This window comes from Rousettus aegyptiacus, unplaced genomic scaffold (genome assembly GCF_014176215.1).
Source record: "Rousettus aegyptiacus isolate mRouAeg1 unplaced genomic scaffold, mRouAeg1.p scaffold_m13_p_1, whole genome shotgun sequence".
Lineage (NCBI taxonomy): Eukaryota > Metazoa > Chordata > Mammalia > Chiroptera > Pteropodidae > Rousettus > Rousettus aegyptiacus.
Window position 1 is genome coordinate 112,525,213 of NW_023416284.1, and position 72,089 is coordinate 112,597,301.

The following is a 72,089-nucleotide window of genomic DNA, read 5'->3' on the forward strand; positions in this document are numbered from 1 at the left end:
GTACTGTAAGGAAAGAACACTTGAGTGGTTCTGCTGACATAACTTTTCATACTATGAGAATCACAGTCGTCACTACGATCACTAGGATCAAAATGCCACTGATCTGACATCAAACACTATCTTCAGCTCTTTAATGATATTCTAAAAAAACAAACGAACAAACAAACAACAAAAAAAAACCAAAAGATGCTTTGTTTGGAAATAATAAAAACATACTTATTTTTTAATAATTTAGTATATGTATATATTCAACATATTAATACTATCCTTTGAGGTTGTGATTTAAAGGTCCAGTCTCTTCCTGAAGAATCTGATAGGAAAACAGAACTTTCATTTAGATTCAACATGGATACTGTTTTCCTTGTCTTTACCAGTTGTCACATTCTGTTTAGTGTATAATTTTAATTTTGTGACACTTTGATTCAGGCACTTTTTGGAGTTTCATAATCTAAAGCTCAATGCTTATATAAACAATGATTTTCATTTAGTTGAAGTTTATTGAGGATTTACTGGATGTTTAATATGCTCCCCACCATATTATCTCCTAGAAATCTAAAAAGGACTATGAGGTTCCCTTTGCTGAGTCTGTTTTTAACTACATGTACCTCTCACTCCAAAAGTTCATTTTGGAAGTCATTCAATATGGACAGAAACATGTAGGGCCAGGTGCCATTTTCATAGTAGGTCTGACTGTGAAAAACTTGTCCCTGAAGTATTCCACAGATCCAGAAATACTTAAAATTACTTTAGGCTCATGAAAGCTGGCAATCCCAAATATTTGTTACATTACTTTTAATGTTAGGTATTTTATATACTTTATGCATTTACTTCTCATAATCTATAAAAACTTATTCATCTTTCTTTTTTCTCATTTACTTTATTCATATATTTATTTTTACGTTCCATGGGTCTTTTTACTTTTTACAAATATTTTTTAATTACAGTTGACATACAATATTATATTACTTTTAGCTGTACATCATAGTTATCAGACATTCGTATGCCCTACAAAGTGATCACCCCAATAAGTCTAGTACCCCTCTGACACCATACAGAGTTATTACAATATTATTGACTATATCACCTGTGCTGTCATATTTATGACAGAAATACAGTAGGTGAGAAATAAGTAAGACAGTGGCTTTTTGATTTTCAGCTGCAATACACTGAAAAGTTCATCATTTGTTTCTTAATTTTTATTTAAGAATTTTATATTTTTATTCCATGTACAACAAATGCTTTGGTGCAGTAATGATACTATTAATCAAAGTATTTGTTCTCTTGCCAATTTAGCCATGTTGAGTTTACTTTCCCAGCCACAGATTTGGAGCTTGTCATGTGACAGGCTTTGGTCACTGAGATGTGATTGGACCAGATATCTGTCATATCTGTGCAAAAGCTTCAAATACAATTGCACTGTCTGGTGTGGTCTTTTTTGCTCCTATGGCCTCTGACAGAAAAAAAAAAAAAAAAAAACAGACCTATCTTAGACAGAAGCTGCTCCTTCTATCTCAGTCTCAAAACGAAAAAATTTTAGAGAATACCTAAACCTGAACTACAGCCTAAAACCTAATCCAGCTCAGTACAACTCACAGTCAAACCCTAAACCATAATGTAATGTGAACAACAAAAACAGTTATTGTTATTATAAGCCATGAAAGTAGTGGGATTATGTTATTGCAGAAGAAGCTGACAGTTAAAGTTACATTTCATATTATTTTTTCATTATTTTTTACTGAATAAAAACAGAATGATCAGTTGTTTCTAAACAGAACAACAAAATAGATATTTTTCACCTTTTTATATTAAAAATTCAAGTGGCATTTGTTTACATTAAACATTAAAATGGTCAGTTGAAGTTTTCAGTTTCTTTAGGTTGCTTTTATATCATAGCATCATAATTTCTGTCAGTCACTGTCTTAGGTATATACATAATAGTTTGAAAAACTGATGTGCTATATTAATGTAGGATTCTAAATGTATACTATTTTTTTAATCCATCATTTCCTAAACGGATTTTTTTATGCTTCGGTTCATTATTCAAAAAATGTCATTTTAGCTACCTTGATTAAGTATGACGTATTGCTTGGCCAAGCAATTTTAAGTGGAAATATGTCTCAAAACTGTAGAACACGAATTTCTATTTAAAAATTCTTTTAAAATGCAATTAAATGGATCTCAAAATACTAATTCATTTTAAAGACCAGGCTATTGGAGAAGAGTTTCTTAATTCTTTTAATAGAACATTCACACAATCATAGGCTTAAAAATATTAACCATGCCATGGATATTTTGAAGTACATCTAGAAAATATAATAAAATTATATGGACCTGCTTAATGAGCAAATATTTCATCAGCCATTATTTAAAATTAAATAGTATGCTTACCAGGAATAGCAAAGTGTCTGAAATTATTCCCTACTTATAAACCAACATATTAGCCTGTCAGTTTCTTGGATACTTTCTCTGTTAAAGAAAAATGACTTTATTACTTGCAGCCCAGTAAGCCTTCTGAGCCCAAGTACACTTGCACTGGTTTCCCTTGCCCGGAATCCCACAGACAGGATGCAAATGGGTACCACTGATGCTTTTGCACTTCATGGGTTGCAGTACAGGAGAGAAACTCTGAGTTTAAGGAACATGAATATTTTATAATGTTCAGTAAGCATGCCTGCCCTTTGCTCTGGAGGAGACACTATGTCTCCCTGTTTGCTATACATCCTTGAAAAGAGAGTGTGAAACCTATGCAGAATCATGAAACATTCATGGAAGATTGTCTTCCAGCACATTTTCAAATATTTTTAAGTGGACTCATATTAATATAAAATAGATCAGTAAGGCCAATAACTTAAAATCTAAATTTCAAGCTACAAGAAAATATAAATTAAATGAATATTTATCTAATATTTTGAGGAAGGAACTTTCTAAGATTAAACTAATAAAAGAATTTACAACATAAAAGATTGATGGATTGAACTTACATAAAATTTGAATTTCAACCCAACGAAATCACCTAAATAAAAACAATAGACAAATGAGAGACTGGGAAAATATTTACAATAAATATAGATAAGCGCTTAGTATCTTTACTATATAAAGAGGTCAAAAAATATATATATTAATCTCCTCTATCTCTAAAAATGAACAGTCACAAAAGATGTTTAAATAAACTATTAAAATGATTAATTTTCAAATAAATAATGTTATTAATCGACAATGAGTTACCATTCTTTGCTTTTCAAATTAATAAAGTATTTTAAAATAATATTCGATTTTTCAGTGGTATAATGAAATAAGAGCATTCATACTCTACTGATGAGAAATTCAAATGTTACAACTTTTCTACAAAGAAGCATATGTATCCTTTTAAAAAGCATTATATATTCATTTTTAAATGTTTGTAACATGATTTTGTAATCCTTCCTAAAGAAAAAACTACAAATGTAATTGAAGTTCCTTTCATAAAAAGCCACTGAAGCATAATATAGAAGTAAATAATAGGAATCAATCTAAATGTCTAAAACAGAGAACAAGTTGAGTAAATTACAGCATATCTATTAAGAAGAATGAATATATTATTATTTATAACACCCAACTTCATTAATTCAGTCTTTGTCAAAATTAAAGTTTATTCTTTTTTACAGAAAGCTTGAGAGAATGAGAAATTGCTGATATGAGGACTTTTGAGAATATGAAGCAAAGTATCATGCATTAGTTTTCATTTAGGTGGATAAAAAAGAACAAATATATAACTCGCATATACAACAAAATCTAAAATTAAAAAAAAAACTCTTATTAATCTCTATCTCTTCTAAATCTGTTTTTATTTAAAAGGTCAAAACATCTTATTCTAATATTGAACATTTTTTAACATTTTCATTAACATTATGTATGCTAAAGAAAATGCTACTTGTTAAAATTTTTGTTAGAAAAAACGGTGTTTGATGGCTGCAAATTGTAAACTTTAAAACTGACTTTATTCTGACTTAGTGATAATCGTTATAACCACACTGATCTAATTACATTTAACCTAACCAGTGTGAAAGGATTTGCATAGCTTGGAAATAAGAATATATCTAAAGGTTTTCTTCCTTGTAAAAGTAACTAATTAAATGTAACTCTGGTTAAGAAAACAATGAAAATGTCACTTTTTCATTAAAGCAGAATACTTATGAGTTCTCAATGACATGCAAAAATATTCATGATATAATGTTAAGTGAAAAAAAGCAAGATGAAAAATATAAAGTGTAGCATCAGATATATTGAAAAATATACCTGACATATTAGAAAGAAACACCACTGTTATTAGCCATTGTAAACATGGTTTCTTATTATAAAAAATATTTATTTTCATATATTGTAATTTTTTTCTACATTGAGCAAAAAATATTATTGAAAAGTTTTTAAAAATTAAAAGTATGTCAGCTTCAAATTTCGACTCTATGCAAAGTATGGTAACATATCAACATATTTTGTGTTTTGAGAATTCCTCCTACCCCCAGTCCTACTCAATTTCTCTTCCAGGAAGATGTTATGGTGTCCAAAATTCTCTCATTGGTGTTTCCTTTCCTTTGCTTTCCTCAATATATATAAATACCTTTCCAAAAACATAAATTTCACTGGTTTTATTCTGCAAATCACACTGATTCATAATAATACAGTAGTAACTTACTAGATGTTTTACTTTTGTTGGGTAGAACATAGAACAGATAAGAATCAGATAGAGGGAGCATCACTATTGATAAAAGATCCCAGAAAGGTGTAACAATGGACATCAACGACGAGTTTTGCTTGTTCTCAATTTTAACTACAATTGTCTCTGACATCTCATTCAAACATATTAACTTCCAGGATAACCTAATAAATTGCTTAACTGTTCACTATGCCTGTAATCATGTATTCAAAAAGAATTTATGAGTCATCCTCTAGCTCTGGATCAATATTAATTACATAAAAAAAAAAAACTGGAAGATGTTTCTTACTCTGGTTCTTTGTACTAACAAGTACATTGAACATAAATGAATATAAATCAGTGTTATCAACTTTTTAAAATATAGATTTGTTTTAATTATATGGCTATGCATTAATTGTTTCTTATGGATGCTTTAGCAAATTACCGCAAATTTGGTAGCTTAAAACAACACGACTTTATTATTTTACAGTTCCGGAGGTCAGAAATCCAAAATCAGTCTCACTGGACTAAAGTCAAGATGTCAGCATGGCTTGTTATTTCTGGAAGCTCTAGGGAAGAATCTATTCCCTAGATTTTTACAGGCTGCCGTCATTCCTTGGCTTGTGGCCCCGTCACTCCAACCTCTGCTCTTATCACATCACCTTTTCTAACTTTGATCTTCTTGCTTCCTTATAAGAATCCTTGTAGCCACATGTGGTCTACTCAGATAATCCAGGATAATCTCGCCATCTCCAAATTTATAATTTAATTACATTTGCAAATGTACGGTAACATATTCATGGTTTTAGGGATTACAATACGGGCAACTTTGGAGGAACATTATTCTGTCTACCACAGTGTAGTATGAGTGTTTCCAAATAACTTACTAGTTTTTTTTATTTCTTTAAAACTAACTACAGAAACATTAACAATATTATTACTATGTTGACAACTCAGTAAAATCTAATAATTTTTCACTGAATCAAATACATCATCAATATTTTTAAATAGCATAAAATAAGTTTTAAAGAATGTCATTTGATGGGTTTAAGATGTGTCAATAAAGCGCATAAAATAATTTTAAAGATAAAGGTATTCAAACTTTTCTTTTGCGATTATTTGCTAAACTTGTAAGGAACTTTTCCTTTTGAGTTTTTAAAGACAATTTAAAGTTTAAATGTCTGTGGATGATAGTAATTTATTCAAAAAAGAATGTCATTTAATTAAATCGTAACTAGTGCAGTTTTTGTGACTGTACCCTCAGGACCCTTTGAAAATAAGAAAAGAATGATTCAAATTGTTTTTTCTCTGATTAGAAGGAAGGAAATTGCAAGGGAAAAGAGTGGTGTGTTAGTAGAGAAGAAAATTAAAAGCTCTGTGAATGTTCTAATGCTAAATCTTATTTTCTTTTTTCCCTGAAAGTGCCAAGCAACACAGGTAACAGAGAGGCCTTGAATAGCGGTTGAGGTAAAGAAAAAGCAGTGCAGTGGAACCCTGACCAGACAAAGCACAGCGAAATCACTTCAGTGACTAGAGAACAAAAGTCTGATTTGTTCTTTCTACAGACATAAGTTAGAAAAATGCCACCTCAAGAAAAAGAGTATTATTTTTTTTAAGTGCTTTTAAATTCTCTTAAAATTTCTCATAAGTTTCTAGAGCATTTAAGAAGTGAAGACAGGGAATTTTATAATGACTTTTATAAAAGCCAGAGTTTATTCACTTTCTAAGAACTAGCTCTTTGAAAAATAAAAATGTAAGCATTTCATTAACAATATTTAGTCATATTTTAATGATTATTTATGACTTTCTTTAATCAGAATAAAATTTTGATTGTAGAATGCCAAAGTGGCCAATAAAATAAACCAATAAATAAGAGAATTTCTGCCAGCTTATTGAGAATAATCATAAATAATAATTTAAGACATGAATTTTATTTTGTAAGCATTATCAGGTGTGTATTGGGTGTCCACTGTATTCTATGCACTAAATGCAAATAAAATGGAAGTCAGACCATGTCATTTTCACTCAGACTGTGCAATGGAACCCACTGTGACCCACAAGAAAAGCTGAAATATTTATAGGGGCCTACAAGGCCCCAAATGTTCTACACCCCCCTAATCCACACTTCCTTACTTCTCTGACTTCATCTACTGTTCCTCTGCCTGTCTGCTCACCTGACTGCAGCCTCACCAGAGAACACTGCACACCACCCCCAGGCTGGCTTCCACCTGAAGACATTGACCAACCCTGGAACCCTCTTCTTCTAAGTATCTACTTAGCTACCTCACTCATCTCCTTCAAATCTTCATTTAAATCTCACAGATAGGCCTCTTCTGACTATCTTATTCAACACTATGATATGGCACTTGTACCCCTCCCTCCACAGTCCCAATCCCCCCCACCCCCGCCCCCCACTGCTCTTCTTTACTTATATGGCACTGTGGCTTTCTAACATCCTCTACTACTGACTGGTCAATGGATTTGTTGATTTACTTCTTTTTTTTATTGTCTCTCTCTTCTGCACTATGATACAAGTTCAGTGATGGCAGGAGTTTTTGTCTGTTCTATTTAATAACGTGTCCCAAGATCATGTGACTATGCCTGGGACAGAACAGACACTCAATAACTGTATACGGAATAAATGAATACAAGCCGAGGACAGGAATTTTTAAAATTACACTTTATTGTTTGCAATGAACTATAAATTAGATGCCATTACTAATTTATTTTTACGGATGGCTAAACTAAGAACTTGAGAAATTGAATGATTTACCCATATCATATGGCTAGTAAATAACCAAACTAAAACTGAACTCAAAATTGTAAACATTTTCCAACCTACCGGTTTTCATTTTTTAATCCAAAAATTATTCTGAGTGCATAAACCATACACAGCATCATGCCACAGAAATCATAAAGGGAAATAAATTGTGGAACTTAGCCTCAAGGAGCTTCCTGTCTGATAGATTTTTAAATGAGAACACTCAAAAAAGTGGGATAAAGCCCATCTGTCATTCAGGTAAATGTTCAATGTTCTTAAACTTCACCCTAATCAACCTATCTCAGCTCCTTCTGTGGTTTCTGGTTTGAAGTTTTTAGCATAAATAACACCTTCTCTAAAATCAGAGAAAACAAAAAGTCTTTCGAATTCTGTTTTGTCTTAAAATATTTTACAGCCCATACTTAGTGTGTAGTCAGGTTGTTAGAGATGATTCCATTACCTGTATCCTATTTGTTCTGCAGAGTTTTTATAAGATGGGTTCTCATTTTTCTTTGATCTATGGATTGTGGAAGGGAAGGATAAATAACAACTTAAATAGAAAACTTCAGGCCAAGATCTCATTCTCCAAAGCATCTAGAACTTGTACCAGAAACTTAGCAGGTAAAAATATACTAAGACAACTATTGTGGACTAAATGGTTGTGTTCCTTCAAAATTCCACATGTTGAAGCCCTAACCTTCGATAACAATATTCGAAATTGGGGCCTTGGGAATTAATTAGGGTTTAAGATTAGGTAATGAAAGTGGAACCTTTATGATGAGATTAGTGCCATTATAAAGAGAAGAAGACAGAGAACAGTCTCTCACAGGCTGCACTGAGGAAAGGCCAAGTGAACACACAATGAGATGGTTGCCATCCTTATATCAGGAAGGGAGCTGTCACCGAGAATTGAACCTGCTTGCACCTTGATTTCTCCAGAACTGTGAGAAAAAAGTCAATGTCTGTTATTTAAGCCACCAGTCTGTGGTATTTTGCTTGTAGCAGTCTAAGACAAAAGACATTTTAAACATATGAACACCAGATGAAATATCGAAATGTCAAAGGTTTCCTCCAAAATGCATCCCCTTTGTATTATGATTCACTTAGAGGCATTTTACATGAAGAAAGGAAAGAACTTCTTCAAAGGCAATATTCTCTCTCTCTCTCTCTCTCTCTCTCTCTCTCTCTCTCTCTCTCTCTCTCCCTCTCTCTCCTTCTTTCTCCCCCTCCCCAAAACTAGGCCATGAGGATAGTAAATGGGACGATTTTTTATTGTCAGACCAGGAGATATCTTAAGTCTTGCTGCCATTTATAATCACAGACTTTGCCAATGAAGCAAAAGAAATGCAGTCAGCTTGCTGTTTATATTCACACAGTCTCTATATTCTATAAATATGGACTATTAAGAGACTTGACTATATTAAAAATTAACATGTCATATCAAATAGCTACCCTATTTAATAAATATCAGAGTCAAATTTACTTATGTTTTCTTATAATTTAAGAAACTTACAGGATTTGGAGAACAGAAAAAAAACTTCAACATCATGCGGTTAAAATTAATCTTTTAGGCTATTTTTGCATATCTAAGATGGAAAAATAATTCTGTAGATGATAATTATAATTCTGGTGATAATTATGTGTTCTTAGATTGATTAGATTGAAGACACTAATGATATTAAAAGAAAATGTTTCAAAATAAAATTGCATTTTTGAGACCACCTACATTTTTTAAAGCAACATAAGTAAGACTAAAATAAAAAACAGACTTGAATTTTTTTCTTGATAGATGACAATTAAGTTTTATGATTGTTCCAGGCTCGGTATGCTTCTGCTTAATTATCCTTCTCTCCTTGTCATCCTCTCTACGTGTGTTATTGCTCAGAAAAAAAAAAAATATATGTATATACTATAAAAATAACAGCTGCCTCTTAATATGTATCTTTCACATGAAGACCATGCTAGGCATATTATGTACGTTATTTCACAGCAGTCTTACAAGACAAGGTTGTCTTATATTCATCGCTGAAAACACAGATCTCTTGAGTTTACACAATGTCAAGTGGCAGCTCCCGGATGCAAGTTCAGCTCTTTTACACCATTAGAGAATCATTTGATGGATTTGTACTTAAGATGGGTTTATCAATAAATAATATTAAATTCCTACAAAAATTGTCTCCTCCTTTTCTATATTTCCTCCTGCTCTGTTTCACGTTGGAAGGTGTTTTCCAGCATAACTCCCACTTCTCTGGACACTCCTCTCCCCCTCCCCAGCTACGAATAGTACTGACAGCAGAAGTTCCTGTGGAATGCTAAAGACAAGCCCAGTAGAAATTATTTAGTAAATGTCAGAGCAAACAAATAATTCTTTGTTTCTCAAGTAGCTGGTTTGTTCTAAAATTTTACCAAGAGATATTTTCTTAAAAACAGATTTTTGGGGATCTACCCTCAAGTAATTCTGTTAGTTGAGCTGGGATGAGGCCTAGGACTCTGTCTCTTAATCCCAAGGTGATTCTCATTCACAAGCAGGGTTGAGAACTATTGACTAAATCAAAAGAGAATTGCTAATCAGTCATTCCTTAAAGTCAAGGTTAAGCATGACTTAGCTACTCATTAGAATCACCTTGGGAGATTTTAAAAATTCTGATGCCGGGGCCCCATCCTGGACCAATCACATCAGGATGCCACTACTTTAAGGGGTGGAAATAATGATTCGGAGTTTGTTTTGTTTGTTTTTCCACCAGATTACCTCTCTCTGTTCCTTCTTCCACTCTCTGGGCTACAATTATAAAGTTGTCGCCCTGAATGAGACGACATATGAACATCCATCTGCGGCCTGAGTGTAGCTCCAACAGGGAGCAGGGAACTGAGTTTGCAGCTTTGAGCTGGCCTGTCTTCCACTAGGTAGAAATAGTTAAGTGTCCAAAACTGAAATGTGGAAGAAAAATGTATCCTAATTTCATTCATTTGCCCTACAGATATTTAAAATGAACGTAAACATTGCCTTTCATTCATGTTTATGATTTTCCATTTCTAACTCGCTTACACACATCCACACACAAACTCTGACACACCCACACACACACACACACGTGTGCACACACTCTTGCTGACATAATCTTCATTGCAAAATCCTGCTTAAAACTGTCCCCTTGTGTATTTTAAAACTGTCAGGAAGAAAGGAAGGCAGAAGTGTTAGGAGCTCCAGGCTTCTATGTAAAACTGAATGCAAAGATAAAATCTCAAAGATTACAGAAGGTTAGAGGTAAAGGTGCCCAAAACAGAAAAAATATGTTTACAGAGCATTTTTCTGCTACTCCAATTCCCAAAGGGCATTGTTGGTAAAAGCTTTAAGTTGAGTGGAGGGAATCACTTCAATTCCTGAGAGAAAATAGGAAGCCAGCAGCTGACACTGACAGAGTTGTGAGCATCCAGGGTCAGGCAATCGAAAGCTAATGAGGTGATAAAGGACGGGAGGACTATGAGTCCTGGACACCTGCTGGCATTTTTTTCTGGAACAGGTTTGAATCCACTTTTTATCTAAAATCTACCACCACTCTTTTTTTTTTTTTCTTTATGTGTTTGAATCTGGTCCAAGGTGCTCTAAAATCACCTCAAGGGTCAGTACGCTTTCCTCAGTTTCTGTCATAAAAACAGGATAGCAGGAGTCTGATGGGTGATTGGGAAGTAGAGAAAAATTGGAAATTATCTCCAGTTTATGTCTAAGTCAATTTAAATCAGGGTATGGGCCGAAACTCAAGCAGGACAAGCTCACAGTTTTATGAGCCAATTCAAAATGAGTTTTAAAACAAATTTAGAATCCAAAAGGCAATTTAATTCAAAATTCCTCTAGGCAGAAAACCAATAGGACTTTAAAACATGGTAAAATGCAAATAAAAGGGCAGATTCAAGGGTAAAAATATTTTACAAGTTCCAGCAACAGCATAAAAATTCTACTTAAATATGAGATAGTAGGAAGTCGACATTGTACAACATTTAAAAAAAAAAAAAAGCACTAGGGTGGAAATTAGCAGATCCTGATGTAGTTTGGGCTCTGCCAGTAGCTAACAGCCCTGGGCAAATCATATAAAACTTTTGAGTCTTAGGTTCCTTACCCTTAAAAGAAAAGTGAGAGATAACTGATATCTTTCACACACCCAAAATGCTTGGTTTACTGTCTACTTGGAAACCTCATACTAGATTGTCTGAAAGGTCTACAGCATTTGATTATGTTATAAAGTGAAATTCCTTTAAAATCAAATGTGATACTTATAATTCCTTTCCCAAACAACAGACTACTTAAATTCCTTCACCCTACTTAAATTTCGTTTACACAAAATCAACAGTGTTGTACTAAAAAAGCAAAAAGTTTCCAGAATTGAGAAACTATTTCAAGGTTGGCAAAATATCTTCTCTAGAAATTGTTTTTCCTTAGTCATCAAAAATATTATAATTAAAAGACACCATTGAATCAAGTAATTATTTCTCTGAGGCAAAAAAAAAAAAAGAATAAGATTTTTACTAATCGATGATGGGATTTTTCAATCCATACTTAACTGGCATCCCATCCTCTTCCTTCCTACAACTTTCTCATTCTCTCGGAATCATTTTTTTCCCAACATCTCTCACCTCCCACTAACAGAAAGATTTTTTTTTTAGCTCTGTTTCTTCGTGAGTTTGTGGTTCAGAAAATTGTCTTGTTCCTTCCAGTAAGTTGTGCTTCTTTCCTCCAAGTGACTCTAATAGTCGACATCATAGAAGCTTCTATCTTTCTTCTTAAAAAATTCATAGCTATCTTGGTGCAAGTCTTAGAAATAAAATTTTATTATTATCAGAAAGGTTATGCCTATAAGCTTCACTGCCTAATGTGATGGCAACTATCCAGTTTTAAAACAAATAAACACACTTGATTTACCATGCAATTCTTAGAAGCTAAAAAGTGAATCCTATTGCGAATCTCCATTGATTTAGAGTAAAGCACAGGGAAGCTTACCATGTAATTCTGTTGTAAAATGCTATTGATTTACTGTACAATATATAGAAGCTCATGGTGTTGCTTTATTGGGAGACTCTTATTTACTGTGCAATAGCATGAAACCAACTGAGTCACTTGATGGTGAAACTCTGGTTTAATATGAATCCCAGAGGATTTTATTGTGTCACTCTATGGTAACAAAAATTTCATTAATCCATTGGAATTTCTCAATAGAAGGCTTTCTGTAGCCTGAGATGAGGCTCTAGCCAGCCATGAACAATGGCAAATACTGTCTTACCGTATGGAAATAATTCACAAAAAAAGCAACCTCAGGAGAACAGCTTCTGGCATAAAGCATGTGTATTATTAATCCCTCCCTTTCTAAGAAGGATGAAAGTTTTACCTTTACCAAAAAAAATCATTAAACCAAAGTTCATAGCAGAAAAATGCCAAATCTGACAAGAGAAATAACAATGTGATAATCTTTAGTGTTCATTCACTTTAAGATTAACTATATTTTATAAATACTTTGAGATTGCTTGTGAACATCTTAGTTTACCCATATTTTATTATTTTTTTATTTTAAAAGTCTGTTAATTATTATTTGAACTACATACAACTAAATGAGGTAACACAACATAAAGTAGATTATTATTCCGGAGATGATTTTTTGAAAGTCTTCAAGGAAAAAAAAAAATCTTCCAAGATTTTCAAATTTGAAAATGATTAAAGAAATCATAAAATATGCAAAATTATATAGTGTTTGTTGGTCTAAATACCATTATCAATTTGTAAAATCTCATTTCTAAATTCAATTATAGATATTCCTCATTGGGAAAGAATTTTGTTTAAAAGGTTATTTAAATCTGTTACTCTTTAGAATAAGCTTGCTTTCCTTAAAAATCTAACAAAAAGAGCTTATTTCAAAAGAAAACCCAGTCAAACATTATGTTTCTCCATGTTAAGTTTATGTTCTTTTATATAAATTATTCAAATCTGCCTTGCTCATAACCCTGCATATTTCTTCTTTGACTTAACATGAAAAATATACTCAGTAGTAAGAAAATGAGTGAATAGTTCTTCATTTCAGTCTTTTATATTGTTCAAGAAACACAGTGATTTACTATGCTACAAAGATTCCTTCCAACTTTACAAGCAGATGAAAATCCATACTATATGGGATTTCTTCCAGAAAGTTCCATTTGTGAAAGTTCTCTTCTTCTTACATATTTATAAAATGGAATTGTGAAGAATGATTGTGGGAACTGCTTGAATCTAATATACTATTATATTTCTGTCAAAGATTAATTATCTCCGAAGTGTATTATAAGCTATAAAGTAAAATTTAAAAAAAAAATAACCCATACTCAAAAACAGTTCTCCCTTATCCTGTCCAGACAATGAGAATTATTTGTAATAGGAAGGAGGTAAACAAACAATAGAAGCCAGAAGATGTAAAGGTTAAATGCCTAAAACTGGTCCCCATAGCCGCTTCCTCTATATACCCTCCATCATTAATGTCTTCAAGAGAAGTTCTTTTTTTAATCTGTATCCCCCAACCAGGGAGGTCTCAAACCATATGGACAGGGTGAAACCTATGGTTTCTCTCATCACAAAAATAAATAATTCTGTAGTATTATTTGTTTGCAAATATTTACTACACACTTAACGAACATCAAGTATTCTTTTACGGGCTTTCCATGCATCAACTAATTTAATCCTCACATTGACTGCTGAGGTTTTATTACAAACCTCATTTTACAGATGCGGAAACCTAACACAGAAAGTTTACAAAAGGACGCAGAGATAGTAAGTGGTAGAGCAGGACTCTAACCTCGGCAGTCTGTGGTATATAAAACTCTACACTAGACTGCCCCGGTAAGGATAATGACTATGCTTTTTCAAACTGTACAGTTGTATATGTTTTTATGTAGAGGTTTATATCTATTGTCAATAAATACATTGTTTCTCTTTCTCCTATTACTGTGTGTGTGTGAATCTGATATGAATAATGTACTTCAGAATTTTAAGAATCATTTAAAGGAATGTGGACAAATACAGTGTGTTCAACGTGTTTTCCAATTGTGAGTATATATCCTGACATAATTGTTTCTGTCTTACGAAAAAATGAGCTTACCGTTATAGAAAATGAAGAGCATTTAGACAATTTTTAAGAAGTATTTCATAACCCTGATACTTACAAAAACCACATGAATTTTTGATCATGCCAGAATTTTGCCTCCTGAGACATCAGGTAGCTCATTCAGGTTAAATATGCTGCCAAAACTCTATTCTTAAAAATATCCCAAAGCCAATAAGTTGCAAGCTATTCAATCAGAGAATATTCTTTATAACAGCTGTCCCCAATCTTTTTGGCACCAGAGACCAGTGCTCCTATGAGAATCTAATGCCTCAGGATCTGAGGTGGAGCTGAGGAGGTGATGCTAGCTAGCACTGGGGAGCAGCTGCAAATACAGATGAAGCTTTGCTCGCTTGCCCACCACTCACCTCCTGCTGTGTGGCCTGGTTCCTGACAGGCCAAGGACAAGCACTGGTCTGTGGCACAGCATTTGGGACCTCTGCTTTATAGAGTCTCTCCCCTTCCTTAAAAGAGTAAGTGATTAAGTGAAGTGAAATCATTCACATGTCAAGGAGCTTTTAACTGTCTTAGCTGTAAACTTGATTAATAGTCATCACATTGGATCTAATAGCACAGCAGATAACATACTTTTCTGAAGCATGTAAAAGCCTTTCTTGGGTATTAAGAAGATATCCTAGGTGTGAGAACAGCTGTTTGGCTTCTGTAGCACTTTAGGATAGCAAACATTAACCCCAGGGGCACGAGAAACTAGGAAGTAGCATCTTGAAAATAGCAAGAGCCTTTGTGTACTTTTTCTCTTTCAATTCAGGATTTAGGGAAATCTCTGTGAAATATTGGGCAGGTCTTGATCTTGTGGACAGTGCTTCTCAACATAAGCGTGCCAAAAAATTGCCTAGAATACTAGTGAAAACACATATTCCTGGCCTGAGAGTTTTCATTTCTAAAAAAAACTTAAGAGATGATGCTGTGGCTGCTGCAAGGACCCTTTTGAGCAGCTCTGTGCTGTTTTAGGGCATGCTTATAACAACTGTGATTCCCGAAGCTGCCTCATTTTCTTATTTTATTTTATTTTTTATTCTTTTGGTCTTCTCTTATACCAGTGAGAAAAAGAAACAGCTCTGGTAACCACAGGACATGTAAAAACAATTAGTGTCCCCTGACCAAAAACACAAAAATAGAATAAACTGTAAGATCAGAGTGTAGCATAGGGCTTTCTCGACTGGGTACCTGAGTATGAAAAATGAGTATCCCCAAAGTGGGGGAACCATTCCATTTCATCCTCCCCATGAGCTTCAACTATAATAGGTGAAATCAAATCTTTAGGGTGTTGCTTCATACTATAAAGAAAAGCCAAGAGAATTTGAAGTAGAATACATGTGGGGTCCAATTTAGATGCTCTCTGCAGATTTCAGTCAAGACATTTTTTTTATTCTCCACTCAGCTTTAGGTTCTACTAATCCAACTCATAACAAAGTTTTTAGTAACTGTTAGATGATTAAACCATTCAACCTTCCATTTAGTGTCACTTTTTTAAAGACATATCCAAAGGAACTCAGAAAAATACATTTGTGAAGCATCTTAGCAATGTGATCTAACTTTATGTGTAGCATTTTTAAGTAAAAAAAAAAAAGGAAGGGGGAGAATTATTTTAATTGGTTTCCTGCTATGGATAAAAAGATATCCTTATTTTATCTACAGAGGAATTGTAACTCAAAGAAATTATGTTACTTGACTAAGATCACATACCAAGAGCACAGAGACAGCAGGCCTGCTTGAGGCCAATGTGTGGGGTAGAGGACACCATAGTTGAACCTGCTTAGAGAACCACGTAGATCCTTCAGTAAAAAATGCACATGTCTAAGACTCAGATGACCTATATTGCCAGAAAGAGCTAAAGGAGTACTGAGTCAGCAGATAAGAAGCACCTGGGGGATGCCCTGACTATGTGAAGAGACCACACCCAGACCCCCTGGGCTTGAACAACGGCAGCAGATATCCAGTGAGTAGGTAGGTGTGACAAGAGACTTCTCCTAGAAGGAAGCCAATGAAGACTTAAAAAATAGCAGGGTACCAGTGTGTTGAGGCCAAAAGGCCATGAGTTAAACACTGAATGTACTGAGTTTGAGATACCTGGGGGACATTGACAGGGAGCTTCATTTTGAGAAAACAATTTGTCAATCATCTGCTTGTAGATGGAAACTGAAGTTATGGGACTTACCATGGATACTCGCAGGTTTTCATATCATCCCACAAGGATTCCCCTCCTCTGTCCCAGCCATGTTGTAATAGAGAGAGCAGCCATGATTACGGAATGTGACTTCTCCCTTTCAGGCCACATTTAACTGGATGGGTAGTGGTTACGTTTCCCAACCTGAGCCAGGCAATTTGAAATTGGAACTAGAAATGTCCAGTTTCAGTCAAGTTGCTTATTATAAAATATACAAATTTGATCTGTTGTTTCAGCAGCCATTTACTGTTGTGTACGGAAAGAAACAGAGAAAGCCAGTCTACAGCAAGAGCGAAAGCATGAAGAGAAACAGAGATGAGAACAGTGATAAACGATATCTGGTTTATTGACAGTGCTCTGATCCCTGATTAGATCTGTTCTTGAAACATAGCTGCACAGAAGGTATTAGGGTCCACAAGGCGCTTTTTTATCTCTACCAAAAATAAAAATAAAAACCTTCCTTTTTATTTAATCAAGTTTAATTTTATTTTCATTGCTTCAAATCAAGAATTTTAATCAATGAAAAGTAATGTTAATAATAGTCAAGACGTTGCGGAGACACATTTTAGAATGAGGAAAGGACTTTTTAGAGAGAAGAGAAGGATTCTGAATAATAAACATTAATATCAGACAGATGATAGGAGTTCACAGGAGATTAAGAAGTAGCCAGAGACTGAAGAAAACCTAGAGTCTATAGTGTCCTACAAGTCAAGAGAAACCCATTTCAACAAGAGGCAGAGGACAACCGTGTCACATTCTGCCTGTCGTGAAACATAAAAAATGAGCAGTGGCCCAATAGATTTTAACAAGAGGGATTTAACTTTGGTGAGAGCCATTGAAGTGCATTGGTATGGAGCTGTGAGAAGTAAATAGAGGAAGTAGAAAGAGCAAGGATATGCTACTCAATCAATAAACTTGATTTTAAGAGGAGAGAGTGTATGAAGGGTAGTTGGGATTAATACATGTTTGTTTATTTTTTTCTCCTAGAATGTGTATGTATTATACATATTGAAAATATGTTGACATATTTAAATTCTGATGAGAAAGGAACATCAGGAAATCGATATACTGGAGCTGCAGCAGAGAAAGAGGTGATTGGTAGCATTTAAGGCCTGAGACGGCCAGAAGGGTGGGATCCTGAGAATATCTGAGGGACACCTCTCACATTGCCAGCTGAGTGAAGCGGGAACCACGGTGGAGGGAAGATGCTGGTTCACTGTTGGGAAATAAAGGAAGTGGGTTGGTTTTCTTTGCCCCTTCCTAGCCACACTTCTTTTCCTTCTTCAAGTCCTGGAGACATGAGGCCTTAAACTCCTGCCATTCTGGGGAAACCAAGGTCGTAACCAAGGAAATCTGTGATATAGGTAAGACCTGAACATTTTTTTTTTACCAGCGTCACCTTGCTCTATGTTGTTATGTTCTCTTCTGCAGCATATATATTCTGTCCTCAATTGATAGAGATTTATGAATATATTTTATTCCCTCAATTAAATTGAAAGTGATTTGTTGGAGAAAAACAGGTATCGTCCAGTTTTGCACCTTCCTCTTCAGTAACTTACATACAAAGGGCTCTCGATTATTTAATAAATTGAATAGAAATGCTACTTAGTATCTCACATCAATAGCAATTTAACATCTAATCATCCTTTTTTACTTCTGACTTGTACAAATGTACAATTCCAGATTACCTTCTAAAAACTGAATTGGCATATGTGTTTCCTGGTGATCTCAGAAAGAAAATTAACATCTTGTAGAATTTATTTAATTTGTAAATGTTTTAGAGAATTTTATAATCTGATCAATTTAAATGAACTTCCAAATAACTAACAAATTATAGCTAGATTTTTCTATCATTCCTTTCATAGCTTATTAAATGTTAAACATTTCTTCCTTACTCCTTTTCAGAACTATTTATTCCAAATCCATTGCAGAGTCATCCAGAATTTTTAAAACCTGGAGTAATTTCAGGCATCACATGCAGCTTATGTTTCCATGGTTTCATATTTCTAAGGGCCCTTGAATATACCCTTCATATCAGTAATATCCTTCCAATGTTTCTCTCTCCTCTCCCCACTGATATTGAGCCTATTCTTAATATCTGTTAACCGAAAAATATTCAAATGTAAATCATGTGATTGGAAATGCACTTCTGCTGTTAGTATTTCTAATATATTTTTTCAATTTCCATTCATTTAAGATCTGGTTCCTTTCATGTTTAATACGAGGTCTTGTGATGAATTCTGAGCCACCAGTACTGGCTCTTTAACGGCATGCTGCTGCCCTCTAGTGCATGTTTGAAAAGTTCCCTACAATGTAACAATTTCTTCAATAAATCCCTCCTATGTGTCCAATAAATAGGTATCCATTCTTTTTCCATAGTTAAATATTGACAGTTCTATAACAATTAAATTTAAATGTTTATCAATTAAAAGTATACATCTCTTTTCTTTCCGGATAAGAAGGTCAACAGATCACATTAATCTTAAAAGGAAAAATTATAAAAAGGAAAAAAAAGAAAAAACTGTCATCTCATTGTGTACCAGATTCTCAGTCGATTCTCTTTTCACCTTAATTTATACCTTTTCCCTTCAGATAAGCTGCGTGTTAAAAAAAAAATCAATGTGCTTTCTTATCTGTTATTCCTTAGGCATCAAATCTTTTATGTGCTTGGTGAAAGCCGAGTATTTGTCAAAAAATATTTTTGAACACTAAACAAAATAATTTCAGTTCGAATTCCAAAGAATGTCAGAAATTTCAACCAGATATTTTTTATGTTTAAAAAGTGATGAAAATAATTAAAGCTTGAATTACTATTCTCTGAGAAAAATTCAGAAATAAATATTGTCATGGCATGATTCTCTTTTGTGATCAGATTTTCTGGTCTGGATAGAGTAGCTGGCCAGGTAGCTCTTACCTGAACAATTTCATATTTGGGTTGCTGAGATTCGTTTACAGTGGCACATATTAATTGACTAAAACTCAGTGAAACCACATTAAATTGAACTGCATGTTTAAAAGGAGAAGGTCCAATTATTTATCTACCTGCATTTTGGTGCCCAGAAGACTTAAAATTGAAATATAACGTGTAACATAATTTTCAGTGTTGTACTCAACTGAAACTGTGCAGTAAATGGCATTTTGATACAGCACCAAGACCCTGAGATTCAAAAGGTGGAAGAAACCTACATTTGATTCCCAGTTTTCTCAACGTTTAACTTCTCTGAGTCTTACATCTTTTACTTTTAAAATAATCAGCATGCCATTCTCATGGAATTGCAGAGAGCATCAAATAAGGCAGTGAATGAGAAAGCATCAGTATGATGTATGCTTTATACAAAGAGCTTAATAAATCTTTGTTTAATCTAAATTTAATAAAAACATTAAAGTATTCTTGCTCTTCTGCTTAAGGAGCACCCCCTGCCTTTTTCCCTCCTCCCCCTTATCAAAGGTTCTTGCTCTTTGTATATCTTTTATATACTGTTTTTCGATCAGGCTTCTTTTTGTAAATTCTAGCTAGTTTAAGCAGCAAATATTAGGTAATTCACGGAATCTTGGAGAATCAGAAAATTGGGTTTGGGGGCTATACTTGACTGTTCCAGAGAGACCTTAAGCCACTGCCACTGGGCAACACTACCTCTCCCCCACTCCCCAGTGCCACCTCAGGATGCTACTACTGGAACTCTTGTCACTCCTGCCTCCCTCAGGCTTACTCAGAGTGGAGTCCCTAGAGGGTTGAATGATTGCATCTGATCTCCAGTCTTTGCACCATGGCTACAAGTTATGACTTCTATCTTGAGAGAAAAGAAACGAAAGGAGAGGAACTCCACAAACACACAAAAGCTATTGAAGGGTTCCACATGGCCACAAAGCACGACCACTCCACCTTGCTCTTTGCTTTTTTATGATCCCCATCAAGGTGATCAAATTGTGTTTACTCAAGAGTTCCTAGAAACAGAAAAGCTGAAAAAGATTGTCAAATGGCAGAACTTTTAAGGCTAATAACAAACCACAAAACATTGATTGTCTCAGCTGTCCTCATCTCCATTTCTCATTCTCTAGGTATATAAATGTGTGTGAGAGTACTATACCATACAAACATAGAACTATATTATGTTTATAGCATATAGATTGATTGATCTAGCAATTGATTAATTAAATGGTTATTGAATTCCAGAACATCTGCAAGGAACAAAAAATGTAAATATAAATGTGAATCAGATCTGTGCCCTTCATTCTTGGAATTCACACCCTAATTAGAAAATACGTTATATAAGCCACTAATTATAGGCAACATGAGAAGAGCTTTAATAGGGAAGACACAAAACACTGTGCACACAGGTAATGTTAGAGATACATGTTCTAACGCCTGTAATAGGATACCCACGATTAAAGGTATTGTTCGGTAACACCTATATCACAGAAATATTGCTAAGTTTGCTTTGTTAAATAGATGACTGGAGATATGTCAATAGACTGTTGTGTGATGCTGATAAGTTCAGACTTTACTGTGTGCTTTCGATTTTTATTCATATCTAAGTTTTTAGATCTTTCATTGCCTTCAAATCATTTCAAGCTTCATTGTTATTCAGGTACTCACTGTAAAATAAAATTTTAGATTATAGAATGTCCTTGAAAATAGAAACTTCTTACTATAATACTAATGTTTTGGTTTCCAATCTTGAAACATTATAGTTTTTAATTTACATTTCTTATGTATACTCATTTAATAACCAACTTTAAATTCAGTAATCACATTTCTCCTAAGCTTTGATTAGAACAATTATAGTAAATGAAAATAAGAAAGCAATTTCTGTAAAGAGACTCATAAAGCATCTTTTTCAAGCCAGAAAGTAGCCTCCTAAATAGTTTTTTTTGGGGGGGAGGGTGGGTTTTTTTAGCATTAGGGCTACAAAAAATTTCTCTCCTGCTTGAGATACACAGATCCAAAACTCTCATTGTCTACTCATGTTCTTTGTCTTGATCTCTCCTAGTACTATGAATCCTGGCAGAAGACTTAGCACACAAAAGCTGTTCAGTAAATGCTATGAATGTCTGGACCTCTAATCTAGACTAAGAAGGGAGAAACATCAGCAGAAAGTCCCCTGAAAAATAGAAACCTTGTGAGCAGATAAATAGAAAAGAAACAGATAATTGAATTTTTACTTCTACTTTAAATTTTCTTTAGCCCTAAACTCTCTTGGCCAATGTTTATTTTTGGTTTGCCTTAAAGAACAAGAATACGCCTCAGCACACACCGAGGGGAGAGCTCCACGGATATTGCCACACCAACTTTTGTTATAAACTGATTGGTAACACATGACTGAATATTTTCTATCTACTCACTGCTGTACACTGAAAACTGAAGATAATATTCTCAGTTACTTAATTCCCTCACACTCTCCTCCTGTGTTTGTTTTCTAAATGCTAATAAAATGTATGAGAAAAAAATGAAGTTTATAAATATTGTGATTAGAAGAGTTTTTTATAACATCTTTTACACATTGTGGTAAAATCAAGCCAAAGCACTAGACATGTTTCATAAAGGCCCAGGGGCTATGAATGGGTCTCTACAGTTTTGTTAGGGTGAGAGACAATAAAGTTTCTGCCTGTGCAGATCCCTCTCAGATTCTCCTCTCTAGAAGTGGAAAGATTGAGAAAGTATATCTTGTTCTTATATCTTTATTCTTTTACCCCCAAATCCCTCAAATGCTCTCAACAGACATACACACACACTCAGGCACACATTCGCACTCACACACAAATAATGAACCCCCAAAATCACTGTACCTTAAAGGAGATTGAAGTTTGTTTCTCTCTCAGATAAAAATCTGAATGTGGGCAAATCAATCTCTGCTCCACAATGCTGAGCTTCCATCTTGTTACCCCACCTTGTGTGGCTTCTATTCCCAAGGACATTACCTCCGCCGCCTTATCTTCAGGCCAGGCAGCAGGAAGGGTAAAGGCAGAAGGAGAAGGATGGGACAAACACAGGGAACATGGCATTTGTTTTTAAGGATGCTTTCTATCGCTCCTATACAGCAATTCTATTTACATCTCTTTGGCCTGAACCTAATGACATGACCATACCCAGACACAATGGTAGCTCAGAAATGTCATCTTTATTCTTTCATAGTGTACTCCCAACTGACACATCTAGGTGTTATTACTGAGAAGAGAGGGTAGAATGCATATTGGCAGACGTTGAGCAAACCGCCATGGGGTTAAGCCCCACTTTCCCTCCCATGATGTAGTGGGTGGGGTTTTACTCTCAGAGGTTTCAGAGCAGATTCCTTTCCTTCTCTGCCCTCCCTGCACTACCTTTCCCTCTTCCTCTTAATCCACCAAGAACTTCGTTCTTTTGTATTCAGACACATTTCTCCTGCTCACAGGAGAAAAGAAGGGGGTAATTAGAGAAAGACAAACCAACTTTCACAATTAAAGCTACTGGGCACAGCAGCCCCCCCTTGTCTGCAGTTCTGCTTTCTATGGTTTTAGTTATCCGAGGTCAACCATGGTTCGAAAATATTAAATGAAAAATTCCAGAAATAAACAACGCGTAAGTTTTAAATTGCACGCCCTTTTGTGTAGTGTGATAAAATCTCATGCAGTCCTGCTCCATCCTGCCCAGGACATGAATCATCCCTTTGTCCATTACATCCATGCTATACATGCTACCCACCCATTAGTCATTTAGTAGCTGTCTGAGTTATCAGACTGACATGTGTACGTCACATGTGCCGTACTTGTGTGCAAGTGGACCTTACTGTACTTAATAATGGCCTCAAAGAGTAGTGATGTTGATGATTCAGATATGCCAAAGAGAAGCCTTAGGGTCCTTCGTTTAAGTGAAAAGGTGTGTACACATAGGAAAAAACAGAGTATATATAGAGTTCCATCAGTGGGGTTCTTGGAGCATAATCCCCATAGATAAGGAAGAACTGCTGTAAATTTGAATAGGAAGATCTGAGCTTGTGTGTTTGCTATCTAAATTGAGACTGCAGTTGGTTTTAATTGAACACAAAATGTCTTGTTTGATCCTAAGTAGTAGAATAGGGTTTTCATTTGCTAGTAAGTGGATTTTAGATTTTTTTCCCCCAGAGAAACTAAACTTTAGGGATAGTTACAATATTATCTCATTCAAACAAAGGCCCGGAACAAATATTCTCTGGGGAGATAGCAATCTCTGTGGGTAGAAGAATCAATAATTTAAATACTAATTTAAGCTGCAAGCATAGCCATAGTTATCTAGGTAGTTGTTCTCATACTTCACAAAGTACTAGAGGTATCCTTGAAATCTCGAGTTGCAAAGAAGAGAGCAAAGCACACAGAGCCATTCCACCTATTTTTATTTTATGTATTGGCTTTTATATGAGGCATTGTTAAAAAAAAAAAAGGTTTTGACTACTTTTAAATATTTGACCTCATTGTTTACAACCTGAATCTATTTCTTGAGGACTCTTTTTTTTGTGGACATTATATCCTTGAAATTCCTAGGCCTTTCAGGAGCTATTAACAAAGTAAAAATAGAAAGGACATATGTGAACACTTCTGCTGGCTTGTCATCGACATAGTTTTGTAGGACCTGTTTAACTTATTTAAAAACATCACAATGATGTTCGCAAAATAGGTTCTCAATATGTCTTGATTAATGAGATTATATTAGTAAGTATTTTGGTCTCACAGGCCATCACTACTTATCTGTATAATTAAAATTATTTCCTTTTAGTCATTTAATTTTTACTTTTTAATTCTTAAGATTTTTTTATTGTGTGAATATATTTGTTGCCTGGGGGGGCAGGGGGACTGTATAGTTCCATCTAGGTCAACGTACACAGAGGAAATGATGACTGACTGACAAGACCTGGTAAGTTTGCATATTATAGCTTCACCACAACTTTATTGTTATCAGAATCCTCTCAGCAGTCTCACTTCATCTATCAAATAGTCCATGGGCACAAAAGAGAGCAAAAGCATTTGTAATCTTCTTGTCATTGTTAATTATAAAAATCTTATCATTTCCTTCTGGTAGATTAGCTACTTAAGTAAAAATCACATCTCTAAAGGAATAGTTGTTATTGCACTCTAAATAAAATACTCTAAGAATTTATTTCTCTCAGCATCTGTTTCTTCATTTTCCAACTCATATTTCTTCATGGCAACAAAATATCGAATAAAAGTTTCTCCTAGAGCCTGTTTCAGACACTGATCTTCCTCCAGTGCCACAAGGGCGTCTTCAAGTTTCAAAGGGATCTCAGAAGGTTTTGACTGATAAAGCTCTGTGCTTTCATCAAAATCAACCAAGACGCTGTCGCTACTTTGAAGTCCATCCAAGCCTGCAGCAACAGTTGCGGCCAGCACCAGGTAAGGATTTGCCGTTGCTGAGCCCAGTTTATTTTCTATTCGGGCGCCTTTCTCCCCGTGACACTTGATATTAAAGGCACAGCTGTTATCATTATATCCCCACGTTGTAGGCACACTCTCCTTCTGGTCTTTACTCTCCTTGGAATAACGTTTTCGGCAGCTAACAGCAGGAGCCATCAGGCAGCTGAGAGCAGCAGAGTGCTTCAAGAGTCCCGACAACCACTTTTTCCCAGTGATCGTGAGCTGCTCAGTTCCAGAACTGCTGCAGAACATGTTTTTCTTCCCACCGACATCCCAGAGACTATGAGACAAAATTCCTGAATTGCAGAATCCGGTCTCAATGAAAAAACTAGTGATATAATTGTATTTCCTTGCTACTTCTTTGACACCTGTTCTGAGGGTAAATGCGTTATCAGCTGAATTAATGCCCAATTCGGGCAGAAAACAGATTTCCACCTGACCGGGCCTGGTAGAGGAGGAAAAGCTCTCAACATTGGCTCCAGTGTGATATAAACCATCAACGAGTTCCTGAATAAAGGGTTGGTCATGATTATTTAGCAATGTTGAAGCAGGAAAAGATATGGTCTTTGAATTGATAATTTCAGGTACGCCAAAAATGCAAAAATCATAAATGAAGGCAGAGAGCAAGGAAAAGCCAGAATCCTGCAGCTGGCTCAGCTGCCTCTTTGCGATGTACCTCGGGGAAGTGAGTAGAGGCTCGCCAGTCACAGTGAATGTATCACATATCACTCTTGCTGTTCTCTCAGCCCATGGCAAAACTCTAAAGGTTGATAACTCTGGCATTAGGACTATGTCACTATTAAAACATGTTGCTCTTATGTGATCCACTTCATTGTCCTTGGGATTCGGTATCAATTCAAGATAACCTCGAGGCATGAAAACACCATGGATCACTTTTTCCTAAAGGAGTTAAGGGATAGAGTAATTAGGTTTTGAAACCTGAAAACAAACAAAAAGGAGTAGGGGAGGGGAGCTTGCTAATGAAGAGAAAATGTTTCATATCTGCTGGTCACTAACTTAATGTCAGATAAACTTTAAATATTTTAAAATAAAACCCCAAAGCTACTTTTAAAAGCAACTCAATATTTTTCAAAACAACTCACATAAAGCCTTGAAGGTTTTATATGCTCTGGAATCTGAAAACAGTAGTCATAAATAAAAGGTATAATGATTTTAAAAATGTCTTTATATGAAATGACAAAGGCAAATAAAGCTTACGGAATTATTCAAAATGACCATAACCAAGAGTACTTTTTTTAAAGTACTTTTTATTTTATGATATAGTTCCTAATGCTTCAGATAAGGCTTTATTTTGGCTTATTCTGTAGTAATCTCCATAGTTAACTGACTCTAAAAAGTCTACAGTAAAAAATTTTCCATCCTTCCCTGATTGCTGACTGTCGTCAGTTCTGTGATACACAGGACAGTCGTCCAAACACCAAAGGAGCCAAGTCTGCTGACAGTCTCACTCCTCTCTTATTCATTTTTACAACCCACTTACGAATGAACTACCTCCCAGTCTCAGGGTCCCAGAAACGTTGCCCAGGAATGTGGACCCATATCCTCAAAGTTATCTTTTCTAAAATGTTGTAGCCTTCAAGTCAGCATGAACTAGGGGTCACCGAATCTGATTTCTACTCCTGGCTCTTTCATTAATTACTCATGTGAAGTTAAGCAAGTTTCTGGACTATGTGCCTCAGCATCCATGTCTGCAAAACAAAAGTATTAGAGTAGGTGATTGCTAAGGCACTTTCTAGCCGTGCACCTCTCAGATTTAATGGATTTGGTCATTTATTTAACTTCTGCTACGTGCCAGACAACAGGGAAGCGGTGAGGTTATAAAGTTGAACAGACACATAAAACAATTTCTAGAAATTGTGTAATAGAGTTATCAAAAAGGCTTCACATGTTGAAGATTACATTAATGGACAGAGGAAAAACCAACTATAAAGTTTGGTTCCCAGGATGTCAGTGAGCATCATGAAGTTAATAAAGCATACTGACATTCTGCAAGCCAAATCATTTCCTATATTACCTTTGAATCCCAAAGAGCAAAGCTACCAAAGATGGGTTGGGGATAGCAGAGGCAAAGCTACTAGTTCACTCTTCCACTGCCATTGACCATGTGCCACTGCCACCTTCAGGTTCCACCATCTCTACACATATTTTCAAATCCATTTGACTGGTCTGATCCAAATCTACTTTTATCAATAATAAAGTTGAGCAAGTCAAACACTGCTTATGTTATTAATATTTTGCAGATTGTTTCTAAATTTAAATAAAATTTATTCATTTAAATAAAATTTTTAAAAAGCAGTTATTTGATAGAACAAAGACAGTATGAGTTGGTTGTGAATTTAAATAAACTGTTTGTAAACCATTTAGCATAGCGCCAGACACATGGTAAGTTCTCTAAAAGAGTTGCTGCATTTTAAATGTATTTGTATTAATTTGGTTGTGAACAATAGAGAATAGCTTGTTACCATTTTATTTTAATAGTTTTTCGCAAATTTAAAAAATAGTAAGAAGTCACAACTTCAGGTTATTTAATCTATTTTTCTGAGCACACTTTTTAAACTGTCATTTCCTGTATTCTTTTTTAGGCATTCTGAATTCAAACTACTCTTTATTACTAGTGAGAAATATGTAAATATATATAAACAGATCTTGCTCATGACAGTAATTGTTTTTCTTAAATTGTGTTTACAAATATAAAGCACTAGGACGACTTCATACTCCAATATAGATCCCAGGAATGCAATAAAAGTTCTTACGGAATAGCTCAAATCGCTATGATAACTGCAATTTGGGCCACCGTTAAGGTTACCATTTGAAATAACCGAAGAACTAGTTATGAGTTCTATAGGAATATATCATGTTTTGATTAGACCAAAAGTAGAAAGCACCTATTTTATCTGCATACAATTTAAATAAAACACAATTCTTTGATACAACAAAGATAGTATAAGCTGATTGTAAATTTAAATAAACTAATGTTTGTGAAGCACTTAGCATAGTGCCAGACACATGGCAAGTTCTCTAAAAGAATAGTAGATGACTTATTTTTAAAAAGCAATATTTTTTCAATTTCATAAGAAAGAACACTTAGCTCCAATGAACAATAAAAGGAAATATAAAAGCTGGAGGCAGAAGATGCAGTTAAAAAAAAACAAAACAAAAAGAACCTCTTCAAACGGAAGTGAGGCATCACTGACTGGCATCCCAGTTCTACTACTAACTGCCTGTACTATTTTTAAAATGCTTTCATTAACTGTTTTGGGCCTCATTCCCCTCATCTATGATAAAGAAGATGGATTATATTATCTCTTATATCCCTTCATGGTCTAACAATATAATTTTCAAATTGATATTTTATTTTCCACTAATAGAAAAACAGTTTAAAAATTGTTTTATAAGGATAGAGATTACTTTTTACTAAGCCATTGGTAAATTCAAATTATTGACTCCACTCTTTGTTTAATGAATTTCCCATACAGAATTGTATATATTCATATACAAACACACGTTGTTTATATTGGTTTGCACAGATGAACCTATTTTCAATGTCTATTCACAATAAATTTTCCAGTCAATTACTTAATCTTAAATTACAAATATTCATGGTAAAAATTTTTGTTTATACCTTTACATGTTCCAAAACAAACAAATTATTTTGTTAAATATATATTGATGCTGTATGATCATTCAATAAGAATAAAATAATAATAACTGGGTAATGAAAGGAATAATGAGATATATTAGAAAACCGGAGCTAAGAATAGATACAATCGAGAGGAAGTATAATGAGTATATTAAAACATTCATGATAGACAAACTTCTTTCCTATCTAAACTTAAAGAAAAAAAAAGGTGGATCTTATACGTGGGACATTGAACGAGATAATGGAAAATATCTTCAATAGCATTTTTATAAAAGAATGCAGTCATTTTCTCTTTATGTCAATTATATTAATCCTCTGTAAATGTAGAGAGCACATTAAATTATATTTTCATATTTTCTAGTTCCATTGAGACTAGAGTAAGGTTTTAAATATATAGTTTGGGATGCCATTAGTGGAATAAATTATTAGAATTATAGTTATTTTTTCTTATTGATTGAAAGAAATTTAGGTGTTCTGGGCCTGTCTACAATAAATTTCACACTTTGTTAACAAAATTAAACAACATGTGTTCTTGCCTGAAAGAAGAGGAAACAATGTGCAGGGAGATATGAAGAATTTCTTAAGAAACAAATTTGAATCTGTTGGGATTATTTTAAAAAGAATTTTGAAGATTCCCAGTTTTTTCCAACATAAAGCAAATAAGAAAAATTACGATTTGATTTCAAGTGATAAAAGTAAGATACATTAAAAAAAATTTAAAGGATTCTTAACTTTTATGCTTTTGTATATAAAACTGACTAATGTCTCTTCTTAAGAAATGATGCTTCAGTAGCACAATAAATTTTTCATTAAAATAAATACATGATATAAACTGAAAGAAAATCTCAGAAAGTCTCAAAACATATCCATAAATTCAATATTTCTCGATATCACTATTTTTGAGAACTTAATATTCATTAAGTCATCCAACATCAATAGGATGTTTTCTTATCAGAATTAGAAGGTAAAAGGAATATGCTTTTTATCTAGCCAATTCTTTCTATTTAATTATTTTTTTCCTTTTATATTAGCTCCTGGGTCTTCTGTTGCAATTTTCTCAAGTCAAACAAAATATCAGCTTCATAATTGCAGTAAGAAAAAAAAGATAATTCTGTGGAGGAAAATTATTCAAGGCAGAAGGACTAAAATTACCAGTCTTAATTAGTTTTCTATTTCTATTGGGTAAAGGAATTACTGTTTGGGAGCTGAAAGTATATGCTCAGCTCCTTGGGGAGCACTAATGTATTTACAGAGGGACAAGAGAAGGAACAAAATAAATTATTGGTTTTCAGCTAAACTTGATGTATAGATTACAATAAAACAAGAAAGAGTAGTAAGGACCATTTGCTTGCTAACGCTCAGAAAATTACATTCAAGCATAACTCTATTTGTAAAACCCACTTGGAAAAATTGTGCAGGGATACTCTTAGATCTGGACACTCCATGAAGATCTGTTGCTTCAAATCGCACAAACTGAAGGTGATTTTTGGCCATCTCTTGTTTAATGTGCTTCATTCTAGAGGAGAGTTGAGGTGCAGTTGGAATTTGAGTGCTGTCTCTGGCGTTATCTGTAAAATAAAGAATGGTTCTAAAGCATTAGATCTTGATGAACTGCGAAGGAAAAAGAGAGTAGTTAATTGTTCATTATGATTATTAATGAAAACATCATATAGTCATATCATTGGCTTATTGTTAGAGATCTTACCTTTATTCCTCAGCCTTTACCTTATTCCCAAGAATATTGTCTCTAAACAGCCTAATTATTTATCACTTGAGATTCGGTGAAAGTTAACATTACCTGCATAAGTATATAGCAATGTTATATGTAAGTACTTACTTAAAATGCCTTAGCTTATGAAAATTAAAATATATTTGTAGCTGTCAAAATATAACTTGATGGCTTTGGCACTGTATAAATCTGCATATAGCCTTCTACCATTGAAAACACCTTGAGCTTCTTGAACTAACTGGTAACACCTAAATTAAAACTTCTTATATGTTTTTTGTGTTGTTTTGTTTTGTTTGCCAGAAGGGCTTCATGTCTTTATAATGGCATCTGAATCTAAGACATCTACACATTTTTGCCTAATTTAAAGTTTGTATAAATAAGTAAACAAGTGTTTTTTTCAAGATTAAGAGTACAGGAGATGAAAAATCTAGACTGAGTACTCAATTTTAAAATTAAGAACCTAAAACATAATCCTCTTCAAGACTTTTAAGATAGTCTTCAAATTCTAACACTTTTGAGTCAGAAGAGACTTTGGAGATAAATGATCTAATACAACCAACTTGTTAGCCTGAGTCCCAGAGAGGTACAATGAGTCTCTCCAAATCATTCTGTCAAGTCCATTGCAAAAACTGAAATGAGAATTCAAACATTTTGATTTCCAGTGGGTGGCTCATCACCATAAAATAACTGAATATATCTAAAGCATATAGAAAGGTCAGGAATATATCACCCATCATAAATGTTAGCTACTGTCCAAACTTTTAGGAGAAGCAACAGACAACAGTAATTCAGCACAAACACTGAAGCCCATCCATCTGCCTACCTCCAAATCCTGCCTTTGCCCCAGCGACTTTCTTATCCTCTCTGTGCGTCAGCTTTCTCATTGATACAATATACCTATAGCCTTGTCATAATGATTAAACAAGTTGTTTAACAGTTTCTGGCAGACAGTAAGATCCATATAAGTGCTTCTTAAACACATAAAGTGAGTAAAATTACTCTAAGTGTAATAATGGTACCATAATTATGTCTGAATCTGAATACCCATCAATCTGCCACATTACTGATACTGAGCAGCTAGAATTTTAAAGTGATACCTGAGTATCCTTTTTCAACTTGTAATTGGGCTTTAAGAATAGCATAAAGATTGACAATTTAAAAACATAGACTAAATAGATTTTAAGTACATGAAGCATGAGGAAAACAAATTACTGATTCCACCTATGCGAATATATTAGAGATAATGTCCCGTTACTGATACATTTGGCTACTGAGACTCCTGAGGGTTTATAACTACCTTCTATTTAACACAAACAATTAAGCTGTAGCAATTACAATATTTCATGCTAAATTAGCAGTTGCTGTGTTCCCGACATATTCTGAACTATGGAGTATTCTGCCCAAGTTGAATAATTCTCCTTAAAGAAAATAAAATTTATAGGCATTTTAAAATATGGAAAATTTCAGATAATCAGTATTTTAAACATGATAAGCAATTATATATATATATATATATAAAGCTGTAAATATTTTAACAACATAAAAAAATAAGGATGTATCTCCTATTAAAGAGTAAGGCCACTTTATTCGTTCACCAGTAATATGATTACAGGTACTCTTATTGGTTCTTTGTCTTATCTGTATCTTATTGAGTTTCTATAATAAATACATATAATACATATTATCTCAAAATAAGAAAAATATTGACTGACTCGAGATAGATTTTTTTTTTAGTTACCACTACTATTTATGCTGGACATATATCTAGGAAGCAGCCAGAGAAAGTCCTGCCCTCACAGAGCTTTATCTTATTGAGTGAGGGAACTATAGACAATAAACATGCTATCAAATGCAAAGGTGAGATAATTTGCCATGATGAAAAGTTCTGAAAAAAAGAATAAGACATAATCACCTGGAGTATTAATCTATGAGATTTGATCACAATGTGGACAGATCCAACCACTGATTTACTTTAAGATCACCACGTTTCACTATGGCTGAACAATGAGCATATATATTAGTTTGCTAGGGCTACCGTAGCAAATAACACGGACCAGGTGGCTTATACAGAAATGTGTTTTCTTACAGCTCTGCAGGGGTAGAAGTCCAAGATCAAGGTGTCACGAGGGTTGGTCTCATCTGAGGGCCTCTTCCCTTAATTTACAGATATTTGACTTCTTTCCATGGTTTTCCTTCTGCATGTGTGTATGTGTGTGTGCATCCTAATCTCTTCTCCTTATAAGGACATCAGTCATATTAGACTAGGGGTCACCCTACACAACTTGTTCAACATTAACAACCTCTTATTAAAACCCCATTTCTAAATATGGTCACATTATGAAGGGTTAGGGCTTTATCATGTGAATTTTAGGGAGGCACAATTTGGCCCGTAACAATTACCACCCTGTTCTCATTTCCTTCAGAGTCCTTATCACCACTTGCCATATTGTATAAGCACATGTTTTCCGTCTGCCTTTCCCTACTTGCCTGTCGGCTCCAAAAGAGCAGGGGCTTAGCTTTACTTGCTGCTGTATGCCCAGTACCTGCAGCAGTACAGGTATATTACAGGCACTCAAAGACTTTAATAAGTGGGCATGTGGTTTAATTAATATATGCTGCATGATTCGACCTTGTCTAATTAACAAGTAAAAATTGACATTACATACTTTGGCATGTATCGTAAATATCATTTTTTATTTAAAAGTTCAATTATTTCACCAAATATGAGAACCCTATCCAATCTAATTTCATTTTTAAGACAGCAACTAATCTTGTTGTTTCATTGTCTAAATTTCTTTTCTTTAAATAAATCATACTCGTTAGTTACAATTAAACCTTTTGGTCAGCCCCTCCCAGAAGCACATGATAAATAGCAGGCAGATAATTGCCAGTTCAAGGGCTCATTTGTTTTCCTTATAGTGTGGTTCCTGGGAGGTGTTTTCCTTTCCTAGCCCCTCAGAGGACTAATAAATTAAGTCGGTGTACTTTTATAGAAGAAGTTTTACTGCGGTAAGTGTAGGGGAAAAAATAAGAAAACATAACACACACACACATACACACACACACACACACACACACACACACACACACACACACACACACAAAACCCCAAAACCCTCTAAGCTCTACAGCAGCTAAAAGGCCTTGGAGAGATGTTGCCTGTTCTCAGTGACAATATGGGCATATTTCAATTGTAGAGAGCAAGCCATGGTCACTTATGAAAGGCAGACTGAATAGGCATTTGGGCTTTCAGAAATATGAGTTCAAAAAGGAAAAAGTACATTCAAGAGTACACTGTCATCCATTTAGCTTACGGAATGCCTGGGATGATCTGCCATGCTCCTTTCCCAGGGCCTACCCTCCTTCCCTCACAGGGCCACTCTGAGAACCACCCTGATAGTGCACGTGTACCCCACCCTCTGATCATTTCACATTAGCCCAGCAGCGTTAGAAAGCACAGGTGGCAGAATTACCTGGTACAAAGCAGGGACAAAAACAATAAAGTGTGGAAACGTGAGTGTGGTGGCAGGGACCTTTTCCTCCGGGGGAAAAAATTTTTTTCAACTCAGAATAATTACCACAGAGGAAAAAATACCATGTTGTAATTCCTTGCACTTATTTTGAGGATTGATTCTTATATTTATTTTTCAATGTGTTTAAAATATATGTGAAGATGGTTTGTTTGGGGTTGTGAACTTCTTGGTACTTAGGGCCTCTAAAAACTTAATCTAGCCCTGGGCCAGAGAGGGAGCTTCTGAATTAACTGACTTGAATCAGTAATGGTGCCCACGTTCCTATAGTTGATTTGTGAATTGAGGCTAAGAAAGGGTGAATTCAATCTCTCTCTTTTTTGGCTGAAACTATAGAATACAAAGGTCAAAAACTGTGGGAGAGCCAATATGGCCAGTAGATGTTTCCTTATTAGTCTTCCCAGTGTTTGAAAACTTTTTAAAATTAGTTGACACTTAAGTATCAGAAAATTTCATATAAAAATATTGAGTTCAGGCTTCTCTTCAATAAAACTGTATTTGGCAACAATGGGCAGATATTTCTCCATAGCAACCATTGGCTGGATCTCTGATATGACCTGGAATGGGGCATGCATTCTCAAATTCATCGGCTGGCAAACATTTTCTGTAAAGGGCCCAATACTAAATATTTGCAGCTTTTCAGGCCAAATGGTATCTGTTGCAACACCTCGATTATGTTGTTGTAGCACAAAGGCAGCCATAGACAATACATAAATATTATTTATAAAATCCAGCTCACAAGCTGAATCTGTCTCTGGGCCACACAGTTTGTCAACCTCTGCTCTAGTTTGTCATAGTCAGCACCATTCCCTATTTTCTTCAACCAACCTCACATTATCTCTAACTTGAATACAAATTTGGGATTAGTAGTCAGAACCACATGCCGGTTATTTCAGAGTCCTTACCAGTATAGCTGGAGTCTGGGTTGAAATCACCACCAGGAGTGCTGGCTGATGTTTTGAAGGGTGACGATTTTATCACTGCTGTCTGATCCTGGGAGTCCTTGTCATCTTGTGGCAGATGAGATTCAGCAGAGCCAGGTCCCACAACTAGTCTGCTAGTATCTCCCAATTTGTGGCACGCCATTTGTTTTTTGCTCCTTTCTGTTGTAAGAAAGAAAAAAATGTTAAAACATGTTGCCATTGTTTTCAATTGTCTTTCAATATGATATAGAGAGAAATGCTTGAGACAATAATTTATTTCTAGGCGGTGACATACCTCAGTTGCAGGCCATCAGTGGATACAATTGTCTGCAGAGAATTTAAAAATAATAAAATCTACAAAATGTCTGACTGCTTTTGATTGTCACTGTGCACTGGCCATTTCTACTGCTGCTGCTTTGGAACTCCACTGTTCCTGGGATTAAGTCTATTGTCCAAATTAAAGCCTAGTTTCATCACTGATCCACTGGAGTTGAGTTGTAATTCCAACCTGTAGTATGGAAACTCACTCCATGCCTTAATTGTGGCCTCCTAAATGATTTTTGTATTCATTCTCAGGGCAAATATGTACTTCTCTTCTTATATGTTTCTTCTGTTGTATTCTCTCTTTCCCTCCACCCACTACTATCTCCTATTTCTGTCCCCTTTAAATTCTGAATATTTTGGTTGATTGTTTGTATATATTTACATCATAAGCCTGTATTTGCCATGCCTTATGTTGCTTATACAGAAATTAATTTTCTTTGTTTTTGCTTCTATGATAGAAGAAAAAAAAATGTCTTATAAAAAGGAGAACCAAACAGAGATTATTATTGACCACATATTCTTGAAGGAGCATAGTAGAAAGATACCTTTCGAGTTGGATATATCCACTTCTCCTATTTCAGTTGCAGTATGTGGTTTGGTGGCTTTCTTTCTTGTCCTTCTTAATTTATTTATCATGCTGGCTTCAGTCTCATTACTTTCATCTCTTGCATCCTGTAAAAGTTAATAAACAAAAAGCCAAATAACAGACCATGCATACAACTAAATTTGGATGTCAAGAAGCCATGATGATTGGATAGCTAAATTTTAAAATGAGTATGAGAGACTTTTATAAAGTGGTAAATTTTGTCATTTCCATATCCACTTGAATAAAATTACAAAGCCCAACATTCTACTGACAGGCTGGATTTTCTGTATATTTATCTATATGTGATACAGAAAATATCATGAAAGAAACTAAAATTTTTTCCAACTAGTCAAAATTTTTATTTTTATGTTTTATTCTAGGGTATTTTATATAATACACTTCTAAATAATTTTACCAAACTCATTTCAGCTAAAAAGAAAGAAAAGTCTTCTTTACATGATTTTTATCTTTGTTAGGATCTCTAATGTTTTTGACCAGAGGCACAGGTACCTGAGAATTTGATTCTTTTCTCTCTTTTTCCTTACCCTTATCAGTATAACATCAATATTTACTAAAAAAAAAAAAAAAAAAAAAAAAAAAAAAAAAAAAAAAAAAACTTTACAAGATGCTAGTTGGTGACTGTGTACTATTATTTATTAAAATAAAGTTTTTATTAATTTTATATTCCTGCTGTTATCAATTGCATAAACTAATACAATTGTTTTGAATAAAAGAACTTAAACCATCATTTGGTATCTTGTCTCTTCTCCTTCTCTTCCTCAAATACAACTTGACCAAGTTTAGTTAAGAGTTGCTGTTGTTGCCACTGTTAGCCACCCATTCTGAGTGGCAGCTGCTAAGTGGCAGTTCATCCTGGTGTTGGAGGAAGGCAAGAGGAAGTGTTCAGAGTTAAGTGCAGAATCATTACCGGAAGGCTTGGAAGCTTACAGCAGGCAGGACTACAAAGGGGCTGGCTATCAGCAAGAGATGAGTACAGGAATTTTCCTTATACTGCTAGACCATTGGGGAAACACAAGGGTGTCACACTACCACTTCTTTGTATTGATTGTTAATGGAAGCTGGAAAGCCTTACTGTGGAAGGGATTTTTAGTGAAATGTGGCCATTGGTGATTTTTGGATGTTTTATCAGTGCTCCTTCTCCAAAGCAACCAGAATTTATTTGATTAAAAAGCAGCTAATTAATCTGTCTGAGCTTGATGTGGATGTGAACCGTGTCAAATTCCAGGTCAAGTCGCTTTCCTTTGTAGAATGTTTGCTTAAGTTTTTGATGTGTACATCATCAGATTATAGACCATAGAAAGTTTATTTGTCCTCAATATTGTAATCTACATGGTGGCATAGCTATTGTTCTAAAATTGCTGTCAAATGTAAACCTAATTTTTCTTACAAATAAGAAAAGTGTGACTTTGTATGTATAAAATAGATATCATCCTCAAACTATTTTATAGCTTAAGAAAATGTAAAGAAAAACATTTTTAAACAAAATAACCAAACATTTACACTCTAATTAAAATCTTTAACAGGATCCCTTGATAGACCTGTTTAGAGCTGTTTTCAGTGGGGAGCTGGACAGTAAGGCAGAGGTTGTAGGTGGAGAGTTCGGGTGTCTCTACATCAATTGTAGACAGAATCGCCCCTGCAGTCCCAGGACACAAAAGCTAACACACACGCAAAAACTTTTTAAAGCTGACACTAGTATTTTTAATGTTTTTTACAAGCTCCTCATTGTGGTTTGAGGGGAGAGGAAAGTGGTAGAGTCAGGGTCAAAAACTATATTCTAAAATGCTTTGAGCTATTGACTCTTGAAGAGCAGGTTCTGAGAAGTTCCATATCTGCGGGCAAGTTATATAAATACAAGACCAAAGTGATTGCTGGGGCACAGCTATACTCATTTGTCAATAAAACCAATTCAGCCACTGAAGACTAAAAAGGGAAAAAAAATAATTTCACTTTTTTGTGTTTCTATGTAATTGTGGTATTTTTTATTCTTATTAATAAAGGTATATTTCATAAGATAAAGACTTTTTGTTATTTTAAAGTTTCACTTCTTAGAAAATTGTATTTTCTTTCACTCCAGATAATCATATTTGGATTATCTGACACTTATCATGAGAGAGTAGGATTTTTTAGTGGTTTATGATTTTATTCAAATATTTGCGTAAACTTCCCCAATACATTTCTATAGAATTCTGACAGTGACATGTTAGCCTATATAGTACATAGTCATCATTTCTAAATTTTCATTATTGGTAATATACCTCATATAATTGTATTTTTGGTAAATATTTTTATCTATGCATCCCTCTGTTTTTTTAAGAAATCTTGTTTAGAAAATGAAATACTTGGCCAGGTATATAAATATCAAAGGAAACTGAGCAGACTAACATTTGTACTAGTTTGACACATTAGGGATCCCCTCATATACAGATTGAAGGAATCAAAAAAGATTAACTTTAAGATTTCCTCCAGCTTCAAACTCTAACATACAACTGAATTAACTGAGTGCTACAAAGTGCTACAACTGAGCACTTTGTCAGGCCCATTTCCTCAGTTTAACTACCCCTAGGTAGTAGAATCACTATTTTACAAATGGGAAAAGTGAGACCCAGAATCACTTGCCCTGGGGCACAAGTGAATGGAAGATGCAGTTAATAAACAGGTCTTATTATTTTAGAACCATTCTGCTTCTTAAATGCCAGAGACTTGAGCCCAGAGAAAGTTAATTTTAGTAACATTCACCTGCCTTCCTATAAACCACACCAAAATGGAAAGATTCTAAAGAAGACGACAAAGACAATTCACCTAGTCACTAAGCTCAAAATTTCATCAATAAAACGCAAGAACTAAGTCACAGTACATGTCTCTGACTCCATAATAAATGCTCAGAAAAACAAGTTTTTTCAGATGAAGAATATATTTAGTTCAGTCCTTTGATTTTTCTCTTATATACTAGGATGTTCAGAGTGTAGACATAGCTTTAATGGCTAAAACAAATTTAGTGGATCCCTGGTTTATTCCACCCCCACTAGAGTATTTTTATTCTCCTTACTCTTTCAATTATACTTAGGTACAATGTGAACGATGTTTCAGTGAAAAATCCACTAGCCAAGATTCATGGGGTTTGAGTTCTAATTCTGTTTCCCACTAATTAGCAAGTCTTTCTGAAGCCTTGGTATTTTCATTTATAAACACTACCACAAATACAATCATACTCAGTAAATATATTAACTTTTCACAAATATTTCATAACCAGACAATATTTTATGTCTCATTTAATACTCAGAAGGCATCCAGGAAGCATTTATTATTACCTATGTATTTGCCAAGGCAGAAATATATCCACAGGGGTTAAGTGATTTGTTCAAGGTCATATGACAGCCAAGGAAGAATGGGAAATATTTGGGAAGCTTCCCACATTGCCATACCCTGACAGTTGAACTAGATGGAATTCCAGTTCTATTGTGTAATGTTATGTGTGTGACTCATAAAAACTTGTTCACTGGACTTCCTCAATTATATTTTCTTTTACAATTGTATTTTTATTATCACTCTTTCCTGTAGAAGGGTTAAAACCATCTTAATTCACCACCAGCTTAAACTTCATCAATCCAAATAGTGAGGACTATGAATAACCTATTATGGGTAAGGCAAAGACATAAAAATAAATAAAACACGGTTTCTTTCATTAAGAATTTTATCTTGTCTAGATAATAAAGTGTTGTTATGGAGGTTGAAGGTTTTTGTGTAGCAAAGAAAGACTCAGGGAGTTCAGGGATAACAAATCCAAATTCCAGGCAGATGACAGAGATGCAGTGGCTAGATGGTGAACACCAGAGCCGACGCCCCTTCCGGGGCAGAAGCGGACACACTGCTCTCGCCAATCGTTGCCACAACAAAATGTCGCCCTGTGATGCCATCTATCCAAAACTCCAAGGAATGCCAGAAATCTGGATTTTTATGTGAAATTTTATGGTTTTAAGATGTTGGTAATTAATTTAAAATATAAAGTAAGTGGTAAAGAAGAAAAGAAAGTTTCTCAACTGCCACACAGAAGATCGCAAAAAGAATGGAATGCTGATCAGACTATTCAGCAGTTCTAGAGGGCCGCTGGGCACAAGGATAGCAGCAGGGACCACCTATGTTTTCCCCAGGAGTGGTTTCTAATGTGATACTGAGAGATGAGGGTCAAACATTTAACCATAAGTACAACTAATAAAAATAACAAATGCTTGTATCCTACCTACTATGTGTCAAGTCTCTTCTAAATGCTCTATGTGTATTAATTCATTTAGTCTCAGAACAATCACTTGAGATATACATTATTACCTCCATTTTAGATATGAGGAAAATTGAGTCAAAAAGACTAATTAGCTCAAAATCACACATCTTGTAAGTAGTAGAGCTAAAATTTGAACTCAGACAATTGGCTCTAGAGCACAAGTACTTAATGCATCCTTAATGAATACCGTCAGTCAGAACTCCCCTCCCCCCATCATTATTGGGGTGCTGGAAAGCTAAGACAGAATTCTAGAGAGCCTCTGCAAGGCCAGGTGTTAACTCTTTAGTTGGTGGATTGTAGAGAGGTCCAAGAGCCCCAGGGGAACAGTAGGACAGCTAGAGAAGTTTGAAGGGTTTAGGGAGACCCTTAAAGGACTCTTGTCTGCAGCTGTTTACAAACCAGTTTGGAAAACAAGGTTTGCAGCTGACAAATCCGGTTGCACCATTATATCGAACAATCAGTGCCTGATGCATAGTAAGTACTAAATAGATATAGTCGTGATTATTATTACCCAGGCACAATGGCATTGCTGGGAATTTCTGTTGAGAAGATACCTCATATTAGGTTATCTCATGGACCCCTAACTTAATATGCAAATCTAATTCATACTTAATGTAGACAATCTCAAAATTCTACAACAGGTAGATTCTTATTTCTTTTGACATTTCCACCAGAAAAGCTTTTCCCACTTCAAAAATGTTTCTATCATTCCATCAGTTAGCTCCTTTGTCTCATACATAGGAATGGCCTTACAGAATGTCATGATTCATATTACATTTTCATAAATCATGTTTTTTCTCATCATAATGTTTCTTTGAAAGTTGTTCCTGTGTTTTAATATAAATTTGTCATTTTGCGTTTCAACTCATTGACTTGATCAAATTAACTAAAAGAAGCTTAACCTAAAGGGATTCTGCCGAGCATTAAACATAGACCTTAATTTGACCTAAAAAGTTGCCTTCCAATAAAGTAACCAATGTTATTTAGGTTCTAAATATCACTGATTTTATTCATTTACTTTTAATTTTCTCTAACAGCTACCTTTTTAAAGTCAATACTTTAAAAACCTTTATTTTGACCCCTGTATACTCACTATAGTCTAAAATATAATCATTAATGCAATTACCATACACTCTGTTTTTAATAATGATGAAGGTGCACAAAAAAAGAAAACAGGCAAGAGATTTTCAAAGGGTTTTAACCTCTGTTAGAAATAATGGAAAAAGGGGATCAATGATAATCACATTTAAAGAATAGGTCAAACTAAAAAGAATGTCTCCAATTTCTTTAGAGTATATTCTTCAAAGAAAAGGAGAGGAAAATGTATTCAAAATATTTACAGAATAGATATTTCCAAGAACGCATCACAAATTTGCATCACCTAACCTAAAAATATCCATACCTATTAACTACTACTCATACTTCTGGCAACCTGGTCAAAGACAAGAATTTAAATATGTAAAGTTATGTGCACGTCCAGTACCACCTTTGTTATAATAGTGAAAAGTTAAAAGCATCATAAAGTAAGATGAGTTAAATACATTGTGGTAATTCTGTTCAGTGAATTCACCATTGAGAAATGAGTGCTTCCACTTCGCATCCTGTCAGCTGGGTTACCATAGCTGTTACTGAACTATTCTCCCTACATTTAATGTTGTCATTCTGCCACCCATCCTCCAGACTACTGCCCATGTTACTTCTCTAAATCACAGTTTGGTCTCATTATTTCTCTGCTTGGGATATGTCCAAAATTTTCCATCAACTTCAGGAAAAATTCAAAGTATTCTCTGAGGTACTGCATAATCCAGCTTCATCAATCTCTCCCGGCTCCATAGCTGGCCATTTTCACACACAAACCTTATCTTCACCTATACAAAACTAGTTTCATTCTTATGGCCAACATTGTTTCCTTCTTGCCAGGCTCTTATTGCTTGTCTAGCCTATCCCAATGAGATAATTATCTACTCTTCTGGCCACTGCTCTCAAAATTAGCCTAATCCCCTGGAAGATATGCTCTAGCCACCCCATTCAAAGATGATTAATCTTCTTAAGTCTCTAGTGAAAATAGATCCCTTATTAAACTTTGGAGCCTGCTCAAATAAATCATAATATTGTCTTCATCACAACTGGTAAATTGTTTATAGAGAGCTCACTTAGTGCTTTGTAAAATGATTCTCAGTATCATTCATTAAAGTAGCTTTTTTTAAACCAAAGTCAATGATTAGTTTAGCCCAAATATTGTGATTCCTTAAATGCCAAGTATATATTTAAGTGCCCCTTCTAGAGGTAAGAACCAATACATCTATAAACCAAAGAATTACTGAGACTCTCAATGTCTGCTTGGGCAACATAGGGTATAGATTACATTGATCTGAAGTAAGATAATGGCTACGGAAATGGGAGGAAAAATGAGCATACTACAGATAAATTGGGAGATAGATTTAGCAGTTTGATGATTAACTGGTTATAGAAGGTAAAAGAGACAAAAGGCTCAAAAGTAAAAGTCTGGTTCCTGACTAGAGAACCCAGAATGAGAAAGAGACCAGAGAGCGGAATTATTGGGTTCTGTTTTGGGCACATGGAATCTAAGATAACTGTGCCATCTGGAGAAATCCAGCAAGCATTGGCCATGAGTCAGCCTAATAAATAAATAAATAAATAAATAAATAAATAAATAAATAAATAAATAAATAAATAAATAAAAAGATAAAATGGAAGGAAAAAGCATAGCTCTGACAGTGGTTGGAATCATTAAGGAAAAGAGCAGTGATTTCCAAAAATAAGATAGAACTAAGAAACAGCAATATTTAGTGAGTAAACATAAGAATGAAATCTCAGAGAGTAGTCAGAAATGATCAGAAGGTAAAAGAAAAAAAATGAGACAGAGTGCTTTCATTGACATTAAAAAATAAAAGCTGTATTAAAAGAAGGAACACCAATAGAACATGCTACTGAAATGATAAATAAAGTTGGTATTAAGACTTGCCCATTTTATTTTGCAACCCAGTTCACTAGGTGTCTTGGTAAGAGCAGTTTCAGGGGAAGAATGTGAGCAGCAACCAGACTACAGTGAGGTCAGGAGAAATGAGAGGTGTTTAGCCTAGGTCAACACAATAAGCATAACAAAAATGTCCTCCATCATCAAGTAGAGATAGTCAGGAAATACAACTGGAAAATACGAAGAGAAGAAAACAGAGAGGATGACCACTGGAAAAATACAAAGGGATCCTAAAAAAGTATTTGCTTTTAGGAATAAAAGACATAAATGCTTAAATGCTTAAAGAAAAGAGTCAATAATAAAGAGGTTGCCCAAATAACAAATAAATAAATAAATAAATAAATAATAAAGTGAGGTCCCCGAAAGGACCAAAAGAATGGAAACTAGAGTTGAAATGAAGGAATTAACTTTACTATAGCTTCCTCTATAAGAGGAATAAAAAGAATACAGAATGTTAGAACAGGAGAATAGAGGAAAAATTAAAAGGAAGAGAAAAATTATGAGGCAGAATGGAAGAAGGGAATTGTCCATATTCAATGAATGCTTTTTAAATGACAGAACTGACTGAGCCTTGAGGAAATTAATGTCACTCAATAAGGGGTAGAATCTGAATTTAAAAGTAATTTTAAACGCTTGATATTTATTATTTATTCTAGAAAGCAAAGGTTATCTTTTTTTATTCATTCTGGATAGGAAAGATAGACAGTTGTGGAGCTTCCAATTTTGTCTTTCAAGTGGGAGAGTCCCAGGCAGTAGGGATATGAAAGACTAAAGGTTAAGGAGGATAGAAATGGTTTAATATAGCGATAACAGTATAAGAAAGAGCCCACTCGAAAAACAAAAATGTTTTTAGTGCCCCACAGGAACCGGAGACTTTAAAGTTATAGTGGCACCAACCTCAACAGATAAGTAATTTTCTCTGGCAAAGCTCTGTTGGAGACATGAAAAACATGGGGTAGAGGTATTATGAGGACAAAAACTCAGGAATGCAATGACAAAAATAAGTTGAAGATATTGGAAAGTAAGAAACTAAAATAATGAAATATGGAATTCAAGATAAATGGAATAGAAAGTGAAATCAGGGCAGACTGACAAGGAAATATAGTTGAGGGATCAGAGATTCCTAAAAGGCGACATTTTAAATGTATCCTGTGCTTAATATGCTGACTAGAATAAAAAAGAAATTAAAAAATATTTTCTAATAAATGAATTAATGAATGCCAAACAAGGCCTACCATACTGAAATATTAGGCCAGAGAGACATTTGACTCAGCTCACTCCTTCATAAATGATTCCAAATGAGATTTCTTTGGATGTACAAAAGGACCTGATGGTAACCCAATAGACTGATATAATCAAAACAGCTTTCCTAGAGGAAATAATGCTTCAAAGTTTTCTCAGGAATGGCTTAGAAAAAGAAAAGCTTCTACACAGCAGCTCTGTCCCTTTACCACATTAATTTCATCTTTCTTTCAGAGTTATTTCACTATATTTAGCCCCTAAACTACACCTTATCTCCAGGGATATGATTATTCCTTTCAAGACATTGTTTCTTATGTTTCCTCATAGCAATGCTCAAACATGCTGAATATTCCAAAAGAATTTTCTAAAAATTAAGAAGCAATATTAAAGAAAATTCAGAGACATTAAAAAAAAATCAATGACAAATATTTATTTTCTGTAGTCCTGGTCATTAACTATGTTTGTAGATGTTGAACTATTTCATATCTTCTTACTCAAGACCCTACCCAAAGTATTTTCCTTTTTAGTTATCTGGTTCACCAACCAGATAAATTAGCATGGTTTGAAGCTTATTTGAAAACTTAGAAGACTTATTTATGGTCTAGTAAGTAATTCACTCCTTCAATCAAGCTATTTCTGCAAAGTACTTTAGTCTCACACAAAATTAGACAGTCCCTGAGATCATTATGGATAAGGACCCAAAAGGCCACCATTTCCCAATTTACAGAAAATGAGATATTCTTAGGGAGACATTATCCACTGGTCACCTTATTCTGAAATCTAGACCACCATCTGTACATTTTTTAAAAAATTTTAATCCTTAAACTTTATTGCATTTTACAAGGTCCCATCTGAATAAATGGAATCTCTGGAGGTTTTTGTCATTATTTATTCTTTATTACAAATGTAATAATTCTCATTGCAAAGATTCAAAAGTACAGAAACTCATAAAGTAAAATGGAAAATAAAAATAAAAACAATAAAAATCTTTTCTTTTCCCATAAACTTTAGATTTTTAACAAGCAAATATTTTCAGAAAGAGTTGTTTCTTGTTACCACAAATAAATCTTGTAATGGTTCATTTTCTAATATAAATTAATAGTTGTTTCTAGTAAAAATTTAATGTGTCAGTACTGATTGGAACCAGACACATTTTTAAATATATCAAAAATAGAAATTGAAGTGAATATATATAATACATTTACCCTCTTGTTGACAAATGAATTGCTGGAACCACCTACTTTGTACAGAACTAATTTGTTTATTTAACAAGTACTTTATGAATAGAATAGGACAGTCATAGGCCTAGATGCTCTAGGAGAGATAAAGGTTAGTTACTTGTTGTTCCATGGAACATAATATAATATGTGATAAAAAGATGTATGAGTATGTATTTTATGAATGAGGAAGTTACCAGTAGAACCATTTTCGTGATGAGGCCGCTGAGTCTCTGAAAGATGCAGTAACTCATTTAACTTCACACCTAGAAAGTAGCAGAATCCAAATGTATGACTTGAATCACTTTTTCATTTCTTCACGCTACTTAGAAAGTTTACAGGCAACAAAGTATTAAAAACTAAAAATGTTGCCTTTAATACTGAATGCTGAACAGTTTTATATAAAAGGCAGCAGGAAATTCAAGACTATATATACATATATATGTATATATGTATATGTACATATACATATATATGTATATGTATATGTATATATAAACTTATATATATATGTATATATAAACTTTCCATTTCAATTTAAAGTTCAGTAGTATCTCTGTCCTTTGAGGTGAAACTAAGCACAGAAGGAAAATATAGATACATTTCTTGGAAATTACAGAGAATCAGAATTTTACTTAATATAATGGGCTAAAAATGGGATGGCTTATTTGAAAAAGTATCAGGTTTCTCATCCTCAAACCCATTTATGAAGGGATTAGATGGTCAAATGTCAAGGATGACCAGATAATTTCCAGTTCTACCTCCATAGATGCTCACCACTTTTGCAATACAATATATCCACATCTACCCAAGAATTATGGAGAAACTATGGTTAAAAAGAGCCTGTGGGTCAAAGAATTGTTACAATGTAAATGACGTGGCTGTTACCCATGTGAAGAACTCTGAATCTCATGTCTGTTTCCAGCAAGATGGCAAAATACACAACAGCAGCACAAAGCCAGAGCAAATCTCACCTCTGGGGGCAAGGAAATGCAAAATCTGCCACAGAACATTTCACATGAGAAAATGTGCCTAACCAATAGTCTCAGAGAATGGAAAAAAATTACTTTCTAAAGGTACAGCACCATGTTATTTTCATAAGATAAAGCTAAATAACAAAGAAAGCTAAAATAGTAAAGGAAGCAAGAAGTTTAGTCAATTCCGTGAGCTTGTCACTAGTACTGGTCTTATTTAGCACTTTTATACATGAACTGAAAGAGAAATCTTCAAGTTTCCCGAGAAATTAAGATTTTGCACCTAAAAATATGTTTTTCTGTGTAGAGAAGATTAAAGTAATTTTTGAAAGCTTTGTGAATGGGCAAAAAAGCAACAGATATGCTTCAAAGGTAAGAAAGGACTTATAGAAAATTTTAAATATGTGTATAGTATATAATATATATTTATGAAGATGGATTCTGTAATACAGTGTGAAATAAGATCTAAGAACATTACAGAACAGTTGGCGAAGATATCAACTGATGGACTGCTACAGATAAATTACCAGGCCTCATCAAAAAGAATATTTTAAATGTGACTGGAGAAGGCAATCTATCTTTTAAAAAAAGATGATATGCCCAGAACTAGAATAATAAATATAATTCTAGTCACTGTACCCTTTGAAAGCCTTAATGGGTTATAAGTGGATAGATGTGTGTTTATTTATGTAAATGTATACCACATATAATTGTTATCATAATCATATCAAAAAACAAAGTTCTACTGTGTGAATAAAAAAGTGTAAAACTTTTCAAGGCTGTAAAAAATGAAAACTCAGGTGAGCTATTACAGATCAGTCTACAAGATAATAATGTATATGTGGTAAATAACTTTTGTATAATGAATATTCACTATGTTCTAAACACTATTCTAAGTATTTAACATATGCTCATTTAATTTCTCCACAAAATTTATTCCAGTGGGTACTATTAATGTCCAAATGAAACACAGAGAAATTCAATAATTACTCCATGTCACACAGCTTGTTAGTAGTAGAGCCAAAATTAAAACATGGGCATTTCGATTTCAGGGAGTGTTTTCTTAACCACTGAAATGTGAAACATAAACCTAATCTTTAACATCAAGAGAGGTACTTGAACAGGTAAAAGCTAGCTTTGAGGTAAGTAAAAATTAATATATAATGAACTAAAAGCCTTGAAGTCTGAAAATAAAACTTTGAATCTTAAGAGGCAAAACACATTTAAAATATACAAATAGAATCGGGAAGTTTTAATAGAGTTGCACAGACGATAGCATAAAGCAGAGAAAATAGGGCAAGCTGGGGCAGGTAAATCTCTGGCCTTGAGTCCTCCCTCTCTAGAAGGTCAGTCATAGCCTCCCACAGAGCTGTGCTTAGTGCCCTGACACACAGACAGATATAGGCTGCAGAGCAGGATGAACCTCTGGTCTCACCCTGGATAGCATCTATTCCTCCTGCAATGTGGAAGTATCAGTCCTCTGTATCTACCTGTGTCAGCGTTTTCTGTATGAGTCATACACATCTAAAGGGCAAAAAACATATCTTACCCAACTCGCTGGGTATATCAACCATCTTCAGTACCATACACAAGATTTTCAATAAGCAGATTTTAATTATTATGATGTGTTGCCATTTCCCTTAATTTCACAACTTCATACACCCATAAGGTCCATTTTGGGGATAAGAATGTGTTTTTGATCTATTTTCTGTTCACCAGTGCTAAGAATTTGGCTGAATGCATGACTTTATGACACTGCTTTGAATAGAGAATCTCAGTAAAATATTCTTTATGGAAATACCAAATCTAAGTTGAATAATTGTTCATTTGTACTGAAGAATTTGTTCTGTTTGGGGCAGTGATGATGCTAAGGAATTTTCTTCACACACAAAATCTGCCCTTCTGAATCCATTGCTCCTTTGTTCAGCTGCTGTGTTTTTGCAATTTACCTCAGGTCACTGCTGCTCACGTTACCAGAACATCTGGTATGGAGCACAATGATTGCCCTTTTCCAGTCATTAGTTAACTAGAAAAGGAATTTCACACACCATCTCCCTCTTTCCTCCCATAAACTTTCTCTTCCTGAAAATCCGACCCTACTCAGGAGAACACAGATTTCATTCAGTGGAGAATTGGGCCAAGTGGACACCAAGGCTCTCCTTTATTACACCTATTAAATATAACGTTCCATACCAAGTATCAAGACACTTTTTCCCAAAAGAGAAAGTATGTCTCTTGCCTTGAAAATTGTGTACATTCATATCATACTGTTGGTTTGTCTATCCTCCTAAGAGTGAACTGTCAACATTTGGCCTAAACTGCTTAGGAGAGAGTATGGCTCTTAAGAGTTTTTACAAAAACTGGGTCACCTGGAATCCTTGGCTAAAATTGAGAGAGGTTGGGGAAAAACACAAAGTTCTACCATAAGTTCAGGAGTAGCGAAATCTACTCCAAGAAGTTAAATAATTAGAGATAAAATTTTTTTAAAGCTAAGTATGTACATACTAATTTATTTCTCTAAACCATAATTTGAAGCTACAAATTTACTTTCAGATAAATTTGTTTTCTTTTACAAACACGTCCATTATTTGATGCCTCTGGCAATGATAGGTTACTACTTGATAAGCCACAGCTACTCTTCAGTGAGTCCCTTCTTCACATAGTGATACCCACTTTCTTTGTGAAGTACACTCATTCTTGTCTACATCCCAAAGCACATTGCTTATACTCAGTGTCCATAGCAGTGACCTTATTCTTCCTTAGGTTTTTTTTAGCTGTCCTCTCCACTAGATTGGGGTATGGATCAGGTCTAGTCTCTATATGCTGTTATTTCAAACACAATGCATTGGTCTACCATTGAGCCTTGAACATAGGTAAGTGTTCTTCTTGCATTACATTTTTCAACTTCATCTAAAGAAAACTCACATCCTCCCAAACTTGACCAAAGCATGCCTCCCAGTCTACATTTCAGCTTTTCAGAATAGTCTGTCTGAAAAACAAGAATAGAAGTTGGATACATATACTTTAAGAACTAATGAGAAATGGTACATGTTGACAACTGAATATTTTAATATCTTCTAGAGCAGATGAGTAGTTATTATTTAAAATGCCTTGCATTTCAAATATAATTTGAAAATAGGTTCTGAAGGGGACCAAAGTGTTGCCACCCTGAAGCTGCCTTTTTAAGATATTGATTATAAGCTATTTATTAAGAAACAAAAGACTAAGAGGAAACTTTGACCCTCCCTGCCTTTTCTACCCAAGAGATTCAGACAGAAAAACCTGCTTCAGGAAGAAAATCTTATGATGTTTGCCTTAAACTAATTTGAATTAAGTATGGTAAAGAGGAGGGCTTCAGGCAGGGGCCTGTTAACTAGATCTATCCCATAGTCGCCTAGCAAAAACTTGCCTGCCATGTATGTTTGCTCTTCCTCAACTACCTGTAAACCACTCATTATCACTCCTGAAATTTAAGACCCCATTCCCAACCTTTCCCCCTTTGTCTGAAGTTCCACGTGTAACTAGTGTCGCCTCAGCATCTTTGTAATTTTCATGGTTATATGTATTCCCCATGCACATGTATTAAAATTTGATTTTTTCCTGTTAATCTGTTAATTTGATTATTTGCCCAGCTAGAAAAATTTAGAAGGTAGGAGAAAAAGTATTAATAATATTTTAGCCCACACAATTTTCAACTTTAATCATTTAACCTTCAAGCATTTTTATTAGATCGAGACTAATGCTTTGACAAAAACAAAGATTGTGCTCTTAGTCACAACCAAAATAGGCATAAAAATTTTTATAACATCCTTAAGCTTCTGAAACTCAGTGTTTAATGAAGTAATTTTAAATGATTGTTAAAATTAAGTGAGCTTTCCTAATACAAATTCTGAATTTAGTTTTTATTATATTTATAAATTCAGCGTGTGGTAGAAAAGAAAGTTTCTTCACAAACTTCTCCAAAATAGCCATGAAACAAGTATGACCATGCTCCCCTTATTCATACTGGCATTCAAACAGTTGACATAAAGCAATAAGGAGCTTTGCTGTTAGTATTTTGGTAAATAACATTTTAATTATTAACGTCATACCTCCTGCAGAAGATCCCCTTCATTATTCATCTCACGCTTTTATTTAAGTCACCCTTGGAAACCACAATATCCTCAACAAATGCATTCAGCATGTATTTATATGTAAACCTGAAACAAACACTGCAGATGATGAATTCCATGGAGGCTCTTTCCAGAGGGGTCTGGCAGGTAATAAAAGATAAACAGTGGACTCTGATGTGTCATGCCCAAGGCACAGTGTGCTGGAAATGCACTAGAAGAGTCGAATGACAAATGCTCATTTATGCCTGACTTCCTACAAACAAAGGCATACAAAGCTTAAAACTGTGTTGATTGACTTTTTCTCCAACATACTGAATTTTTGTTATGTAACAATTGTATTCTGGAATGAAATCTATTGTTAGACTCAGATGATGAACCCTTATTAGACAACTGTGCTATCGAAGTCCACAGACAAAAACACAAATGAAAAAATACAATGTAAGTGACCCAGATTTTTACCAATTGGAAACATCTACTCATTTATAATTCCCATTTTCGTTATCTTTTCTAGGGTCCCTTCTGGCCTCTAAATTCTGGTTCTTCATTCTATAACTATAGTCATCTTTCTTTAGTTTTTCCAGTTCTACAAATATCAGTCTCTGACAAACCTCAGCCCTTCCCAGCTGGCCACAGTGAGCTTAGCAATATATACAATCTGCCTACATGGTCCCATAAACAATCCTAACTCAGTCAGAGGAAATGGGAAATGCTTTCTCGAAGAAAGTTTAAAATTACACTTCTGCTGCCTTCACTTGTGACTTCAAAAACAGTTGGTGAGAGAAGGAGGGGTTTTTTTTTTTTTTTTCTGAATCAAACCCAACCCACTCTAAGCACTTTCCATGGATGAGTGTATAGCCTCCACAGTTGATCTCTTCTGGGACTTGTAGGCCCGAGGAGGCCCAGGCCAGTACTCCAGCCAGTCAGCCAGGTCTAACCCTCTTATTCTATTTCTGTAGTTGCATAGTCATCATTTTATGTTCGTTGTAATCGGCTCTGCTTTTTAATTTGTTTCTTTGTTCATCTCTCATCTGTTTCTTTCTTTGTCTCCCTTTTCTGCCTTATGAATTTCAATATCTTCTCAGTTTCCTTCCATTTCTTTTTCTAATCAAACCATAATATAGATTTCAAACATACTGTTTTTAACAGTTGCTATATTGCTGAAAAATTTTGTTCTCTGTTCTTAATTACAAAACTGACTATACGAAAATTTTTCATTTCTCTCTTAAAACTTAAAAAAACTAAATTGGGCCTATTTACTTATTCGCTCAGTTGATTTTTCACAACTTCATCGTAATGCGAATGCTAATTCTCATTGTAAACCTTAATAACTCATCTATTTATTTCATAGAATTAAGACAAAGTAAAAAATTACAGCTGAAATACCCAGAAAGTCAATTATTTATACAAAACACAGCAATCTAAATGCTGTTTTATCCATAGCAACACCCTCTTTTCTTAATCCTCTAATTCTAATATCCAAGATGAAATGGAAAAAATTGTTGTATCATAAAACATTGAATTGGTACATTTCTGAGAAAGAAATCAGTTAAACAATTAGATCTTACTAAGTTGTTAGAACATATTTATTCTTCATTTAGAAGTTTTTGTGTCAGATGCAGAGTAGACTTATCTACACAGTGGTGGCACAAGATTCACATCATAAGTCAGAGATACTCATTTCCAGTGATAACTTCCTCACTGAGCATCTTTCCAGTTCTATTGTACTCACTGGACCTGTACCTTATCATCTCTAACCTCCTAGTCAAATTGTCTTTGGCCCCTCTTCAGTAGCATTGGACTCTTTCCTGACTCTAAATCTCAAGATTAGCTATTTTCATGAGTTTCCCAACTTTTTCTCCCACTAGTCTAGTTGTAAACATACTAAAAGTCAGTTGTAGTTATTTTCAAAATTGTTTATCCTTGTTGCGCTGATTAGTGCAAACACACAGTTAAGTTAAATATCATGTAAGCTAATAAAGATATTTAATACTTCTTTAGAACTAAGTAATGATTTAAAAAGACTTGAAAGTGATATATGTCTCAGTTCAGGTTGCTATAACAAAAATATTGTAGACTGAGTAGCTTATAAATAACAGAAATGTATTTATCACAGTTCTGGAGATGAGGACGTCCAAGATTTAGGTGCTGGCAGATTCAGTGTCTCTCACCGTGTTTCCGTGTGACAGAAAAAGTGAGAGTGCTCTCTGAAGTCTCTTTTATGAGGACCCTAATCTCATTCATGAGGAATTTGGTCTATAGCAGTACACGTCTAATAAATGTTAAATTCAGTCAGTTTGAGTGATACAATCTTTAAAAAAATTAAGAAAATTTATTAAGATTTATTCTCTCAGATTGTCTTACAATGCTCTTTATGATTTTGCATCACAAAAAAAATACAAAATCTTATTATTTTTATGTGATGAATTAAGATAATGGTTTATAAAAGAAGACAATATGGGATTCAAATCAATGGAGATATGCTCAAAAAAGACATTCAAAATCAATAAATTGGCTAATAAATGTATAATTATATGACTTAATTTAAACTAATATGTTTAAAGCATGTACTCTTTTTTACGATCTCCTATTTCAGCTGACTTTCTTGATTAACCAACCATTTTTTTTTTACCTGATTATTTAAGACAAAAGAGCTTCTTTATCTTTATAAACTTTTCTTTAAAAAGTAAATGAGGTCATTTGGGGACAGAAGTCAGATATTAATACATGCACTTACTTTTGACTGTTCCAAAAAATACCTAATTAAAAAACATAAGCAAAAAAGGAGGGAAAGAACGTGGAAATGGGACAATAGAAAAAAATTAAATAGTAGAAAGCAAGTGAACAAATTGTAGCACACTTTTAATAAATCTCGGAAAGCTAATCTTAAATATTCAGTAAGGAAAACCAAGAACTAATGCAATGTACATCAGATTTCCTAGGGAAAAATAAAAAGAGAAAAAAAAAAACAAATCCAAGACAGAAAGGATTTTTTTTAAAAAAATGATCAGTCCAGTAGATCCAAAAGGTAGTAAAAGCCTGAAGAGATAGATGGGAAGCAATAAATTGTCAATAAATCTATATTCAACATTTTTCATTTGCAAGCTTTTCTTCAATACCAACAATGTTCAGAAGGCTATATCTGTCAAAATGATTGTAGCCATTGAGCCATAAACATAAAATTCAAGTCTTTCCCCTACCATTCTTCTAACATATGGAAAGACTGTTCAACTCAAATACTTCCTCTTGCCGAAAAGATGTAATCTAATTAATGGATCCAGAGAAGAGTGACTAAAATGATTAAAGGAATGATGGGATTCATTTTATGAGAACAGATTGTAGAAGCTAAAGTTTACTAAGTATCAACAAAGGGAAATGGTATGTTGTTTACCACTAAGTTACTGCCTTCTGATGAATTATTTAACAGAACTGGAAGAGCAAAGGATGCAAATTAAGTGAAAGATTAAACTCATTCTTTCACTGTAGGAGAAACAGTGGGGGGAAATAAAATCACAATGATTCTGGTTTTATTTCATGTTTATGTATATTATATATTACAAAACAATGTATGAAACACAAGTTCTTGCCTTCCCACCACTAACTGCTAAAGAAATACAGTAAAACATGCCCAATGGGAGAAAGGGAATAACTAATTTTTGAGAATGAGTCCAGAGAAAAGAATGGTCTTTCTCACTACCTCCGTCAATCACAAAATTGTGGTTTAAGGTCAACATAAGGCCATGACAACAGTGACAGAATACTTCCACTTTATCTTTCTCCAGATATGTGGTTGTTCCAAAAGCCCCAGGAGTATGCTTCTCTTTCATATGTATCCGATTGCGACATTGACAACCAGAAGACTGCCACTGACACCCTTTATTGAAGACAATGTGGCAAAAAATTATGAAGAGTAATATTTAGGCTCTCCTAGTAGTTCCGGAAGTCCAGATAACAAAAGCTCCTGGATGTCCTCTCCACCCACTTACCACCCATCTCTCCCCAATTTTGCCTAGAAACATCTCATTTTCTAAGAAAATGGTAAATCTGTTTACAAATTGAGATATAAAACCAATCACTTTTAAAAAATACCTTAGGTGGGGATGAGTAGAACATCAGCGAATTCGTGTATAATACACAGATTGACAGAGAACATGAGAATTTTTTTTTGTCCTTTTCATTTACTCTGGAAAGAGAATTTCTTCTGTCATCTACCTCTTCAATAAATTTAATTAAGCAATATATAAAAAATAATGTAACTCTCTGAAAAAAGTACATGATAATTATGTAGATTCGATAAAATAAAAAACTAGTTCGAATCACTTTAATTTAACATTGTTGGCACATATCTACAAGTATTCATATATTTAGCACAAACTTCACAAAGTTAAATGAAGTCAATTATGAATATGAAAGCATGAAATTCTAGAGTTCCAAAGCACATAAGGAGCTTGCAATCAGATATAATGAGTTAAATATTATTCCAAAACAGCCAGAGCTATATTTAGGAAAAGAAAGGGAGTGCCACAGAATACATTTTTATAACATCATTCATTTAACAGATTTGATAGTTCATGTTATCCATATTTCCTTCTTTTAGGAATGACATTCTAATTATGAGACAGGGCTTAAAAATTATTGAGAACCCCAAAACCTTTCATTTATGTGGGTTATGTCAATCAGTATTTACTATATTTTAAAATAGAATAATAACAAACATAATACATATTAATATAAATAACATTTTTAAGAAAAATACCTACATTTTTCAAAACATAAAAATAGAAGCTTGGCACCATTTAAATTTTTACAAATCTTTTTAATATCTACAAATAAAAAACTACTAGAATTTCATATCTGCTTTTGCAATACCATATGACATGCAGCCTCTGGAAAGCTCCACTGCACACTCATGAGAGAATGAAAGTGGAAAAGGCAAATAATGTCAGTATCATTATGAAAATAATTTTGACCACACAATCTTCTCAAAGGGTCTAGGGGTCTCTGTGGGACCATACTGAGAACTGCTGCTGTAGTGAAACAGCCAGCAGATTAAAAACTTGAGTTCTATATGAAAACTGGTTCCTTACAGGCAAATTACCCAATTTTCTTGATCTCTGTTTTTTCATGTGAAAAACGAGGTTTGAGGTGAGATGATCTCTCAAGTTTCTACTGACTTTAATATTCTGTGATTCTGTAAGATATTAAAGAAAGGGAAACCCACTCACGGTTCCTTCTCTCCCATAATGTAATTGTCATAATAAAAAATTGACAAATTAATTCCAACTAATCATCTAGTTTAGTGATTAGCTCAGGTAAGAATTGCAAAGTTTGTTTGTGTAAAGGACCTAGAATTATTTTTAAAATAGTATTCTTAAATGCAATGTGATATCTGAAACAGGAAAAGAACATTAGTGGGAAAACTGGTAAAATACAAATAAATTCTCTAACAGTATTGTGCCAAGAATATTGATTATATAAGATGTTAATATAAGAGGAGCTTGGAGAAGTCTGTACTAGGACTCTACTATGGTTGAAACTCTTCTGTAAGTTCAAAATTATCTAAAAAAAAATAAATAAGGTGGCATTCACGGTCCTGTTACATCACGATATTTAAAATGGTGGGAGTGAGGGTAGAAGTACATCTTCAGATAGCAACTATCTGCACGTCAGGCCTTCATTGTTGCCTAATCATCTTCCAAGACTCCATTAAAAAGAAAAAAAGGAAATACTCCAGATATCTCAGAATATGATGCAAGATCTCATATAGGAATTTAATTTTTAGAAAAATGATTAAAACTGAATCATTTTAAATTTTATTATCAGTATTAAAATTAGAAATATTAACACACACAATAAAAATGAAATAAAATTACAAAATTCGGTTCGCTACTTGCTTTATCAAATTCATAATGAGCATTGTTTACTCATAGCCCATTATTGTGGAGGTTGGTAATGTTTTGTTTTGTGTTGTTTACTGTCGAGCATCTAAAACCCTTCCTCTGTTTGAGGAGGATGGGGAAATGCCTATAGTAAGAGTCTTGGAGAGAGCAATAGCCCGACTCTAACTACAGAAGCTAAAAAAATCTGATTCTTAAATTCCTAACACCTGCAGCCAACTTGGGTGCACCTTATCTAGGAACGGGTATTTGTCCTCTGCTCAGTCAGACAGAGTGACCAGTCAAAGGCTATTGATGCAAAGTAGCAGAGATGGGAAGATTTTGTTTTGGAGGTGGCAGCAGTGGCTCAAATATGCGATTTCCAGAAGCAGTAATGGCAGGGTCTTGTGTCCCAGGAGTGATGTTGGGAAACTAAGCTACACCACCCAGCGCTCCACCCAGTGGTGGAGTATTCTTTGTAATAAGTGCCAGATCTGTGCTGTGCTTCTAGCCACAATTCAGTCTGTTTCTCTCCACTTCCTGAGGCCAGTTTCAGCTTCCACAAAGACCCTGCAAAATGTCCAATGTCTTTACAAATTCATTTTCTGCTTACATCGATCAGAGGTAATTTCTGTCACTAAGAATCCAACTGATCTATACTCTTTTATGCAACTATAAAATTAGTTCAGTCCAAAGAATAATAAAAATAGCATTTTTTTTTTAATTCAAAACTTTAGTAGTTCTGTATTGGCAGGTAATCAATGATTTTAAATATTTAAAAGATTATTTGTTTGCAATAGTCATGACACATATTTTATTATTCAATAAACATAATGTAAATGACAAGAAGTATATAGAGGATAGTCATACTTTATGTCTACAAAAGAAACATTAGAGCCTTATAGATTATGTGTGTGTGTATACACACACACGCGCGCGTGCACACACACACACACACACACACACACACATATGTATTTTTTTATTTAATGAACAAGTTGAACTTGAATGTCAGTGGCCAAAAATGGACAAACAAAAAATTGCTCAACGATTTCATTATACTATGGACCATGAGATTTCGTTAAAGGCATTGAAGTATTATCACACGTAAGGAAGTTTGACAATCACCTTTTCTAAATATCACTTGGGAAATAACATAAATTAATACTGTCTTTTTTTTTTTTTTGCATGGATCAGAACTGCGCATTCAGAATCAGATACCATACTTGCTTCCAAATTCTGATCCAAGCCTATATCAGCTTGATTTTGCTGAATAGCATTAATTCATTCTTCATCAAGCATATTTCTTACAGTGATGTTACCTCAACCCTCAACCATTAACATGCCAGAGTTAATCTTCTTCACCTTCTACATTCTTTCAAGCTTACTCAACCTTCTTTTGAGTTGAAAATCTTTCCTAATTGATCAAAACATTGCATCCCCTCAAATATGAGACTTTTTCAAATTCACATCTTAATTTTATTAGTATAATAAGATTAGTTTAATATAAAAGATTTCTAATTTCTTATACTTTAAGAATGCCTTGCCTACTCATATTATACTTAGGAACATAAAAAATGAAACAGTGCTAATTATAATTTCATGCCAATAGAATAGTTGAAAGAAAACAGTCCATAAGCTAACTCATTATGTATGCTGGCATAATTTTTTAATTGAGTCCTATTCACATTTTAATCTTATTTTTTATATATAAAAAAATTAGGCATGCTGTTACATGTTTATTATTTTCTACTTACTTTAATCAGCCTAAGATATGATTTGGCATTTAAAATCTTGTATCACTTTCAATTTTTTACTTGTAAAACAGAACAATCAAAAGTTTGTAATTTGAATAAAATGTCAAAAAATGAATCACCCAGCTCACAATTCCTTAGTTTCCACCCTCTTGGTCACTATCCATGCAATCTGTAGTGAAAGACTGGGCTCTGGTGGTAGTGCTTTTGAACTGGCAGGTGAACTTGAAGAGAGCGAGGGGAATACTCTCTAATCAAGTAGCAAAGGGGAGTCTCAGAATTTCCAGGACAGGAAAAGATTTTTGCAAAGTACAAATAATTCCTGTGGTTGGCAGAATTCTAAAGATGCCCCCATCTCCAAGAATTTCATTCTCCAGTTATTTGATCAAACACTAATCTAAGTATGGCTATGAAGGTCTTTTGCTAATGCAATTAAAATCCTGAATTACAGATTTAAAAATACTGAAATCATCCAGGTGGATTTAATCTAGTCCCATCAGCCCTTTAAAAGCTGGGCATTTTTTTTCTGGCTGGCAGCGGAAGGGAAAGTCGGCGATGGAAAACACCAGAAGGATTCAGTGCACCACTGCTGGCTGGAAGATAGAGAAGACCACATGACAAGCAATGTTGTCAGCAATGTGGTCTGCCCCAAGCTGACCACTAACAAGAAAATGGGGACCTGAATCCTATAAATAAAAGTCAACTTTGGTCAAAAGTCTAAAAGAGCTTGGAAGTGGATTCTTCCCAAGACCTTCCTATGTGGTCTGGCCTGGCCAACACTCTGATTTTGGCCTTATGAGACCCTAATAACAGAGAGTCCAGCAGAACCCGCTCTGACTTCTGACTTAGATAACTATAAGATAATTAATAGATATTGTTTTAAGTCTCCATATTTGTGATAACTTGGAACACAGCAGTAGAAAATGAATATAGTTACAAAGGATTAAGAGTCAGAGCGGCTTGGACTTCTCTACAGCAGAGCTGAAATGTAGGGGGAAAAAATCAACCATGCTTTTGAAATTTTGAAGAAAGGCAATCTAAAGTCACCTACCCAGATCAAACTATCAAGAAAGTGTGATGATATACTAAGATATTCAAAAAACATGGCATCCTTCATTCTCATCCTTCCTCAGAAGGCTAGTAAAAGCCATGCTCTACCATAATAAAGCAAACCAGAAAATTAGAAATCATGTAGTTCAACAAACAGGGGATCGTACTCACAGACAAGGTGAAGAGAGTTCCCAGGATGAAACTGTACACAAGGGAGACTGTTCCAGATCAAGAAGTTCTGCAGGTCTAGGAGACATCCTTTGAAATGGCAGACCTCGTAAGAATACGTCATGGCTCTGACTGTATTAAGAGGAGATTTAGACAATTGATTAAGAGTTTAGAGTCAAATTGATTAATTAACCCCATGGAAAACAAAAAGCTACCAAAGAAAAATAACCATAATATAATATTTGGCTGAGAAATAAATAACATTTATATTTATGGTAATATAAACACAAAATACTAAAACCATAACAATGTGATTATATTAGGAAGAGGAGACTATAAATACATACTATTATCAATATTCTGATTCAAAGTCTTACCATTGTCCTCTGTAGCACTGGCTCACAGAGAACTCAACAATCATTTAATACAATTTCTTTGAAAAAATATATTTCATTATATTTATTATAATTAAGTTTCTTAATTAAGAAATTTACAAATGAACTTTTGGAATGAACACTATTACTTCACAAAAATAAATAGAAATCCCTTTAAAAAATCATTACATTAGCAATAGATGAAAACTAGTCCCAAAAATATATGCCTCAGGTTTGGAAATCCTTTCTTTCTTCTTAAACAGATTTTAATAATGTGGTTTATTTTTTATTTTTTATTTTTACTTTTTTGTAAACTTTAAAAAAAATAATGCATAATCAATAGTCCTACATCTTGTTCATCTAAGCAAACAGAAAATCCAAAATAATAGAAGGAAAATAAAATTTAAAGATAGGCAAGCCAGGGCTCATGGGTCAGGGATCCATGTTTCTTCTATCTTATTATCACAACCATGGCTTTTTCTACGTAGGCCAAGATTGCTTTAGGATAGTGTGTCCTTGTTTTAGCCAGCAGGAAGAATAAAAATCAAAAGCGGCCATGCCCTTCACTTCAAGCACAAGCCTCATGCTTACATCTCTTAGATCTGGAATTAATCACACGGCTACCTTGCTGCAGGAGGCTGGCAAGTACTGCCTCCACTGTGTGCAGCCATGTTCCCAGTGGAAATCATGGGTTCTATGTCTACAGAAGCAGAAAAGAATGAACCAACTAGACTCTCTGGCTGAATATTTTTTTTACTTAAAATTTTCCCTGTTTAGTGAAAGACCATCCTTTATGTAAACTAAATTTCCAAAAATAAATGGTCCATTTCTGAATTCTGTATTCCAGAATGTTGACCTATTTGTAAATTCTTACACTAATTCTGCACTGTTTTATTTACCACAACCCTAAAGTATACTTTAGATATCCAGTGGGGCAAATCTTCCTTCATTGCTCTTTTCAAAAGTTTCTTGAATTGTTTTTGTGAATTTTCCCTTACGGATGAATTTTACAAGCCAGTCTTCTTTAAAAATGAACAAACAAAAACAACAAAACAGAAAACTGTTTGAGTCTTTGAATTCACATCAATTTGTAGAATATTAGGGGAAAACTGACATCTTTACAATACGGAGTATTCTCATCATAATGATATGATTATCTATTTATCCTGGTCTTTTTTGTGTCCTTTAGTTAAATTTTAATGTTTTAATTGCTGTTCAGACTTTGCAATTTTAAAGTCTGTATTTTTCTGCCTCGATTTATTTTATAATCCATCATTATTCCATAAGTTCATTTGTTTTTACATTTATTTATTCATTTGTTCTTTTTCCAAAATGACATATCTAGTACGTTCTAAAGGCTAGATGTGTATTTAAGATAAGGTCCTGTTTTACACAAGCAATGAAACATTTGCTTCATGAAATAAAATAGATACTTAATGCCAAAGTCCTTTGAAAATTTGGAAAGTTACCAAGTAAATATCTATTCTGTTCTTATTTTTAATTAGTCACTAACTGCAAATGTGCAAGCTGAATCTCACAATGACTAATCATGTTTCTGAAGCCTGCTTAAATAAATGGTAACTCATTAAAAATTTAAATACTTGTTGAGTCACACATGACTCATATAGCAGAGTTCACTAGTCAAGGAGTGACTTGTAGAGATATGTGCCTAATATTAGAAAAAGGTTAACTCCATGAACGAAAAAAACAAAATGAAAGACTGTTTGTGTCTCTAGGTTTTGAAAATTTTCTTCAAATAGAAAGCATTTCTCTCCAGGAGATTAAAAAACAAACAAAAATATTTATTTATAATAGAAGAAAACATAAATGCATTGATGTATTTACTTTTAGCTAAGCACTGAAGAACTTGGTCTACCGTAAAGCCAAAGCTCTCAGGAGTCAATGACCTTGAAAAATAGTAGCCATAAAAGAAAAACTATCAGCCTACACTGGAAAATATGTGGGATTGTAATTAGGCATTCACAATGAAGATTTACAAACTCTTGGCACATTCTAGTGTCTATTTTGATTTTTAGTTAATGGCGTAATAAATATTTTGAAATATAAAATCTCTACAAGGTATTACCGGGTGCTAGAGAGAAACAAAGATGAACCAAATCCAGATCTGGCCATTTGGTAGGAGCAAGGAGGCATTTATCAATTACCTTAACCCAAGGTGGAGTGCAAACCACACTAGAGATATAGATTTTTAAAACAAAATAGAACAAAATCATTCGTAGGAGAAGAGATTAGTACAAAGTCCTTTGGAAAAGGTAGCATTGGAATGAAGCCCTGAAACAACATTGGGGGATTTTTGCACTTGTAGAGATGAGGGTATGGAGAAGGGAGGAAGTCAACGCACTGAGCTCACTGTGCACAGGACAAACGGTGAATTCCCAACTTGTGATGCATGAGGGAAGGTAGACAGAAACTGCTAGCACAGATCCTGATTTTCAAAGACCTTACTTACTTACATGCCAGAAGAGGCCTTCTGAGTGTTGGTTGTTTCGTTATTGATTTCAGCAAGGTGTTAAATTTAATCAGAACTGTGCTTCTAAGATTCATTTAGAGGCCCACTTTGTAATGTGAATTTACGAGAGTTTTAAGGCAGAGGCTGGAGACTAGGGTTAAATTAGAAAATGCTTGTAGCTGCACAGATGACTCGCACACTGGACAGAATTCTAAAAAGACCCCAAAATTCCCAGCCTTTGGTGTACACAGAACTTCTTCCAGTTACTCAGTCAAACACTAATCTAGCTGTTGCTGTGAAGGTATTTTGCAATGTAATAAAGGTCCAAAATTAGTGGATATTCATTCATGTAGAGAAATCATCCAGGAGTGCCTGACCTAATGACATGAGTACTTTAAATCTGTGTCTAGAGGTCAGAGACAGAGAAGTTAGAGAGATTCAAAGCATGAGAGGGGTTTGACAAAGAAAAATTTTTTTCCCATTACTGGCTTTGAAAATGGAGGAGCTATACATGGCAAAAAATGTAGTGGCCTCTGGAAGCTGAGAATAGCCCCCAGTTAATTGCCAAGGAAATGCGAACATCAGTCACACAGCGAAAAGGAACTGAATTCTGCCCACAACCTGAAAAAGTTTAGAAGTGGATTGTTCCCCAGAGTCTTCATACAAGAACTCAGCCTGGCCAACGCTTTATGATACCTCGAGCACAGAACTCAACTCACATCATGCCAGGACGTCTGACCTATAGAGTTGTGATTGAATTTTTGTGTAATTTTTAAGCCTCCAAGTTTGTAGTAATTTGTTAGCAGTAATAGAATTAGTAACCATAATGAAATGTAGTACTTCACACCATTTTAAAACACCTGTTTTTTACTAAACCAAGTATTCGGTATACACATAAAGAAGGCAGCATTTTGGAACCTCCTTGTCCAGGTCGGCTTCACAGGATAAGAATAACATTTCAGTGAATTTCAGTTATTCGAGACCTGCTCAAAGATTTAGAAGTGAATGGCTTGATTATTTTAAAATACTTTAAAGTTATGCACTCAACAATCAAAAGCTGAAAGAGTCAAGTATCATGTAAACTAATTAAACTAACTCATAAGGAATGAAAAAAATGAATAAGCCTTGGAGTTAAGAGAACTGTTTGTATGTTTATTTTGGCCATGTAATATTCAACAAGTACTTTGATTTCTTTTAGTCTTACTTTCTTTTATTGTAATATAGAAATAATTACTGTACTAATTACTTCATAGTATTGTTACTAAGACCAAATTTACTAAAATATCTAAACAATGTATAAAATAACTCATATGTTTTAATTATAATTATTACTGGGTCTAATCATAGCTATTTGTCTGCAGACGACAGATTATTTCAGTGTATTTAAATTAGCCTAAAATATAATTTTGAAGATTTTCAAATTTTACTTTATTTGAATCAACAGCATACTTTAAATAGTGCTACCTGCACATTATAGAACTACAAAGTAAACAGTTCACAAGACCAATTGATAAGTAAAGTAATTGGTATTTTGTCCTAATAAAAAGCACTTGACACTCAATCACTGACATCTAAATATATTTATAAGGAAAAAAAAGCAGATATTTGCTTTATAATCTTAAAACTAAATTTGCCTTCGAATATTAAAACTAAAAGCAATCTATTAATCTTAAATTCTTTGACTTAGATTGGAGACTACTGTGTTTTTAAAGCGGGATTTTAAAAAATTAAAAATTATACATACTGTATGATTTTCAAATCTGAAAATGATTTCAACATATTAAGGAAGATTTCAGGAAAATTAGATCACTTCTTCAGGATTTTCCAATAGACCAATAGAAGAATTTCTTGTAATGACCTTGCAGATAGAATATTTGAGAACAAGTAAATAATTTTTTTAAAAGACGGAACTGGGATAAAAACGGTCTCTGCAGAAAAAGAAATGCAGTGAGAGGGATGTGCGTTGTTATATAAAGCGAATTATAATGGCATATTTCCAGACAAACAGTAGGTGGCAACATCTACACAGTCTTGCTTTCGAAATGATTGTATAACATCAAGATAAAACAGGCTAATGATTCATGAAATATGGGACTTTCCAAAACTCACGAATCAGAAGGGGTATTTATGTACAAACACGTTCTTTGTTTTTATTCTATTCTAGCCTATCATACTTCTACTTTATAAGAAGAACTTCACTAAGATCATTAATCTTTAAAATGTTTTATTCATGAGTCATGTTAGACTGTTCATCTAAACGAGAGGAGAGAATTTTTTTCCTTACAGGAGTTGGCCAGAAGTGGCGGTTGAATTAGACAAGAGTGAGGATTAATGGAACCACATATACATTTTGTTTTAATGTTTAAAAGAAAAGCCATAGCATGATCTCAAAAACTAGAATTTGCAGCAAGTTGCTGCAGAAGGCACATCCGGTGGTCAAGAGAAGGCGGAAGCTGAAACCAGTTTTTCTCTTTTGAGAGCTACAGCTCCCATCTGCCTCTCTTAGTAATGCTAAAAGCTAAAGACATGTGACCCTGTATGTGGTTCTCGAAGATGAACTTCCAAACCTAAGAAGCCATTTTAGGAGCGAAACAGCGGAAGTCACGTGGCCTTAGAAGCCCGTGGGTATTCTTATTTTCCAGAATGATGAGATTTGTTATTGACTGTTTTCCTGGTTGGAAATCAGAGAGCATAGCTCTAGAGGCGTGCAGAGATGCTGGTTTATGACAGCAGAGGTCAGTAACAGCAAAGGGGAAGGAAATGAGGCAATCCGGCCAGAACTTGCTGTCACTTTCTTTGAGTTACACAATCAACAGGCGAGACGGTGAAATATACACACAGGATAATGTAAGCCTTAGCATCTAATGTCTCCATCCCTGGTCATAGTGCCTTCCTGGTCATGCTCAGAGATCTTTAAGATTCCCCCTACCAGAGAATTCATTCCTCTGACAAGAGTATTTTGTGGGGGAACCATAATAGACTATAAAATGAAACTTTCCACTACACTCTTTTGCAATTACTAAAATTTTTTCCTGATTCATTAATCCTGGACTCGGATTTATCTTTAGAAAGAACAAATAGTAACAAAAGAGTGAGGAAAAATAAAATATTTTATCCCTACATTTCTTCAGCAAATATTTATTGAGTGCCAGGCACTGTTCTAAATACTTTGGATACAAAAGTAAACAAAATATATCACATCCATTTCCTCATGGAATTTAGAGTCTGATAGGAGCAGGCAGAAATTAAACAAATAAATGGTATATCATATGTCAAGTGGTGTAATATTTGTTTCCTAGAGCTGCTACAACAAAATATCACAAGTGAGTGACTTGCAGCAACAGAAATTTATTGTCTCATAGTTTCAGAAGCTGAAAATCTAAAATTAAGGTATCTTCACGGACATGCTCCATCTGAAATCTGGAGAAGAATCTTCCTTGCCTTTTCCCAGCTTTGAGTGATTTGCCAGCAGTCCTTAGCATTCCTTGGCTTTTCAGTGCATCACTCCAATCCTCCATCTTCACATGGCGTTCTTCCTGTGTCTCTTCACATATACTTTGCTCTATATATGTCTATGTGTGTGTTCAAATTTCCCCTTTTTATAAGGATACCAATCATATTAGACTAGAACCCACCCTAATAATCTTATTTTAACTTGGCTACATCGGCAAAGGCCATATTTACAAATAAGGTCACAATCTGAGGTACTGGGGTTAGGAATTCAACATATCTTTTGCAGGAAACACGATTCAATCCATAATCTATATCATGAAAAAGAATGAACCAGAGTAAGGGTAATAGAAAGTAACAGGCAAGGGGAGGGGAGGCACATTTAGATAAAGTGGTCAAGGAAAATAACATTTGAACGGAGAAAGTGAGATTTGAACAGGAAACTGAGGAATGGGGACATGCAGATAACTGGGAAAAGAGATATCTATTCCTGAAAATGTGGGACTTTAAGTGCTAAAATTGTAATATAACCAATTGCCTTCATTTCTTGAAATACTTTCATGATTATAAATAAAAGATAAATCACAAATTATTCTTTTTAATTCTGAGCAAGTCGTTGATTTTCAATTAACTCATCTTTAGCAAGACTAAGGGAGATACTGATTGACTGCTAAGTCTAAATGATCATTCTCTAAACAAATACTCATTTTACACACTTCTGACTCCTGGGGACAAAGCAATGAACAAAAAATGTAAAATTATTTACCTTCATGGAGTGTACATTTCAATAAGGGGAGAATTGAATTTGACTTTTCACTGTTTTCCCCCTACCAATTTCAAAATTAAAGATACCTGCCCAGTAGGAGTAAAGCGTATCTTCACAGCAACCAAGAATCACGGGATCTCATAAAGACCTATCAAAGTTATCTGGTCCAAGTATTCACCATGAACCTTTTACATGACTCTCCTTAAAAATGGGGCTAACTTTAGACAGCTAGTTACTTTAAAAAAAAAAAATGTCAATGTAGTTAGTTAGCAGTCAACACCTTTAGCAAAGGAAGTTCTCGATCTCTTCGACCTCATCATCTACTGAAACTTGTGTCACCCTTGCTCCCTCTCTTCCAAAACTACAGTCCCACTGCTGTTCCTGCAAAACACCAGGCTTTGTACTTGCTGTGCTCCAGATACCTTCTAACCTAGCTGCTGCACTTTTTTCAGACTTTTATTAAAATGTCAGGAAGCCTTCTCTGGTCACCCCAATTGTCTTTATTCCTCTTCTCTCATTCTTTTCTCCAAAACATGTATCACCATAATTTTTTAACACATTTACTTTTATTATCTGTTCCTCCATTGGAATATAAACTCCATGAAGGCAAAGATTTTTATCTTTTTTGTTTTCTACCATGTTCTCTGGAGTGAGAAGAAGGCCTTGCACAGAGTAACAGCAAATAAATATTTATCTAAAGAACAATTGTTTAAACTTGTAATCAGTCAGCAGCCCTTGTATTTATGCTAAAGAGAATTGGCTTAAAACCATCAACTTTCCCAGGTGAGCCATATCTGAATATGAACACGATGAGCACTATTTTCCACTACAGTTACGGTAAATTCAGAGACATTTTTTCAAATTGGTGTTGCTCATACTTGTTTTTATATAGGGTGAGGGTGTATCTTGAAGTCTTAATAAAAAGGAGAAGTTCAGTTCAAGCATGCTGTTTTATAATGAGCTTATACACACTGCTAAAACTCACAGGTTGGCCCAGGAATTTCCTAGTTATTCCACCAAACATTCAGCATGATCTGTTGATCTGTAGATAGCATAAGTCAAAAGACTATAATAAAGAAAAAAAATTATGGAAAAGTATTTTTCCTTCTTTTCAAACAAGGAGTCTATATTTTCATTTTGCATTGGGATCTGCAAATTATATAGCTATCCCTGCTTGTGAAACATAGATTTTTATCATCCATAAGTTTTGTGTAAACATCAGAAAGAAAACATGAGACAAGTAGATTGGTTCTGTCACAGTGGAAAGCCTAGCAAAATTCTCAAAAATATTAGTTCATTCTCTTCATCTCTGTCAGTGTGTTGTTCCCTTTCAATGATGCAAGTTGTTATGAGTATGTCTCTCTCTAAGCGTCTCTAAGAAATTAGAGGATAACCTAGAACATATCTTGGATACTTTTCTTTCAATAACTTCTACTTTTTAGGTGCCTTGGAGCAGAGCTAAAGGGGCCTCTGCCATAGTGATTAAAATCATAGGGCCTCATCATTCAAGGACCAAACAACATCTGTAAACCACTAAACCAAGAGATTTGTTGTTAACCAATGGAAATGACATTTCCCCCAGGGAGACTTAAATCCAAAACAATTAGGAGTTTCTACTCTGGAAATGATTTTGAGCTACCTCAAATTCTTTGTAGAAATAGGGCATACATTTTAAAAATTAATGTAATCTCCTTTCAAGCCATCTGGTGTTGATTTTTCTGCTGTACCTCCTGAGAACACAAAAGAGTCAAAAAGGGAAGGAAGTAATAATTCTCTGTTCACTGCAGCTGCCGAAGTAGTCACTAAAATTTTTTCTGCATTTACCTGTAAATGAGAACCAGGTTCGAAACAAAACAGCATTCAATACATGTTTTATTAGTGTACATTTTTATTAGCTATATTCCATGTAGCCAAATATGGAATGATTTGTATTGCTAATGACTTCGGGTCTTTTCAAGTTCCTGTAATTGGGCAATGTAATTTCTCATGTCCAGAGTGATGGTGGTGGTGGGAGGAAAGTCGAGTATTTGATCAATGCTAATTGACTCTTTTTGGCAGCTGTACTGTGGTCATATAGGAGAATGACTTTGTTTTTATGATAATACACATTGAAGTATTATTTAGAGGTAAAGTGTACTATGTCTTCATTTCTGCAGTTTACTCTCAAATCTTTTGGGGAAAAAAATTCAACATATATTACATAGAAATGGAATGGCAAAGCAAATGTGGTAAAATGTTAACCTTTGTGGAATCAAGGTAAGTTTATATGGGAATTTTTGTTCCGTTTTTCCGAAAGTCTGAAATTATTTCAAATAAAAATGTTTTAATAGAGCTTCACTATTTTCTCTAGCATTTTCTTTCAAATAATTGACACTCATTCTGCAAGTTTCATTGATAGCACTTTTAAGTTCTCAAAATCGTGGATAATGCCACTGTGTTTGCTGCCTGACCGACAGCAATTATGTGTTTAATTTTAAGATATATCACAACTTCTAAGATGTTAAAATGAAGAAAATATGCATCTTAGTGTCATGGACACATTTTAGTCAAAATAGCCCAATGGAGAGACCAGATTTAAGCAAATGATGGTTATCCCATTCAGTATCTGAGTTTCCTATCACTGTTGTAACAAATGACCACAAACTTAGTGGCTAAAAACTACTTTGTTATCTTAAAACAAATTTGTTATCTTACAGATTTGGAAGTCTAAAATGAATCCTCAGGGCTGCATTCTTTCTGGAGGCTCGAAGAGATAATCTTTTTTCTCACATTTTCCAGGTTCTGAAAGCTGCCTACATTCCTTGGCTCATGGCCCCTTTGCATTATTCTATCTACCACAGTATCCCTGACTACAAAACCTACACATGTCTGGGGTGTTATATGTGCTCCTTCTTGATTTCTCAATCTTTTATTTAAAGAAAAATTTCTGCACAAACATATGATCTTGTAATAAGAGAAACTTGTGACTGGAAATGAAAAAAAAAGTTGCTTGTGATAAAATGTTAGGAAAATCTGATCTTTCAAGGAAGAGGATATTGATGCTTTGTAACAAATATTTCATGGGAGCTCTGCTTAGGTTATAAGTCTCTATTGCTGCTATTGTTGGTTTTCTTGGACAATAAGGAGACATGTTATTGAGAAATAATAATTTAGTTTTTCTAAATAAATTCTAAAACACTGCACTATGCTCTCTCCACAATATATGAATTTTTTATTCCATAGACCCTACTTTCACTAGATTATCTTGCCCATGTTCCCCTGCTGCTTTCTAATTGTGCTTGAATTTTCTGGGTGTTGTCTCTCTAATTATTCAAGCACTCTTTAAAGGCAGAGAAGAAGCTTTCTCTTTCTTTTTACTTACCTAAAGGGCTTATTACTAAAGGCAGACCACAGAGCATTTCTGAAGAGACACCCTTGAGGCCCTCAGCAGAAAGCAATGCAAATAACAAACACCCAAGAGTACCATTTGAAACCTAAGAAACATCAAAAATATTCCCCATCCTCACTTCTCTTAATCAGTGCTTTCTATTTATACAGGGCCAAGCTTATGAAGGGTAAAGATTGCCTTGATGACAAGCAAACCCTCTGGCTACTGATGCTGACATCTAGAAATATCACAATGCTTGGATTCAATATTCTGCACTATAACTCTATAATAGACTCAAGCAAAAGGCAATAGATAGACTCAGCCTTTTCTGAGCTTCTAAAAAACACTCATCCATTGCATTTCTCTTTAATTTCTTTTTTTAATTATCTGACTGCCTCTTATCTGAGCCCAACAGAATTTTAGATATAAGAAAGAAACCATTAGAGAAAGGTTTAAAATGAAGGGAAAGTGGGAAACTGATATTTGATTTAATCTGATTTGGTTTTATCAACTCATCTACTTTCAGCATTTGAATCAGTTAGCTAGCTGGAACAAGATTTCTGTGTGAATAACTTTCATTAAAATATACAGGGTGCATTTTAACAACTGTTTACATTCACAAGTGGCCACTATTTTTATCTGAACATCAGGGAGAAGCGGTGTCCCTAAATTGCCAAACCCAGAAAAAAAAAACAGAACAACAAAAAAATATACTATGTGTGGTGCCTTCTTTTAGCTTTTCTAATCTGGAACAGATTGCTCTTATTTCTAGAAAATTACTTAGAGTGTAGAGGATACTTCAAAATGAAGCAGACAGATATGCACTGATTCTTCCTTTACATTACAGCACTCAAATTTTAGATTAATTTTCCTCTTACTTAGAAGCGAAAATTCTGCTAAGGGAACAGCCTGTTTTCATCTGACTTATAGTAAACATTTGCCACTTAGGATTCAGGAGCCAGTTGGATTTTTTAATCTTGGCAATAGACACTAACACAGCTTTGATAAATTATGGCAAGCCAACAGGGAGACAGCAACGTCAGGAGGATGCAAGAGGCCCAGCAATCAAGCAGGCCATAGAGCAGAGATGGATAACCATCATCTCTGTGTGCCCTGAAGGCCAATTTTCAGCAGCCTTCCAAATGCTGCCATGTTCCTCCCTCAGTCTGCCTTTTGCCCTAACTCTCCAAACTTAGCCTTGGCAATTTTGTTCATGCAATCATCTATTTTACAGATATTTATGGAGAATTTCCCATGTGGCTGGTACTATTTTCTGTGTTAAGAATAAAATGGTGGTCATTATAGATATGGTATCTGTCCTCACTTGTATACAGCCCAAAGGAGCACAAAGATAACTAAGCGGGGAATTATTTCATGGTGTAATAAGTACAGGGGAAATTTAACTATAAAAGGGCATCAAAATAGAAAGGGCATCTAATTCTCCATTAAGCACTCACGTGTGGATTGAAACTTTTTAAGAAGATCGAAAAAATTTTTCCTTGAAAAAAAGATGTCCTGGCTGAGAAAAGGAAGATGAAAAGTTAGACAAATAAGGAATAACTGGAAAAGCAATCCAGAAAGAGAACAGCATGTACAAAGGATCAGAGGTAGGCATGTTCAAGAACTTGAAATTTAGTTTGGCTGCAGCCTCAAGTGTAAAGGAAAATATCAGCAAAAGATGAAGGGCATAGTGTAGCCAAGTTCTACATTTTAGTCAGGATTATCTAGGTTGTACTTAATTAACAAATAAATATCAGTGATTTGACACAATAATAGTTATCTCTCACTCAAGATACATATCCAATGCAAGCTGGAGCCAAGCTAGTAGTGTTGGGGTGTACACTGCAATTTAGAGATTTAGGACAATGGAGACTCACAATCTTGTAGCTGCAACACCTGGAAGATCTGGCTTTCCTGGTCACCTCATCAGGGAAAGAAACATTTGCATGTCTTTTATATATTTCACTCTAGAAGTGATACGCATCACATATGCACATTTTATCGTAGCACTAGTTACATCCCCCCCACACCCCCCAAAATTACAAGGATCTAAAATGTAGGGGAGAAGATGGAATGTTTAATGTGTACTGTGTCTCTGGTGTA

At 34.4% G+C, this 72,089-nt stretch overlaps 1 protein-coding gene across 1 annotated transcript; it reads right to left on the reverse strand.

Moving 5' to 3' along the window:
* Positions 1–24,512: 24,512 nt before the first annotated feature.
* Positions 24,513–59,673, reverse strand: LGSN (lengsin, lens protein with glutamine synthetase domain). Its single transcript, XM_036219068.1, has 5 exons — positions 59,563–59,673; positions 35,831–35,957; positions 34,944–35,141; positions 30,181–30,347; positions 24,513–26,018 (listed from the first exon to the last, which is right to left on the reverse strand). The coding sequence occupies exons 2-5, from the start codon at positions 35,919–35,921 to the stop codon at positions 24,819–24,821; spliced, it is 1,656 nt and encodes a 551-aa protein (XP_036074961.1). The 5' UTR covers positions 35,922–35,957; positions 59,563–59,673; the 3' UTR covers positions 24,513–24,818.
* Between the last annotated feature and the right edge of the window lie 12,416 nt (positions 59,674–72,089).

Coding starts and splice junctions, on each gene's coding strand:
- LGSN (XM_036219068.1), bottom strand. CDS start 35,921: ATGATAAATAAATTAAGAAGGACAAGAAAGAAAGCCACCAAACCACAT. Junction 35,142..35,830: donor GGATATATCCAACTCGAAAG/GTATCTTTCTAC, acceptor TTCTTACAACAG/AAAGGAGCAAAAAACAAATG. Junction 30,348..34,943: donor CCCAGACTCCAGCTATACTG/GTAAGGACTCTG, acceptor TTTATTTTACAG/ATAACGCCAGAGACAGCACT.